The sequence below is a fragment of the Oncorhynchus keta genome, unplaced genomic scaffold, assembly GCF_023373465.1.
Source record: "Oncorhynchus keta strain PuntledgeMale-10-30-2019 unplaced genomic scaffold, Oket_V2 Un_contig_20584_pilon_pilon, whole genome shotgun sequence".
Taxonomy (NCBI): Eukaryota; Metazoa; Chordata; class Actinopteri; order Salmoniformes; family Salmonidae; genus Oncorhynchus; species Oncorhynchus keta.
Genome location: NW_026282093.1, coordinates 41,524 through 107,825, shown reverse-complemented (window position 1 = coordinate 107,825; position 66,302 = coordinate 41,524). Strand labels below are relative to the sequence as shown.

The window sequence follows — 66,302 nt, the reverse complement described above, 5'->3', positions numbered from 1 at the left end:
TAGGGACCTGTACAGTTTGGGCCATCTATAGCTGTGTGATAGGGACCTGTACAGTTTGGGCCATCTATAGCTGTGTGATAGGGACCTGTACAGTTTGGGCCATCTATAGCTGTGTGATAGGGACCTGTACAGTTTGGGCCATCTATAGCTGAGTGATAGGGACCTGTACAGTTTGGGCCATCTATAGCTGTGTGATAGGGACCTGTACAGTTTGGGCCATCTATAGCTGTGTGATAGGGACCTGTACAGTTTGGGCCATATATAGCTGTGTGATAGGGACCTGTACAGTTTGGGCCATCTATAGCTGTGTGATAGGGACCTGTACAGTTTGGGCCATCTATAGCTGAGTGATAGGGACCTGTACAGTTTGGGCCATCTATAGCTGTGTGATAGGGACCTATACAGTTTGGGCCATATATAGCTGTGTGATAGGGACCTGTACAGTTTGGGCCATCTATAGCTGTGTGATAGGGACCTGTACAGTTTGGGCCATCTATAGCTGAGTGATAGGGACCTGTACAGTTTGGGCCATCTATAGCTGTGTGATAGGGACCTGTACAGTTTGGGCCATCTATAGCTGTGTGATAGGGACCTGTACAGTTTGGGCCATCTATAGCTGAGTGATAGGGACCTGTACAGTTTGGGCCATCTTTAGCTGTGTGATAGGGACATGTACAGTTTGGGCCATCTATAGCTGTGTGATAGGGACATGTACAGTTTGGGCCATCTATAGCTGTGTGATAGGGACCTGTACAGTTTGGGCCATCTATAGCTGAGTGATAGGGACCTGTACAGTTTGGGCCATCTATAGCTGTGTGATAGGGACCTGTACAGTTTGGGCCATCTATAGCTGTGTGATAGGGACATGTACAGTTTGGGCCATCTATAGCTGTGTGATAGGGACATGTACAGTTTGGGCCATCTATAGCTGTGTGATAGGGACCTGTACAGTTTGGGCCATCTATAGCTGTGTGATAGGGACATGTACAGTTTGGGCCATCTATAGCTGTGTGATAGGGACCTGTACAGTTTGGGCCATCTATAGCTGTGTGATAGGGACCTATACAGTTTGGGCCATATATAGCTGAGTGATAGGGACCTGTACAGTTTGGGCCATCTATAGCTGTGTGATAGGGACCTATACAGTTTGGGCCATATATAGCTGTGTGATAGGGACCTGTACAGTTTGGGCCATCTATAGCTGTGTGATAGGGACCTGTACAGTTTGGGCCATCTATAGCTGAGTGATAGGGACCTGTACAGTTTGGGCCATCTATAGCTGTGTGATAGGGACATGTACAGTTTGGGCCATCTATAGCTGAGTGATAGGGACCTGTACAGTTTGGGCCATCTATAGCTGTGTGATAGGGACATGTACTGTTTGGGCCATCTATAGCTGTGTGATAGGGACCTGTACAGTTTGGGCCATCTATAGCTGTGTGATAGGGACCTGTACAGTTTGGGCCATCTATAGCTGTGTGATAGGGACCTGTACAGTTTGGGCCATCTATAGCTGTGTGATAGGGACATGTACTGTTTGGGCCATCTATAGCTGTGTGATAGGGACATGTACTGTTTGGGCCATCTATAGCTGTGTGATAGGGACCTGTACTGTTTGGGCCATCTATATCTGTGTGATAGGGACATGTAGAGTTTGGGCCATCTATAGCTGTGTGATAGGGACATGTACAGTTTGGGCCATCTATATCTGTGTGATAGGGACATGTACAGTTTGGGCCATCTATAGCTGTGTGATAGGGACCTTTACAGTTTGGGCCATCTATAGCTGTGTGATAGGGACCTGTACAGTTTGGGCCATCTATAGCTGTGTGATAGGGACATGTACAGTTTGGGCCATCTATAGCTGTGTGATAGGGACATGTACAGTTTGGGCCATCTATAGCTGTGTGATAGGGACCTATACAGTTTGGGCCATCTATAGCTGTGTGATAGGGACCTGTACAGTTTGGGCCATCTATAGCTGTGTGATAGGGACATGTACAGTTTGGGCCATCTATAGCTGTGTGATAGGGACCTGTACAGTTTGGGCCATCTATAGCTGTGTGATAGGGACCTATACAGTTTGGGCCATATATAGCTGAGTGATAGGGACCTGTACAGTTTGGGCCATCTATAGCTGTGTGATAGGGGCCTATACAGTTTGGGCCATATATAGCTGTGTGATAGGGACCTGTACAGTTTGGGCCATCTATAGCTGTGTGATAGGGACCTATACAGTTTGGGCCATCTATAGCTGTGTGATAGGGACCTGTACAGTTTGGGCCATCTATAGCTGTGTGATAGGGACATGTACAGTTTGGGCCATCTATAGCTGTGTGATAGGGACCTGTACAGTTTGGGCCATCTATAGCTGTGTGATAGGGACCTATACAGTTTGGGCCATATATAGCTGAGTGATAGGGACCTGTACAGTTTGGGCCATCTATAGCTGTGTGATAGGGACCTATACAGTTTGGGCCATATATAGCTGTGTGATAGGGACCTGTACAGTTTGGGCCATCTATAGCTGTGTGATAGGGACCTGTACAGTTTGGGCCATCTATAGCTGAGTGATAGGGACCTGTACAGTTTGGGCCATCTATAGCTGTGTGATAGGGACCTGTACAGTTTGGGCCATCTATAGCTGAGTGATAGGGACATGTACAGTTTGGGCCATCTATAGCTGTGTGATAGGGACATGTACAGTTTGGGCCATCTATAGCTGTGTGATAGGGACCTGTACAGTTTGGGCCATCTATAGCTGTGTGATAGGGACATGTACAGTTTGGGCCATCTATAGCTGTGTGATAGGGACCTGTACAGTTTGGGCCATCTATAGCTGTGTGATAGGGACCTATACAGTTTGGGCCATATATAGCTGAGTGATAGGGACCTGTACAGTTTGGGCCATCTATAGCTGTGTGATAGGGACCTATACAGTTTGGGCCATATATAGCTGTGTGATAGGGACCTGTACAGTTTGGGCCATCTATAGCTGTGTGATAGGGACATGTACTGTTTGGGCCATCTATAGCTGTGTGATAGGGACCTATACAGTTTGGGCCATATATAGCTGAGTGATAGGGACCTGTACAGTTTGGGCCATCTATAGCTGTGTGATAGGGACCTACAGTTTGGGCCATATATAGCTGTGTGATAGGGACCTGTACAGTTTGGGCCATCTATAGCTGTGTGATAGGGACCTATACAGTTTGGGCCATCTATAGCTGTGTGATAGGGACCTGTACAGTTTGGGCCATCTATAGCTGTGTGATAGGGACATGTACAGTTTGGGCCATCTATAGCTGTGTGATAGGGACCTGTACAGTTTGGGCCATCTATAGCTGTGTGATAGGGACCTATACAGTTTGGGCCATATATAGCTGAGTGATAGGGACCTGTACAGTTTGGGCCATCTATAGCTGTGTGATAGGGACCTATACAGTTTGGGCCATATATAGCTGTGTGATAGGGACCTGTACAGTTTGGGCCATCTATAGCTGTGTGATAGGGACATGTACTGTTTGGGCCATCTATAGCTGTGTGATAGGGACCTATACAGTTTGGGCCATATATAGCTGAGTGATAGGGACCTGTACAGTTTGGGCCATCTATAGCTGTGTGATAGGGACCTATACAGTTTGGGCCATATATAGCTGTGTGATAGGGACCTGTACAGTTTGGGCCATCTATAGCTGTGTGATAGGGACCTATACAGTTTGGGCCATCTATAGCTGTGTGATAGGGACCTGTACAGTTTGGGCCATCTATAGCTGTGTGATAGGGACATGTACAGTTTGGGCCATCTATAGCTGTGTGATAGGGACCTGTACAGTTTGGGCCATCTATAGCTGTGTGATAGGGACCTATACAGTTTGGGCCATATATAGCTGAGTGATAGGGACCTGTACAGTTTGGGCCATCTATAGCTGTGTGATAGGGACCTATACAGTTTGGGCCATATAGCTGTGTGATAGGGACCTGTACAGTTTGGGCCATCTATAGCTGTGTGATAGGGACCTGTACAGTTTGGGCCATCTATAGCTGAGTGATAGGGACCTGTACAGTTTGGGCCATCTATAGCTGTGTGATAGGGACCTGTACAGTTTGGGCCATCTATAGCTGAGTGATAGGGACATGTACAGTTTGGGCCATCTATAGCTGTGTGATAGGGACATGTACAGTTTGGGCCATCTATAGCTGTGTGATAGGGACCTGTACAGTTTGGGCCATCTATAGCTGTGTGATAGGGACATGTATAGTTTGGGCCATCTATAGCTGTGTGATAGGGACCTGTACAGTTTGGGCCATCTATAGCTGTGTGATAGGGACCTATACAGTTTGGGCCATATATAGCTGAGTGATAGGGACCTGTACAGTTTGGGCCATCTATAGCTGTGTGATAGGGACCTATACAGTTTGGGCCATATATAGCTGTGTGATAGGGACCTGTACAGTTTGGGCCATCTATAGCTGTGTGATAGGGACATGTACAGTTTGGGCCATCTATAGCTGTGTGATAGGGACCTGTACAGTTTGGGCCATCTATAGCTGTGTGATAGGGACCTGTACAGTTTGGGCCATCTATAGCTGTGTGATAGGGACCTGTACAGTTTGGGCCATCTATAGCTGTGTGATAGGGACATGTACAGTTTGGGCCATCTATAGCTGTGTGATAGGGACATGTACTGTTTGGGCCATCTATAGCTGTGTGATAGGGACCTGTACAGTTTGGGCCATCTTTAGCTGTGTGATAGGGACCTGTACTGTTTGGGCCATCTTTATCTGTGTGATAGGGACATGTACAGTTTGGGCCATCTATAGCTGTGTGATAGGGACATGTACAGTTTGGGCCATCTATAGCTGTGTGATAGGGACATGTACAGTTTGGGCCATCTATAGCTGTGTGATAGGGACCTATACAGTTTGGGCCATCTATAGCTGTGTGATAGGGACCTGTACAGTTTGGGCCATCTATAGCTGTTTGATAGGGACATGTACAGTTTGGGCCATCTATAGCTGTGTGATAGGGACATGTACAGTTTGGGCCATCTATAGCTGTGTGATAGGGACCTATACAGTTTGGGCCATCTATAGCTGTGTGATAGGGACCTGTACAGTTTGGGCCATCTATAGCTGTGTGATAGGGACATGTACAGTTTGGGCCATCTATAGCTGTGTGATAGGGACCTGTACAGTTTGGGCCATCTATAGCTGTGTGATAGGGACCTATACAGTTTGGGCCATATATAGCTGAGTGATAGGGACCTGTACAGTTTGGGCCATCTATAGCTGTGTGATAGGGACCTATACAGTTTGGGCCATATATAGCTGTGTGATAGGGACCTGTACAGTTTGGGCCATCTATAGCTGTGTGATAGGGACCTGTACAGTTAGGGCCATCTATAGCTGTGTGATAGGGACCTGTACAGTTTGGGCCATATATAGCTGTGTGATAGGGACCTGTACAGTTTGGGCCATCTATAGCTGTGTGATAGGGACCTGTACAGTTTGGGCCATCTATAGCTGTGTGATAGGGACCTGTACAGTTTGGGCCATCTATAGCTGTGTGATAGGGACCTGTACAGTTTGGGCCATCTATAGCTGAGTGATAGGGACCTGTACAGTTTGGGCCATCTATAGCTGTGTGATAGGGACCTGTACAGTTTGGGCCATATATAGCTGTGTGATAGGGACCTGTACAGTTTGGGCCATCTATAGCTGAGTGATAGGGACCTGTACAGTTTGGGCCATCTATAGCTGAGTGATAGGGACCTGTACAGTTTGGGCCATCTATAGCTGTGTGATAGGGACCTGTACAGTTTGGGCCATCTATAGCTGTGTGATAGGGACCTGTACAGTTTGGGCCATCTATAGCTGTGTGATAGGGACCTGTACAGTTTGGGCCATCTATAGCTGTGTGATAGGGACATGTACAGTTTGGGCCATCTATAGCTGTGTGATAGGGACATGTACAGTTTGGGCCATCTATAGTTTGGGCAGTTTGGGCCATCTATAGCTGAGTGATAGGGACCTGTACAGTTTGGGCCATCTATAGCTGTGTGATAGGGACCTGTACAGTTTGGGCCATCTATAGCTGTGTGATAGGGACATGTACAGTTTGGGCCATCTATAGCTGTGTGATAGGGACATGTACAGTTTGGGCCATCTATAGCTGTGTGATAGGGACCTGTCCAGTTTGGGCCATCTATAGCTGTGTGATAGGGACATGTACAGTTTGGGCCATCTATAGCTGTGTGATAGGGACCTGTACAGTTTGGGCCATCTATAGCTGTGTGATAGGGACCTATACAGTTTGGGCCATATATAGCTGAGTGATAGGGACCTGTACAGTTTGGGCCATCTATAGCTGTGTGATAGGGACCTATACAGTTTGGGCCATATATAGCTGTGTGATAGGGACCTGTACAGTTTGGGCCATCTATAGCTGTGTGATAGGGACCTGTACAGTTTGGGCCATCTATAGCTGAGTGATAGGGACCTGTACAGTTTGGGCCATCTATAGCTGTGTGATAGGGACATGTACAGTTTGGGCCATCTATAGCTGAGTGATAGGGACCTGTACAGTTTGGGCCATCTATAGCTGTGTGATAGGGACATGTACTGTTTGGGCCATCTATAGCTGTGTGATAGGGACCTGTACAGTTTGGGCCATCTATAGCTGTGTGATAGGGACCTGTACAGTTTGGGCCATCTATAGCTGTGTGATAGGGACCTGTACAGTTTGGGCCATCTATAGCTGTGTGATAGGGACATGTACTGTTTGGGCCATCTATAGCTGTGTGATAGGGACCTGTACAGTTTGGGCCATCTTTAGCTGTGTGATAGGGACCTGTACTGTTTGGGCCATCTTTATCTGTGTGATAGGGACATGTACAGTTTGGGCCATCTATAGCTGTGTGATAGGGACATGTACAGTTTGGGCCATCTATAGCTGTGTGATAGGGACATGTACAGTTTGGGCCATCTATAGCTGTGTGATAGGGACCTGTACAGTTTGGGCCATCTTTAGCTGTGTGATAGGGACATGTACAGTTTGGGCCATCTATAGCTGTGTGATAGGGACATGTACAGTTTGGGCCATCTATAGCTGTGTGATAGGGACATGTACAGTTTGGGCCATCTATAGCTGTGTGATAGGGACCTATACAGTTTGGGCCATCTATAGCTGTGTGATAGGGACCTGTACAGTTTGGGCCATCTATAGCTGTGTGATAGGGACATGTACAGTTTGGGCCATCTATAGCTGTGTGATAGGGACCTGTACAGTTTGGGCCATCTATAGCTGTGTGATAGGGACCTATACAGTTTGGGCCATATATAGCTGAGTGATAGGGACCTGTACAGTTTGGGCCATCTATAGCTGTGTGATAGGGACCTATACAGTTTGGGCCATCTATAGCTGTGTGATAGGGACCTGTACAGTTTGGGCCATCTATAGCTGTGTGATAGGGACCTATACAGTTTGGGCCATCTATAGCTTTGTGATAGGGACCTGTACAGTTTGGGCCATCTATAGCTGTGTGATAGGGACATGTACAGTTTGGGCCATCTATAGCTGTGTGATAGGGACCTGTACAGTTTGGGCCATCTATAGCTGTGTGATAGGGACCTATACAGTTTGGGCCATATATAGCTGAGTGATAGGGACCTGTACAGTTTGGGCCATCTATAGCTGTGTGATAGGGACCTATACAGTTTGGGCCATATATAGCTGTGTGATAGGGACCTGTACAGTTTGGGCCATCTATAGCTGTGTGATAGGGACCTGTACAGTTTGGGCCATCTATAGCTGAGTGATAGGGACCTGTACAGTTTGGGCCATCTATAGCTGTGTGATAGGGACCTGTACAGTTTGGGCCATCTATAGCTGTGTGATAGGGACCTGTAGGGATCTATAGCTGTGTGTAGGGACAGTTTGGGCCATCTATAGCTGTGTGATAGGGACCTATACAGTTTGGGCCATATATAGCTGTGTGATAGGGACCTGTACAGTTTGGGCCATCTATAGCTGTGTGATAGGGACCTGTACAGTTTGGGCCATCTATAGCTGTGTGATAGGGACCTGTACAGTTTGGGCCATCTATAGCTGTGTGATAGGGACCTGTACAGTTTGGGCCATCTATAGCTGTGTGATAGGGACCTGTACAGTTTGGGCCATCTATAGCTGTGTGATAGGGACCTGTACAGTTTGGGCCATCTATAGCTGTGTGATAGGGACCTGTACAGTTTGGGCCATCTATAGCTGTGTGATAGGGACCTGTACAGTTTGGGCCATCTATAGCTGTGTGATAGGGACATGTACAGTTTGGGCCATCTATAGCTGTGTGATAGGGACCTGTACAGTTTGGGCCATCTATAGCTGTGTGAGCTGTGTGATTGGGACCTATACAGTTTGGGCCATTTATCTAGCTGTGTGATAGGGACCTGTACAGTTTGGGCCATCTATAGCTGATAGGGACCTGTACAGTTTGGGCCATCTAGGGACCTGTACAGTTTGGGCCATCTATAGCTGAGTGATAGGGACCTGTACAGTTTGGGCCATCTATAGCTGAGTGATAGGGACATGTACAGTTTGGGCCATCTATAGCTGTGTGATAGGGACATGTACAGTTTGGGCCATCTATAGCTGTGTGATAGGGACATGTACAGTTTGGGCCATCTATAGCTGTGTGATAGGGACATGTACAGTTTGGGCCATCTATAGCTGGACCTGTACAGTTTGGGCCATCTATAGCTGTGTGATAGGGACCTATACAGTTTGGGCCATATATAGCTGAGTGATAGGGACCTGTACAGTTTGGGCCATCTATAGCTGTGTGATAGGGACCTATACAGTTTGGGCCATATATAGCTGTGTGATAGGGACCTGTACAGTTTGGGCCATCTATAGCTGTGTGATAGGGACATGTACTGTTTGGGCCATCTATAGCTGTGTGATAGGGACCTGTACAGTTTGGGCCATCTATAGCTGTGTGATAGGGACCTGTACAGTTTGGGCCATCTATAGCTGTGTGATAGGGACCTGTACAGTTTGGGCCATCTATAGCTGTGTGATAGGGACATGTACAGTTTGGGCCATCTATAGCTGTGTGATAGGGACATGTACTGTTTGGGCCATCTATAGCTGTGTGATAGGGACCTGTACAGTTTGGGCCATCTTTAGCTGTGTGATAGGGACCTGTACTGTTTGGGCCATCTTTATCTGTGTGATAGGGACATGTAGAGTTTGGGTCATCTATAGCTGTGTGATAGGGACATGTACAGTTTGGGCCATCTATAGCTGTGTGATAGGGACATGTACAGTTTGGGCCATCTATAGCTGTGTGATAGGGACCTATACAGTTTGGGCCATCTATAGCTGTGTGATAGGGACCTGTACAGTTTGGGCCATCTATAGCTGTGTGATAGGGACATGTACAGTTTGGGCCATCTATAGCTGTGTGATAGGGACATGTACAGTTTGGGCCATCTATAGCTGTGTGATAGGGACCTATACAGTTTGGGCCATCTATAGCTGTGTGATAGGGACCTGTACAGTTTGGGCCATCTATAGCTGTGTGATAGGGACATGTACAGTTTGGGCCATCTATAGCTGTGTGATAGGGACCTGTACAGTTTGGGCCATCTATAGCTGTGTGATAGGGACCTATACAGTTTGGGCCATATATAGCTGAGTGATAGGGACCTGTACAGTTTGGGCCATCTATAGCTGTGTGATAGGGACCTATACAGTTTGGGCCATATATAGCTGTGTGATAGGGACCTGTACAGTTTGGGCCATCTATAGCTGTGTGATAGGGACCTGTACAGTTAGGGCCATCTATAGCTGTGTGATAGGGACCTGTACAGTTTGGGCCATCTATAGCTGTGTGATAGGGACCTGTACAGTTTGGGCCATCTATAGCTGTGTGATAGGGACCTGTACAGTTTGGGCCATCTATAGCTGTGTGATAGGGACATGTACAGTTTGGGCCATCTATAGCTGTGTGATAGGGACATGTACAGTTTGGGCCATCTTTAGCTGTGTGATAGGGACATGTACAGTTTGGGCCATCTATAGCTGTGTGATAGGGACATGTACAGTTTGGGCCATCTATAGCTGAGTGATAGGGACCTGTACAGTTTGGGCCATCTTTAGCTGTGTGATAGGGACATGTACAGTTTGGGCCATCTATAGCTGTGTGATAGGGACCTGTACAGTTTGGGCCATCTATAGCTGTGTGATAGGGACCTGTACAGTTTGGGCCATCTATAGCTGTGTGATAGGGACCTGTACAGTTTGGGCCATCTATAGCTGTGTGATAGGGACATGTACAGTTTGGGCCATCTATAGCTGTGTGATAGGGACATGTACAGTTTGGGCCATCTATAGCTGTGTGATAGGGACCTGTACAGTTTGGGCCATCTTTAGCTGTGTGATAGGGACCTGTACAGTTTGGGCCATCTTTATCTGTGTGATAGGGACATGTAGTTTGGGCCATCTAGGGACATGTACAGTTTGGGCCATCTATAGCTGTGTGATAGGGACATGTACAGTTTGGGCCATCTATAGCTGTGTGATAGGGACCTGTACAGTTTGGGCCATCTATAGCTGTGTGATAGGGACCTGTACAGTTTGGGCCATCTATAGCTGTGTGATAGGGACATGTACAGTTTGGGCCATCTATAGCTGTGTGATAGGGACATGTACAGTTTGGGCCATCTATAGCTGTGTGATAGGGACCTGTACAGTTTGGGCCATCTATAGCTGTGTGATAGGGACATGTACAGTTTGGGCCATCTATAGCTGTGTGATAGGGACCTGTACAGTTTGGGCCATCTATAGCTGTGTGATAGGGACCTGTACAGTTTGGGCCATCTTTAGCTGTGTGATAGGGACATGTACAGTTTGGGCCATCTATAGCTGTGTGATAGGGACCTATACAGTTTGGGCCATATATAGCTGTGTGATAGGGACCTGTACAGTTTGGGCCATCTATAGCTGTGTGATAGGGACCTGTACAGTTTGGGCCATCTATAGCTGTGTGATAGGGACCTATACAGTTTGGGCCATATATAGCTGTGTGATAGGGACCTGTACAGTTTGGGCCATCTATAGCTGTGTGATAGGGACCTATACAGTTTGGGCCATATATAGCTGAGTGATAGGGACCTGTACAGTTTGGGCCATCTATAGCTGTGTGATAGGGACCTATACAGTTTGGGCCATCTTTAGCTGTGTGATAGGGACCTGTACAGTTTGGGCCATCTATAGGGACTGTACAGTTTGGGCCATCTATAGCTGATGATAGGGACCTGTACAGTTTGGGCCATCTATAGCTGTGTGATAGGGACATGTACAGTTTGGGCCATCTATAGCTGAGTGATAGGGACCTGTACAGTTTGGGCCATCTATAGCTGTGTGATAGGGACATGTACAGTTTGGGCCATCTATAGCTGTGTGATAGGGACCTGTACAGTTTGGGCCATCTATAGCTGTGTGATAGGGACCTGTACAGTTTGGGCCATCTATAGCTGTGTGATAGGGACCTGTACAGTTTGGGCCATCTATAGCTGTGTGATAGGGACATGTACAGTTTGGGCCATCTATAGCTGTGTGATAGGGACATGTACTGTTTGGGCCATCTATAGCTGTGTGATAGGGACCTGTACAGTTTGGGCCATCTTTAGCTGTGTGATAGGGACCTGTACTGTTTGGGCCATCTTTATCTGTGTGATAGGGACATGTAGAGTTTGGGCCATCTATAGCTGTGTGATAGGGACATGTACAGTTTGGGCCATCTATAGCTGTGTGATAGGGACCTGTACAGTTTGGGCCATCTATAGCTGTGTGATAGGGACCTATACAGTTTGGGCCATATATAGCTGTGTGATAGGGACATGTACAGTTTGGGCCATCTATAGCTGTGTGATAGGGACCTGTACAGTTAGGGCCATCTATAGTTTGATAGGGACCATTTGGGCCATCTATAGCTGTGTGATAGGGACCTGTACAGTTTGGGCCATCTATAGCTGTGTGATAGGGACCTGTACAGTTTGGGCCATCTATAGCTGTGTGATAGGGACATGTACAGTTTGGGCCATCTATAGCTGTGTGATAGGGACCTGTACAGTTTGGGCCATCTATAGCTGTGTGATAGGGACATGTACAGTTTGGGCCATCTATAGCTGTGTGATAGGGACCTGTACAGTTTGGGCCATCTATAGCTGTGTGATAGGGAGCTATACAGTTTGGGCCATATATAGCTGTGTGACATGTACAGTTTGGGCCATCTATAGCTGTGTGATAGGGACCTGTACAGTTAGGGCCATCTATAGCTGTGTGATAGGGACCTGTACAGTTTGGGCCATCTATAGCTGTGTGATAGGGACCTGTACAGTTTGGGCCATCTATAGCTGTGTGATAGGGACCTGTACAGTTTGGGCCATCTATAGCTGTGTGATAGGGACCTATACAGTTTGGGCCATATATAGCTGTGTGATAGGGACATGTACAGTTTGGGCCATCTATAGCTGTGTGATAGGGACATGTACAGTTTGGGCCATCTATAGCTGTGTGATAGGGACATGTACAGTTTGGGCCATCTATAGCTGTGTGATAGGGACCTGTACAGTTTGGGCCATCTATAGCTGTGTGATAGGGACCTGTACAGTTTGGGCCATCTATAGCTGTGTGTGTGTGTGTGTTTTGGTGGGTGTGCTTTCGTGCATCAGTGTGTGTGTGCATGTGTCCATCCATGTGTGTGTGTTGGGGACTATGTCAAATGTGTGTGTTGTGGCCTTATATAAGGGTGGTGTTGACACGATGTGTTAAGTGCATAAAAGCTCAGAAGTGTGTGTGTGTGTATATGTGTGTTTTAGTGTGTGTACATGTTATTTCACATCAAGCTGCTCCCCTACCGTCTGTCTATTGATGTCATCAGGGCGTTTGACCTGCAGTGAGAAGGAGGGATGAAGGATCCATCCCATCATCCCCAAACAGAGAGGGAATCCTTTGATCAGCTGCCTCAGCTAGAAGACTGTCACAGCTGTCACCACCTGTCTCTCTTCTTTATAGAGGTCATTTCATCTACACTACACTAGACTGAAACCCAGAAAATGCTCTCATCGGGAAACCAGTTTAAGATAGAATGTAAGATACGATAACAGTTCCTTCTATTTCTGAAGCACTTTATACATGTCAACATGCTGTGGGAGTTTAGTGTCGGTTCATGAGGGTGTGTGTGAATGAGGGGCGGGTCAATGGATTCCATTCCTCAAGTGCATTCAGTAAGATATTCTCTTGCAATTGGCCATGTGACAGATGAAGTGTTGTTTATAAGACAGAGAGAGGAGAAGGAGAGTGGAGGTGTGTCTCACCTCATCCAGGATGCTGTTCTTGGATCTGGTGATTGCTCCATTTAAGGCGTTTATCCAGGACTCCTTCTCCTCTGGACTAACAGCCAGGAACACCAGGTTAGGGACCTGACAGACACAAACGAGAGACAGGGACTGTAAGAAGCCAGGGCCTTGCACAATCTTGTTTAACTGAGCATGAAGGGAGTGTTGAAAACCCTAACATGCATAATAGTTCTCAGTCAACCATCTGTAAGGGATACCTTTCATATAGGTACCATTCCAGAAACCCATATCACTCACGCACACATTCACACACAGATATGACCATATGGTGCTCTTTCTCCCACTGAGGCTACAGGAAACTACAGCTGTGTGGAGACTCTGAGAATCTCTCTCAGTCTGTGTCTGTCTGTGTGCTGAAACACAAGCTTCCTCCCCTGACAACCCAACATGATACCCTATCCTCCTGCTGCTCTGAGGGTTCTGGGAGATCCTGCGTGTGCGTGTGTGTGCGTGTGTGTGCGCCGCTTTGTGAGTGTACGTGTGTGTTAGGGATGGGTATGAGTAATGGAGTACTGGAACGGAAGTCAATGCATGACCTTTAACCAGAGATTACGTTTGTGTCAATTACTGTAACACTATTTGGTGGATTGTGCTTTGTGGCTGCCTGAACAGGACTTGGAGACCATGTTAGTGTTCCATTTGTATATGTGCATTTGCAGGGCACAACAGAAAAGAAACCAAGCCAAGGGTCATACAGGTTATGTCTATAGATAAATGGACACATCTTTTTTCCCAGCGGGGGTCTTGTGTTCTACATATTATTTAAAAAACGGCTTTTGAGTACTCTAAATAAATAAATATGCGAGTACATTAAAAAAAAAGAACGCCCATCCCTAGCGTGTGTAGGGGTCATGGGGGAATCACTGCCTCTACCAGAAGAGCCTTTCCATGTTTCAAAGGTGAACTGGACTGGCAAACTGTCAGATTTCAAATGGTCTACAAGCATTGGGAATTTGACACTTTCACTGTTTCTCCAGTAAGCCTGTCCAGTTAGTCTGTGGTGATCAAATACTGGGTGTAGGAGTTGGAGGTGTGGCGAGTCTGGAACACAATGTCCCTGTGAAAGGGAGGGAACAGAAGGAGGGAGGGAACAGGGGGAGGGAGGGAACAGAGGGAGGGAGGGAACAGAGGGAGGGAGGGAACAGAGGGAGGGAGGGAACAGGGGAGGGAGGGAACAGAGGGAGGGAGGGAGGGAACAGAGGGAGGGAGGGAACAGAGGGAGGGAGGGAACAGAGGGAGGGAGTGAACAGAGGGAGGGAGGGAACAGAGGGAGGGAGGGAACAGAGGGAGGGAGGGAACAGAGGGAGGGAGGGAACAGAGGGAGGGAGGGAACAGGGGGAGGGAGTGAACAGAGGGAGGGAGGGAACAGAGGGAGGGAGGGAACAGGGGAGGGAGTGAACAGAGGGAGGGAGGGAACAGAGGGAGGGAGGGAACAGAGGGAGGGAGGGAACAGAGGGAGGGAGGGAACACAGGGAGGGAGGGAACAGAGGGAGGGAGTGAACAGAGGGAGGGAGGGAACAGAGGGAGGGAGGGAACAGAGGGAGGGAGGACAGTGTCTCTGGGCAGAGACAGAGGTGGGAGGAGCTAAGTAGAGTCAAAGGGGATCATGGCTAATGACTAAGGACAGGGTGTACAGGGTGGTGGCCCCGTCTGGCGAGCCGAGTCAGGTGAGTGTCAATCAGCCTGTCAATCAATCTGGCTGCTGTAACTGATCGGACTATGCTAATGTCTGGCTACAGTACCGTGAAACTCATCTCAACAGTGAGTTTAAGATGTAAGTATTGATTGTGTTGCTATTGTGGTACAGTACTTTGAGGTACAGGTTTGCTCTTTCCAAGGTTCTAGATCTGGGTTCTTGTGGACACTTCCTGTGGACCCACCGTGTTGCCTGGGGTTCTGCAGCGCAGCAGGGTGAACTTGCTGTGGTTCTTCTTGCTGCGGCTCTTGGCCTTGCGGAGCTCCTCAGAACGCTCGTAATCCGTCAGGTCAACCACCTCCTGGATCTTCTTCTCATCCTTCACCTGCAGATAGACACAATGGACAGATGTTTCAGATGTTTGAGATAGACACAATAGACAGATGTTTCAAATGTTTGAGATAGACACAATGGACAGATGTTTCAGATGTTTGAGATAGACACAATGGACAGATGGCGATGTTTCAGATAGACACAATGGACAGATGTTTCAGATGTTTGAGATAGACACAATGGACAGATGGCGATGTTTCAGATAGACACAATAGACAGATGCCTCAGATAGACACAATAGACAGGTGTTTCAGGTAGACACATTGGACAGATGTTTCAGATGACACAACAGACAGATGTTTCAGATGACACAATAGACAGATGTTTCAGATGACACAATAGAAAGATGTTTCAGATAGACACAATAGACAGATAGAGCTGTTTCAGATAGACAAAATCGACAGATGGAGATGTTTCAGATAGACACAATGGACAGATGTTTCAGATAGACACAATAGAAGATGTTTCAGATAGACACAATAGACATATGTTTCAGATAGACACAATGGACAGATGGAGATGTTTCAGATAGACACAATAGACAGATGTTTCAGATAGACACAATGGACAGATTGAGATGTTCCAGATAGACACAATGGAGAGATGGAGATGTTTCAGATAGACACGATAGACAGATGTTTCAGATAGATACAATAGATAGATGGAGATGTTTCAGATAGACACAGTAGATAGATGGAGATGTTGAACAGAAAGATAAGACTCCAATACAGATGTCAACTTCAACAGAATGAACTGTATGAACTGTAATAGTGTATTCTGTGTCCCTGAAAACTGTGAGAGAGATACAAAGGATGTCCCCCATGTGATGTGTGAGGCTGTATGGTGTAAAGGCGGAGCTAGCAGGCACGAAGTCACTAAAATAGAAACAAAGGCAGTCATCCAATAATGCTGCAGGGTGCAGATAGGGCAGGAGGCCATCAATTCTTGAAGGACACAACCGGTCCGGAACATGCTGGACTAATCACAATGTGCACAATAAGCCCCAACCCCCAACCCTTCCTAGACACAAACTCCCTCCTGTTCCGGGTTGTTAATAACTTGTGTTATTAATCTGACATCCCCCGCCCCCGCCCCCACCCCACCACCAAACACATCCCAGGACAAAGGCCATAGACTGAACAGGCAGCACCCAGTGACAACACAACAGCTAATTGGATTAAGGTCAGACACAGCTTTGTGTCTGTCCACAACAATGTTAAAACCACATCAGGAGACCACTTATGAGGTCTGGGAAAAATGTGAGAAGATTAGATTTTTGGATATAGTTACCCTTCAATTCAAGTGTACACCGAGCAAGAGGCTGTTGTTTAGCGTGTTTTTGTAGCACACATATGATGGTAGAGTTTGCTAAACAAATACCCACTGGATTTATGGAAATAATAATTATATTGCTCTGCCAGGTCAGCATAGGCTACTTTGTAGTTAACATTTAATTGAGAAGTTTTTTGGGAAAGCCTTTCCATCTACCAGAGGACTGTTTTCATTAGCATCATCGCTAACCGCTACACAAAGAGGTAGATGTGCTCACCTCACATACGCAGACAGGGGGATTTATCGTTGCCTATTCAGGAAGTTGCAAGAAATATGAATCGCTGATGCAGTCTGTTCATTTCTTATGATGAACTTGGGCAAATGTAATTGATATCCTACTAAGTTCAATAAATGTTTCAACATCATTGAATTGTGTTTAAATCTCTGGATTCTGTGATTCCGTCCACTTTCTCCACATGGCCCTAGGTTTGTAAGAGGTCACCAGTAAAGTGTCTTAACCCTCCCCAGGTGGCATGGTGGCACTGTGAGTTCAGGTCCGGGGCAGCCAGTTGCCAAATGGGGCACAGCTGTGGGCCTATGACACAACCCCCACGGGACAGTGTGACGACATGACAGCCATCCTCCCCATAAAGTTAAACGTTTTATTGGGCGTACAAAAGACTAAATTAAAGTATTGTTAAACTTTCGTACATAAATGTGCCTCAGTGAGTCAACATACCGCTCGCTGCCTCTGGTGATTTTAGTTTTCTGAACCTTGGTGGAGCCATACACGCTCCTTAGAACAGGGTTTCCCTAACAGGGTCCTGGGGACCCCCAGGGGGACACGTTCTGGTTTCTGAACCCTGGTGGAGCCATACACACTCCTTAGAACAGGGTTTCCCTAACAGGGTCCTGGGGACCCCCAGGGGGACACGTTCTGGTTTCTGAACCCTGGTGGAGCCATACACACTCCTTAGAACAGGGTTTCCCTAACAGGGTCCTGGGGACCCCCAGGGGGGCACGTTCTGGTTTCTGAACCCTGGTGGAGCCATACACACTCCTTAGAACAGGGTTTCCCTAACAGGGTCCTGGGGACCCCCGGGGGGGGCACGTTCTGGTTTCTGAACCCTGGTGGAGCCATACACGCTCCTTAGAACAGGGTTTCCCTAACCGGGTCCTAGGGACCCCCAGGGGGGCACGTTCTGGTTTCTGAACCCTGGTGGAGCCATACACACTCCTTAGAACAGGGTTTCCCTAACAGGGTCCTGGGGACCCCCGGGGGGGCACGTTCTGGTTTCTGAACCCTGGTGGAGCCATACACACTCCTTAGAACAGGGTTTCCCTAACCGGGTCCTGGGGACCCCCAGGGGGGAACGTTTTGGTTTCTGCCCTAACACTACACAGCTGATTGATGATCAAATGATCAACTAATCATCAAGCTTTGATCATTTGAATAAGATGTGTAGTGTTAGGAGCAAAAACTAAAACGTGCCCCCCTGGGGGTCCCCAGGACCCGGTTAGGGAAACCCTGTTCTAAGGAGTGTGTATGGCTCCACCAGGGTTCAGAAAACTAAAACGTGCCCCCCTGGGGGTCCCGAGAACCCAGTTAGGGAAACCCTGTTCTAAGGAATGTGTATGGCTCCACCAGGGTTCAGAAAACTAAAACGTGCCCCCCCGGGGGTCCCGAGAACCCAGTTTGAGAAACCCTGCCGTAGAACAATCAAAAGGCCTGTTTGCACTGAGACAAGGCAGATATCTGTTCGTTATCTAGCTGGTAAGCTAATGGTCATACAGCCAGTCAGGAAACAGATTAATACATGTATTTAGAACAGGGTTTATAAGAATACTTATTTGTGCTTTCAGACAGGGATAACAATTCAAAGACAGAAATGGTCATTGCATAAACATGATACATTTGGGTGATTTAAAGTGTTTACAAAGGATTAGATTTCAGCTATACGGCATCGCTGTTGGGAGATGTGTTGTGGCCCTGGGTGGGTGGGTGAGTTGGGCTGTGGGTTTAGGATTGAAAGAGTAGATGGCACCCGACAGAAGGTTTTGGAAATATCATAACCCTCGGCCACCCCCCTCCCTCCCAACACATGTCCCCCTCTGCGCTGACACTCACTTTGGTTTTAATCCCCCCCCTCCACACACACTTTGTCACTCCTCATCAGGGAGGGGGGGCCCTGAGCCAATGTGATGTTGGAGCTCAGAGCCACAAAGCCAGACTTGAGTGTGTCTTCTTCTTTCTCTGTGACAGTGTCTGGGACTGATAACCACAGACTGTATGCATCATACTGTCTATCCATCATTCTGTCTATCCACCACACTGTCTATCCACCATACTGTCTATCCACCATACTGTCTATCCACCATACTGTCTATCCACCATACTGTCTATCCACCATACTGTCTATCCACCATACTGACTATCCACCACACTGTCTATCCACCATATTGTCTATCCACCATACTGTCTATCCACCATACTGTCTATCCACCATACTGTCTATCCACCATACTGTCTATCCACCATACTGTCTATCCACCATACTGACTATCCACCACACTGTCTATCCACCATATTGTCTATCCACCATTCTGTCTATCCACCATACTGTCTATCCACCATACTGTCTATCCACCACACTGTCTATCCACCATACTGTCTATCCACCATACTGTCTATCCACCATACTGTCTATCCAACATACTGACTATCAACCACACTGTCTATCCACCATATTGTCTATCCACCATACTGTCTATCCACCATACTGTCTATCCACCATACTGTCTATCTACCACACTGTCTATCTACCACACTGTCTATCCACCATACTGTCTATCCACCATACTGTCTATCCACCATACTGTCTATCCACCATACTGTCTATCCACCATACTGTCTATCCATAGACACCAGTTCTTTCCTCTCTCTTCTGCTGATGAAAAAGCTAATCTTGTCACATTCATTCTGACACCTTTAAGTCACAGGACTCTGTCACCTTGTCATCTTCTATGACTTCCTGTGGTTGAGTGGAGAGACACCATGTACTGTCAACTGTATGATTTCAGAAGGGAGAAGACCAGACATGGTGTGACCGTGCTATGCCTCAAACATCACCCTGGTTGGTTTACTGTCAGAAAGCCTCTCTCAACTGGTTCCCAGCGCACAGCAGGACCTGCGCTGACGTCACTTGACCCCTCAGCACAACTAGGCCCTCGCTAAGTGGCAATCAATTTCCATTAGTGGAGCAGGATAGAGACTGACCAAACTGTGCAGAAGCTGTAGGACACACGCATGGCTGGATGTAAGGCTGGACCTGGGAGACAGCAGGACAAGATAGGTAGCAGGGCAATGCAAACGCTAGTCCAGTCAACTGACTCTACACTCTTCTTCCCTCTCAGAGGTGCCTCCAGAACGCAGTGGTCAGGCCAACATCGTCACTCTTAGAACTCAAAGGCAGCATATTGCAAGTCAGCAATGTCTGAACCTACTGGATAGAATGGGAGAGAGGAGGGAGTGTCACATAATACTGTTTCAGTTGGGTTTAGTGGTCAGGACAGGAGATATATTAATACTGGTTCAGATGGGTTTAGGGGTCAGAACAGGAGATATATTAATACTGGTTCAGATGGGTTTAGTGGTCAGGACAGGAGATATATTAATACTGGTTCAGATGGGTTTAGTGGTCAGAACAGGAGATATATTAATACTGTTTCAGATGGGTTTAGTGGTCAGGACAGGAGATATATTAATACTGTTTCAGATGGGTTTAGTGGTCAGGACAGGAGATATATTAATACTGTTTCAGATGGGTTTAGTGGTCAGGACAGGAGATATATTAATACTGGTTCAGATGGGTTTAGTGGTCAGGACAGGAGATATATTAATACTGTTTCAGATGGGTTTAGTGGTCAGGACAGGAGATATATTAATACTGGTTCAGATGGGTTTAGTGGTCAGGACAGGAGATATATTAATACTGGTTCAGATGGGTTTAGTGGTCAGGACAGGAGATATATTAATAATTCAGATGGGTTTAGTGGTCAGGACAGGAGATTTCAGATGGGATTTAATACTGTTTCAGATGGGTTTAGGGGTCAGGACAGGAGATATATTAATACTGTTTCAGATGGGTTTAGGGGTCAGGACAGGAGATATATTAATACTGTTTCAGATGGGTTTAGTGGTCAGGACAGGAGATATATTAATACTGTTTCAGATGGGTTTAGTGGTCAGGACAGGAGATATATTAATACTGTTTCAGATGGGTTTAGTGGTCAGGACAGGAGATATATTAATACTGTTTCAGATGGGTTTAGTGGTCAGGACAGGAGATATATTAATACTGGTTCAGATGGGTTTAGTGGTCAGGACAGGAGATACCTGTATATTAATACTGTTTCAGATGGGTTTAGTGTTCAGGACAGGAGATATATTAATACTGTTTCAGATGGGTTTAGTGGTCAGAACAGGAGATATATTAATACTGGTTCAGATGGGTTTAGTGGTCAGAACGGGCGATATATTAATACTGTTTCAGATGGGTTTAGTGGTCAGAACAGGAGATATATTAATACTGGTTCAGATGGGTTTAGTGGTCAGGACAGGAGATATATTAATACTGGTTCAGATGGGTTTAGTGGTCAGGACAGGAGATACCTGTATATTAATACTGTTTCAGATGGGTTTAGTGGTCAGGACAGGAGATATATTAATACTGGTTCAGATGGGTTTAGTGGTCAGGACAGGAGATATATTAATACTGGTTCAGATGGGTTTAGTGGTCAGGACAGGAGATACCTGTATATTAATACTGTTTCAGATGGGTTTAGTGGTCAGGACAGGAGATATATTAATACTGGTTCAGATGGGTTTAGTGGTCAGGACAGGAGATATATTAATACTGTTTCAGATGGGTTTAGTGGTCAGGGCAGGAGATACCTGTATATTAATACTGTTTCAGATGGGTTTAGTGGTCAGGACAGGAGATATATTAATACTGGTTCAGATGGGTTTAGTGGTCAGGACAGGAGATATATTAATACTGGTTCAGATGGGTTTAGTGGTCAGGACAGGAGATATATTAATACTGTTTCAGATGGGTTTAGTGGTCAGAACAGGAGATATATTAATACTGTTTCAGATGGGTTTAGTGGTCAGAACAGGAGATATATTAATACTGTTTCAGATGGGTTTAGTGGTCAGGACAGGAGATATATTAATACTGTTTCAGATGGGTTTAGTGGTCAGAACAGGAGATATATTAATACTGGTTCAGATGGGTTTAGTGGTCAGGACAGGAGATATATTAATACTGTTTCAGATGGGTTTAGTGGTCAGAACAGGAGATATATTAATACTGGTTCAGTTGGGTTTAGGGGTCAGGACAGGAGATATATTAATACTGGTTCAGATGGGTTTAGTGGTCAGAACGGGCGATATATTAATACTGTTTCAGATGGGTTTAGTGGTCAGAACAGGAGATATATTAATACTGGTTCAGTTAGGTTTAGTGGTCAGAACAGGAGATATATTAATACTGGTTCAGTTGGGTTTAGGGGTCAGAACAGGCAATATATTAATACTGTTTCAGATGTGTTTAGTGGTCAGGACAGGAGATATATTAATACTGTTTCAGATGGGTTTAGGCGTCAGAACAGGAGATATATTAATACTGGTTCAGATGGGTTTAGTGGTCAGAACGGGCGATATATTAATACTGTTTCAGATGGGTTTAGTGGTCAGAACAGGAGATATATTAATACTGGTTCAGTTAGGTTTAGTGGTCAGAACAGGAGATATATTAATACTGTTTCAGATGGGTTTAGGGGTCAGAACAGGAGATATATTAATACTGGTTCAGTTGGGTTTAGGGGTCAGAACAGGCAATATATTAATACTGTTTCAGATGTGTTTAGTGGTCAGGACAGGAGATATATTAATACTGTTTCAGATGGGTTTAGGCGTCAGAACAGGAGATATATTAATACTGGTTCAGTTAGGTTTAGTGGTCAGACCAGGAGATAAATTAATACTGTTTCAGGTGGGTTTAGGGGTCAGAACAGGAGATAAATTAATACTGTTTCAGATGGGTTTAGTGGTCAGGACAGGAGATATATTAATACTGGTTCAGATGGGTTTAGGGGTCAGAACAGGAGATATATTAATACTGGTTCAGTTGGGTTTAGTGGTCAGACCAGGAGATAAATTAATACTGTTTCAGGTGGGTTTAGGGGTCAGAACAGGAGATAAATTAATACTGTTTCAGATGGGTTTAGTGGTCAGGACAGGAGATATATTAATACTGGTTCAGATGGGTTTAGGGGTCAGAACAGGAGATATATTAATACTGGTTCAGTTGGGTTTAGGGGTCAGGACAGGAGATATATTAATACTGTTTCAGATGGGTTTAGTGGTCAGAACAGGAGATATATTAATACTGGTTCAGTTGGGTTTAGTGGTCAGACCAGGAGATATATTAATACTGTTTCAGATGGGTTTAGTGGTCAGGGCAGGAGATACCTGTATATTAATACTGTTTCAGTGTGGTCAGGGCAGGAGATACCTGTATATTAATACTGTTTCAGATGGGTTTAGTGGTCAGGGCAGGAGATACCTGTATATTAATACTGTTTCAGATGGGTTTAGTGGTCAGGGCAGGAGATACCTGTATATTAATACTGTTTCAGATGGGTTTAGTGGTCAGGGCAGGAGATACCTGTATATTAATACTGTTTCAGATGGGTTTAGTGGTCAGAACAGGAGATATATTAATACTGGTTCAGTTAGGTTTTAGTGGTCAGAACAGGAGATATATTAATACTGTTTCCGATGGGTTTAGTGGTCAGGGCAGGAGATACCTGTATATTAATACTGTTTCAGATGGGTTTAGGCATCAGAACAGGAGATATATTAATACTGTTTCAGTTGGGTTTAGTGGTCAGACCAGGAGATAAATGAATACTGTTTCAGATGGGTTTAGTGGTCAGACCAGGAGATAAATTAATACTGTTTCAGATGGGTTTCGTGGTCAGAACAGGAGATATATTAATACTGGTTCAGTTAGGTTTAGTGGTCAGAACAGGAGATATATTAATACTGGTTCAGATGGGTTTAGGGGTCAGAACAGGAGATATATTAATACTGGTTCAGTTGGGTTTAGTGGTCAGACCAGGAGATAAATTAATACTGTTTCAGGTGGGTTTAGGGGTCAGAACAGGAGATAAATTAATACTGTTTCAGATGGGTTTAGTGGTCAGGACAGGAGATATATTAATACTGGTTCAGATGGGTTTAGGGGTCAGAACAGGAGATATATTAATACTGGTTCAGTTGGGTTTAGGGGTCAGGACAGGAGATATATTAATACTGTTTCAGATGGGTTTAGTGGTCAGAACAGGAGATATATTAATACTGGTTCAGTTGGGTTTAGTGGTCAGACCAGGAGATATATTAATACTGTTTCAGATGGGTTTAGTGGTCAGGGCAGGAGATACCTGTATATTAATACTGTTTCAGTTGGGTTTAGTGGTCAGGGCAGGAGATACCTGTATATTAATACTGTTTCAGATGGGTTTAGTGGTCAGGGCAGGAGATACCTGTATATTAATACTGTTTCAGATGGGTTTAGTGGTCAGGGCAGGAGATACCTGTATATTAATACTGTTTCAGATGGGTTTAGTGGTCAGGGCAGGAGATACCTGTATATTAATACTGTTTCAGATGGGTTTAGTGGTCAGAACAGGAGATATATTAATACTGGTTCAGTTAGGTTTAGTGGTCAGAACAGGAGATATATTAATACTGTTTCCGATGGGTTTAGTGGTCAGGGCAGGAGATACCTGTATATTAATACTGTTTCAGATGGGTTTAGGCATCAGAACAGGAGATATATTAATACTGTTTCAGTTGGGTTTAGTGGTCAGACCAGGAGATAAATGAATACTGTTTCAGATGGGTTTAGTGGTCAGACCAGGAGATAAATTAATACTGTTTCAGATGGGTTTCGTGGTCAGAACAGGAGATATATTAATACTGGTTCAGTTAGGTTTAGTGGTCAGAACAGGAGATATATTAATACTGTTTCCGATGGGTTTAGTGGTCAGGGCAGGAGATACCTGTATATTAATACTGTTTCAGATGGGTTTAGGCGTCAGAACAGGAGATATATTAATACTGTTTCAGTTGGGTTTAGTGGTCAGACCAGGAGATAAATTAATACTGTTTCAGATGGGTTTAGGGGTCAGGACAGGAGATATATTAATACTGTTTCAGTTGGGTTTAGTGGTCAGACCAGGAGATAAATTAATACTGTTTCAGATGGGTTTAGGGGTCAGAACAGGAGATACATCAATACTGTTTCAGATGGGTTTAGTGGTCAGGACAGGAGATATATTAATACTGGTTCAGATGGGTTTAGGGGTCAGAACAGGAGATATATTAATACTGTTTCAGATGGGTTTAGTGGTCAGAACAGGCAATATATTAATACTGTTTCACATGGGTTTAGTGGTCAGAACAGGAGATATATTAATACTGGTTCAGATGGGTTTAGTGGTCAGAACAGGCAATATATTAATACTGTTTCACATGGGTTTAGTGGTCAGAACAGGAGATATATTAATACTGGTTCAGTTGGGTTTAGTGGTCAGAACAGGAGATATATTAATACTGTTTCAGATGGGTTTAGGGGTCAGAACAGGAGATATATTAATACTGGTTCAGTTGGGTTTAGGGGTCAGAACAGGCGATATATTAATACTGTTTCAGATGGGTTTAGTGGTCAGAACAGGAGATATATTAATACTGTTTCAGATGGGTTTAGGGGTCAGAACAAGAGATATATTAATACTGTTTCCGATGGGTTTAGTGGTCAGAACAGGAGATATATTAATACTGTTTCAGATGGGTTTAGGGGTCAGAACAAGAGATATATTAATACTGTTTCCGATGGGTTTAGTGGTCAGGGCAGGAGATACCTGTATATTAATACTGTTTCAGATGGGTTTAGGCGTCAGAACAGGAGATATATTAATACTGTTTCAGTTGGGTTTAGTGGTCAGGGCAGGAGATACCTGTATATTAATACTGTTTCAGTTGGGTTTAGTGGTCAGGGCAGGAGATACATGTATATTAATACTGTTTCAGATGGGTTTAGTGGTCAGGGCAGGAGATACCTGTATATTAATACTGTTTCAGATGGGTTTAGTGGTCAGGGCAGGAGATACCTGTATATTAATACTGTTTCAGATGGGTTTAGTGGTCAGGGCAGGAGATACCTGTATATTAATACTGTTTCAGATGGGTTTAGGGGTCAGGACAGGAGATATATTAATACTGTTTCAGCTGGGTTTAGTGGTCAGGACAGGAGATATATTAATACTGTTTCAGTTGGGTTTAGTGGCCAGGGCAGGAGATATATTAATACTGTTTCAGATGGGTTTAGTGGTCAGGGCAGGAGATACCTGTATATTAATACTGTTTCAGTTGGGTTTAGTGGTCAGACCAGGAGATAAATTAATACAGTTTCAGATGGGTTTAGTGGTCAGGGCAGGAGATACCTGTATATTAATACTGTTTCAGTTGGATTTAGTGGTCAGGGCAGGAGATATATTAATACTGTTTCAGATGGGTTTAGTGGTCAGGGCAGGAGATACCTGTATATTAATACTGTTTCAGATGGGTTTAGTGGTCAGGGCAGGAGATATATTAATACTGTTTCAGATGGGTTTAGTGGTCAGGGCAGGAGATACCTGTATATTAATACTGTTTCAGATGGGTTTAGTGGTCAGGGCAGGAGATACCTGTATATTAATACTGTTTCAGTTGGATTTAGTGGTCAGAACAGGATATATATTAATACTGTTTCAGATGGTTTTGGGGATCAGGGCAGGAGGAGACTCATTGAGGCTAGGTGACCTCGGCTAGCGTCAAGACAGACCAGGGTATCCTCTGAGGAGAAGCCTATCTGATGTAGCCTCAACTGAGCCAGAACCTGAGCTGGACTCTGCTCACGTGATGCGTCACAAGTAGGCGATAACCAAACAGTGTGTTTGTTAAGCTTGGAGCCCATATCTGCTCGCCAAGGAACATGGAGAACACATTGTCCCCTCGTCAAGCTTGGTTTGGACTCTTTTGTGAAGGAGGCCCTGTTTCAAGACCAGCCATTAAACTCCAGAGGTGGAAAAACAACAAGCACTGTGTTCGGTGGCCCTGATACCTGCCTAGGAAGAAACGGATATCAAAACGCCATCTTGTCCGGCTTTGTTGGAGGCTCTTTGTAGCATTCAGCTATTCCAAGGCTTGGCCCTGGCTATACATAGACCCTCAACGAGAAGGAGAAACCCAAGTGCTCGCCACACAAAAGATGCCGGTGCTAATTTTGGCTGAGGACGTGTTGTGCCGACAAAACTACGGGGGACTTTTTCCGTTGCGGATTGGGGGGGTGTGGGGAATAATGAACAACTCTTATGTATTGCATTGAGATTAAAGGAGGGTCATCCCTTTTCAACATAACACTTTCCAAAAGGATGAGGCCCCTACAAAATATCCCCCAATGATACTGATGAATAAAAACAGCATAATGTGGATCTCTCTCCTACCACTCATGATCATATATATGATACATGTTTTCCAGTGGTATAAAGTATATCTGTGAGGTCACAAGCAGGCCTGAAACACATCTGATTATGTATCATGTAACCACTAATCACCATCCCCAGTTTCACCAAAGTGCAGCCAATACCCTATAATCACTCATAGGGTGAGTTCCCTTCAGGTTAAAGGGCCAGTGTTTGGGTTGAAAAAACTGAATTCCCTGCATCTTGACTGTATATGATGGAATCATGCATTTTCCCTCTGTGTATTTACAAGCATTATTCCACATAATATATAACAATATATGCCACTGAGCAGAAGCTTTTATCCAGAGTGACTTACAGATGTCCCCAAGAAAGGAACCCACTGGCCTGGTGTTACAAGCTACTGATAGAGTTACAGAGGATCACCTCATGGTACTGGGTGGAGGTGGAGCCTATGAGGCTAGCCCTGTAATTGGTGCATTCATCTCCCCAGGGGAACATTATAGTACCCTGTATAGGTGTTGTTGTATTTTTTATATTCTAATCCCAGGAGAATCCTGATTTCAACCAACACCTGATGCAAGACTAATCTTCACTGAAAGAGTGATCAATCGAGGATGATGACAGTGACGATGTGTATTCATGGTATCATCGCCTCTAAAAGGTAGGGACCCTTTAAGCTCTCTGGCCCAGTGTCTATGTAAATCATGGTTTATGAGGACACACACATGGATTCTGTTTCATACCAGCTGCCTCCAGGGGAGATTCTCTAGAACAGGTTTTCCCAAACTGGGGTATGCAATGCTGTCGGGGGTACGCCAAATAAAACTGTGATTCACATTTTTAAAAGTATATTTATGTGATTCACATTTTCAAACAGTGAATCACATTTTAAAAAGTATATTTATGTGATTCACATTTTCAAACAGTGATTCACATTTTAAAAAGTATATTTATGTGATTCACATTTTCAAACAGTGATTCACATTTTTAAAAGTATATTTATGTGATTCACATTTTCAAACAGTGATTCACATTTTTAAAAGTATATCTATGTGATTCACATTTTCAAACCGTGATTCACATTTTTAAAAGTATATTTATGTGATTCACATTTTCAAACAGTGATTCACATTTTAAAAAGTATATTTATGTGATTCACATTTTCAAACAGTCTCATGGGGATTCCACTAACAGTCAGTATGTAGCCAAACGTAGCTGCTGCTCATTCCGTTTGCTCCAAAAATGGATATATGGTTAAAAAAAGTAAGACCCGTGTCCATAGAGACACATAGCAGCTCTACTGGGAGTACTGCTACTACCAGCAGTACTACACCTGCACCTGTCGACAACACAAGTTGTTCTGCTTCCACGAGCACATCCAACACTAGCATCAGTAATTCTAGGGACAGGGACGTTGGTCCATCGAAGAGGCACAAATATGATGCCACAGTGTGTTATATGTGCAAAAGTACCATCTCACAACTCGATGAAACCTTCACTCTTGCGCAGACATATAGAAACAAAACATGCCAATTAGAAAAATAAGCCACAGAAGGTTTTTGAGCGAGAATTAAGACGACTTTCGAGTAGTAAGACATGACAAATTTCCAGCGCCGACAGAGATGGCCGCCTCGCTTCGCGTTCCTAGGAAACTATGCAGTTTTTTGTTTTTTTACGTGTTATTTCTTACATTGGTACCCCAGGTCATCTTAGGTTTCATTACATACAGTCGAGAATAACTATTTTATCTACTGCATTTACATTTACATTTAAGTCATTTAGCAGACGCTCTTATCCAGAGCGACTTATCTTGCCTATGCCGCTCTGTACCATCACTCATTCATATATCTTTAACTTCTTGCGTCGAGCCATCCCGGATCCGGTATCGTGACTACAGCCTCAAGCTCATTACCATAACGCAACGTTAACTATTCATGAAAATCACAATGAAATTAAATTAATCTATTTGCTCTCAAGCTTAGCCTCTCAAGCTTAGCCTTTTGATAACAACAACAACTGTCATCTCAGATTTTCAAAATATGCTTCTCAACCATTGCAAAACAAGCATTTGTGTAACAGTATTGATGGCTAACGTAGCATTTAGCGTAGCATTTAGAGTTAGCATTCAGCATGCAACATTTTCCACAAAAACCATAAAACCATTCAAATAAAATCATTTACCTTTGAAGAACTTCAGATGTTTTCAATGAGGAGATTCTCAGATAGCAAATGTTCAGTTTTTCCTGAAAGATTATTTGTTTAGGACAAATCGCTCCGTTTTCTGCGTCACGTTTAGCTACGAAAAAAAACCCTGTATCCAGGATTGTGTAAATCTATCAGCAAGCTCATTAATAAGTCATTAATTAATGATATACATTAATAAATTATGAGCATTCAGGCACTATAACGTGAATCCACACACTCTCAATCTCCCTTCTCCAGAAAGGTCAGATCACCAGAAGGTATACAGTATGGGCACATGTCATTAGAGTTGCATGGAGTAGCGTTGGGAGGCTATCAGTGAGGTGGGAGGAATGGGAGCATGGAGTAGTGTTGGGTGGGAGGGATGGGAGCATGGAGTAGCGTTGGGAGGCTATCAGTGAGGTGGGAGGGATGGGAGCATGGAGTAGCGTTGGGAGGCTATCAGTGAGGTGGGAGGGATGGGAGCATGGAGTACTGTTGGGAGGCTATCAGTGAGGTGGGAGGGATGGGAGCATGGAGTAGCGTTGGGAGGCTATCAGTGAGGTGGGAGGGATGGGAGCATGGAGTACTGTTGGGAGGCTATCAGTGAGGTGGGAGGGATGGGAGCATGGAGTAGTGTTGGGGTGGGAGGGATGGGAGCATGGAGTAGCGTTGGGAGGCTATCAGTGAGGTGGGAGGGATGGGAGCATGGAGTACTGTTGGGTGGGAGGGATGGGAGCATGGAGTAGCGTTGGGAGGCTATCAGGGAGGTGGGAGGGATGGGAGCATGGAGTACTGTTGGGAGGCTATCAGTGAGGTGGGAGGGATGGGAGCATGGAGTAGTGTTGGGAGGCTATCAGTGAGGTCGGAGGGATGGGAGCATGGAGTAGCGTTGGGAGGCTATCAGTGAGGTGGGAGGGATGGGAGCATGGAGTAGTGTTGGGAGGCTATCAGGGAGGTGGGAGGGATGGGAGCATGGAGTAGTGTTGGGAGGCTATCAGGGAGGTGGGAGGGATGGGAGCATGGAGTAGTGTTGGGAGGCTATCAGGGAGGTGGGAGGGATGGGAGCGTGGAGTAGTGTTGGGAGGCTATCAGTGAGGTGGGAGGAATGGGAGCATGGAGTAGTGTTGGGTGGGAGGGATGGGAGCATGGAGTAGCGTTGGGAGGCTATCAGTGAGGTGGGAGGGATGGGAGCATTGAGTACTGTTGGGAGGCTATCAGTGAGGTGGGAGGGATGGGAGCATGGACGTTGGGAGGCTATCAGTGAGGTGGGAGGGATGGGAGCATGGAGTAGCGTTGGGAGGCTATCAGGGAGGTGGGAGGGATGGGAGCATGGAGTACTGTTGGGAGGCTATCAGTGAGGTGGGAGGGATGGGAGCATGGAGTAGTGTTGGGAGGCTATCAGTGAGGTCGGAGGGATGGGAGCATGGAGTAGCGTTGGGAGGCTATCAGTGAGGTGGGAGGGATGGGAGCATGGAGTAGTGTTGGGAGGCTATCAGGGAGGTGGGAGGGATGGGAGCATGGCAACATGCACTATTGATATCAAAGATACAGAAATAGCCTCAGAAACACCCCCTGTGCCCCCTCCCATGCTCCCATAGCCACGACTTGGCAGCGGTCTCTGGCTCTGGTTCTACAGAGGAACAGGTGAGGACAGGGAGGGAGGCAGGGGGCGGGAGAGCCAACCGTTGACTGTGGTTTTGAAGAGAAAAACACAGCTGCTCCAGAAAAAAACATCTAATGTTTGGAGAACTCCCTTGTTTCAGAGGCAGAATGGGATGAGACGCCACGTGAGCACAGAGAAATGACCAGCGTGACAGATTAGTTTCCTCAGGGCTTGAAAAGGAAAAGCAGTATAGAACCCACGAGGCTGACTTCCATCTCTCTTTATCTCCCTCACTCTCTCTTTCTTTCTCCTTTGTCAGGTTAGGATATTGACCAATGCCCACTCCCAGCTCTTACTGAGTTTAGGACAAACTAAAGGAATGAAAGCAAAAAAAAATGCTTTTCAGCTCTCTGTCCATGTTGTGTGGTGTTCTGTATTCACTGTGTTAGGAACAAACCTAATTCTGCCTTAAAAAATGAAGGGAATTTTCAACACACTTTCATCATGTTCAAGTGTTAATAACTCCCAACACCTCAGTTTCTAATAGACAGTATGTCTATATAAATACACTGAGAAGTGTGCCAGCATGATCCATTCTGTGTCTACATTATGTTAATAACTCCCAACACCTCAGTTTCTAATAGACAGTATGTCTATATAAATACACTGAGAAGTGTGCCAGCACGATCCATTCTGTGTCTACATTATGTTAATAACTCCCAACACCTCAGTTTCTAATAGACAGTATGTCTATATAAATACACTGAGAAGTGTGCCAGCATGATCCATTCTGTGTCTACATTATGTTAATAACTCCCAACACCTCAGTTTCTAATAGACAGTATGTCTATATAAATACACTGAGAAGTGCGGCAGCACGATCCATTCTGTGTCTACATGATGTGAGAAAACAAATGTCATCCTACATCAGCAGTATGAGTCACCGTGTTCATGTGAGTCACAGCCCCTCTCCATCAGTGTGGATCAACTGAGTGATGGCTTCTCAGACACGGTGCTCATACCAGGTGAGGTTCCTAAAGCCATGCCTGGACTGAAAACTGCCACTAGCCTCGTCGACCCCATCACATCAGTGTTTGCAGAGATGAAGGTAGTGGGTGAAAGCATTAGAAGGAAAACTCCCCTGAGCCTATTGAGATGCTAGGTGGAACCATCTCTACACAGCTTCACCCATCCAGTCCATGCAGATCTTTACCACATAATATAAGGAAAACTCCCCTGAGCCTATTGAGATGCTAGGTGGAACCATCTCTATACAGCTTCACCCATCCAGTCCATGCAGATCTTTACCACATAATAGAAGGAAAACTCCCCTGAGCCTATTGAGATGCTAGGTGGAACCATCTCTATACAGCTTCACCCATCCAGTCCATGCAGATCTTTACCACACAATAGAAGGAAAACTCCCCTGAGCCTATTGAGATGCTAGGTGGAACCATCTCTATACAGCTTCACCCATCCAGTCCATGCAGATCTTTACCACACAATAGAAGGAAAACTCCCCTGAGCCTATTGAGATGCTAGGTGGAACCATCTCTATACAGCTTCACCCATCCAGTCCATGCAGATCTTTACCACACAATAGAAGGAAAACTCCCCTGAGCCTATTGAGATGCTAGGTGGAACCATCTCTATACAGCTTCACCCATCCAGTCCATGCAGATCTTTACCACACAATAGAAGGAAAACTCCCCTGAGCCTATTGAGATGCTAGGTGGAACCATCTCTATACAGCTTCACCCATCCAGTCCATGCAGATCTTTACCACATAATAGAAGTAGATAATTGTCAGTGTCATTCCACAGCCAAGTGACACCAACTTGTAGCAACAAGTAACACATTCACAAAAGTAGAGGAAGTGTATTCTCACATGTAGACGGACATAACAAGCCCTTGTCTCTACGGTTGACTCTTGTACTACTTCCTTTAAAAAACAGTGGTTGAGGGCATTCTACTAGGTGGTAGAGAATCTTGGTCTCCCCACATAACACTGTTTTGTCACTTCAGTCGTGTAGGTCTCAGGAGAACTCAGCCAGTTAGTGACAGACACAGACAGGGTGATGAAGGTTCATATGATTATGGTGTCAAAAGCCATAAACACTCTCTGACAGTATTGAATGAATTGTTTATAATTCATAAATCACCTCAACCTTTATTTCAGTTGGGGGCTACTAACACCGAAGGGAGTGAGTAGTAGATTAGGCTACTGATCATGGTGAGAACCTGACCCTCTGATTGTAACCCTAATTATGAGTCTTAATGCAAATAGTGAGGTGAGATTTGGTCCCGTAGTCTCACCATGAGGAAGTGGAATGGACACATAGGGAGCCGTTGCCGTGGTTCTAGAACTAGACGTCAACACCTTTTTATTGATTTGTTCATTCAAAGTGTGAAGCCTGTCTGAACCAAGCCATGCAAATAACCTGTGTCATATTTAGAGAGCAACTTCAGGGGAACGCACCTGCTCCTCTTTGGCTAAGCTCAGTTGGAGATTACAATAGCAGGTAATGATGGTCCTCTCCAAACGCAACCCTTCTCACCCACACAGGAACACACTGTTTGATGTGCCACTGTGATAAATCTGGTCATACACTGACATACATGAGGAAACAATTGGCTAATGGCAACGCTGGTAAACACTTGGGTTGGTTCCATTGTTTCACTGCTGTATAGTAGTGAAATGTATAAGTGGTGCTGTTCAATAGGAGGACCTGCAGGGCCTAACAGGATCCCTTACAGGGATGAGTCAGATGCAGCTGACAGGGAGTCATAACATACTGGAAGTATTTCTACTGTACGTGTGAGATCATTCTGATATCATCTAATGCTGGGCCTCTAATTCGACCTGTTACAATCCTTTCTTCTAATCATCATCATCCCACACTTCCCATCAATCTGAAATTGAAATTCACTTTACAAGCTTTTTTTCTGTTTGGCTCATTACTCTGGCCATGCTTATCCATTACCTACTGCACCAGCCTGTTGTGTTGGAACCAACGGAGTCATGGTGTGGGAAACACCGCTCTTACTCTGGCCATGCTTATCCATTACCTACTGCACCAGCCTGTTGTGTTGGAACCAACGGAGTCATGGTGTGGGAAACACCACTCTTACTCTGGCCATGCTTATCCATTACCTACTGCACCAGCCTGTTGTGTTGGAACCAACGGAGTCATGGTGTGGGAAACACCGCTCTTACTCTGGCCATGCTTATCCATTACCTACTGCACCAGCCTGTTGTGTTGGAACCAACGGAGTCATGGTGTGGGAAACACCGCTCTTACTCTGGCCATGCTTATCCATTACCTACTGCACCAGCCTGTTGTTGGAACCAACGGAGTCATGGTGTGGGAAACACATGGTGTGGGAAACGCTCTTACTCTGGCCATGCTTATCCATTACCTACTGCACCAGCCTGTTGTGTTGGAACCAACGGAGTCATGGTGTGGGAAACACCGCTCTTACTCTGGCCATGCTTATCCATTACCTACTGCACCAGCCTGTTGTGTTGGAACCAACGGAGTCATGGTGTGGGAAACACCGCTCTTACTCTGGCCATGCTTATCCATTACCTACTGCACCAGCCTGTTGTGTTGGAACCAACGGAGTCATGGTGTGGGAAACACCGCTCTTACTCTGGCCATGCTTATCCATTACCTACTGCACCAGCCTGTTGTGTTGGAACCAACGGAGTCATGGTGTGGGAAACACCGCTCTTACTCTGGCCTACTTTATATCATAACTGTTTCTGCAGCAAAACATTCTGAGCTACAACTATTCATCTCCCATCCAACCTCGTTTTGATCTTGACAACAACATTCTGAGTGTATATGTGAGATGTGTCCCATCTAGGCAGGAGCCTTCAAACTCTTCTCCATATTCCAACCCCCCACAAACCCTTTTTCATTGAAAGATAATTTAGTCTTGTTACATTGCTCTTACCACAACTCCCCCAGTCAGTGGATAACATGTGAGTTGACATAGCAGTTCAGCAAGGCTGGAGTGGGACCGAAATACATTCAAATGAGAAAAAGAGGACTGAGCGTTTCCAGCCGTTTGACTCCATCATCCTCCCTGCCAGAGTTGAATGACCCTGATGCAAACGCTAAAAGTCCAGCAGCACTGGAATCAGGCCGTTTGGACCACTGCTTTAATGGGTCATGCCCTCCTCCACCCTGTCTTCTAGAACACGTGGAACACCTAGGCATCGAGGTGTCACTATAAACTAGCCTTTGCTATCCACTTTTAAAATGGAAGGCTCCTCATTTGTGTTCATCCTTGACTCAATACCAGTCCCCTAAACAGTCTGCTGGATTCAACAACCCTGCATCTTTGTAACAAGGGGTGAGTCCAAAATGCACAAGCAGCACAACCAGAACAGCAGAGCAGAGATCTGGGCGGCAGGCAGCCTAGCGATTATAGTGTTAGGGCAGTAAGAAAAGTCCCGGGTTTGAATCCCTGAGCCGATGAGGTGAAAAATCTGTTGATGTTCCCTTAAGCAAGGCACTTAACCCTAATTGCTCCAAAGGTCACCGCTGATAATGGCTGACCCTGGCCGTGACCCCACTCTCCGAGGGTGTCTCAGGGGAGGTGGGATATGCAAAAATACACTTCCAATTCCCACAGGTCTATAATACCCACTTGGACATGTGTGAAATAGGACACATACAAGCCCCCACCAAACTATTATTATTACCAGACACAGAGGGGTTTCTGTTCATCTCATTCACACCTTGAGTGCAGCCCATGATTACGTTCAGCATGGCATCTTTCCGGAGGGGGGACTTATGGTCTGCCCCGTGCCAGGCTTTGGAGACATTCTATAGGTTGGCATGGAAACTAGCAGCCCATCCTCATCTAACCCACTATTCCCCTCACCCTCCTGATGGGCAGCTGGAGGCTCACTAGCACGGACCCACCACTCGCATTCAGAACACAGAGGGAGAGAGAGGGGAGGTAGAGGTAGACAGAGAGGGAAGGGAGGTAGAGGTAGACAGAGAGGGAAGGGAGATAGAGGTAGAGTTAGCGAGAGTGCAGAGAGAGAGAGAAGAGAGAGAGAGCAGAGATAGAGAGATAGCAGAGAGAGAGCAGAGATAGAGAGATAGCAGAGAGAAAGCAGAGAGAGAAAGCAGAGAGAGAGCAGAGAGAGAACAGAGAGAGAAAGCAGAGAGAGAGAGAACAGAGAGAGAGAGCAGAGATAGAGAGATAGCAGAGAGAAAGCAGAGAGAGAAAGCAGAGAGAGAGAGAACAGAGAGAGAGAGCAGAGATAGAGAGATAGCACAGAGAGAGCAGAGATAGAGAGATAGCAGAGAGAAAGCAGAGAGAGAGCAGAGAGAGAGAAAGCAGAGAGAGAGCAGAGAGAGAGAGAGCAGAGAGAGAGCAGAGATAGAGAGATAGCAGAGAGAGAGCAGAGATAGAGAGATAGCAGAGAGAAAGCAGAGATAGAGAGCGCAGAGAGAGCAGAGACAGGGAGAGCAGAGAGAGTGAGAGCAGAGATAGAGAGAGCAGCGAGAAGCAGAGATAGAGAGAGAAAGCAGAGAGAGAGCAGAGAGAGAAAGAGAGAGAGAGCAGAGAGAGAGAACAGAGAGAGCAGAGATAGAGAGATGGCAGAGATAGAGAGAGAGCAGAGATAGAGAGATAGCAGAGAGAAAGCAGAGATAGAGAGCGCAGAGAGAGCAGAGATAGGGAGAGCAGAGAGAGTGAGAGCAGAGAGAAGCAGAGATAGAGAGAGAAAGCACAGAGAGAGCAGAGAGAGAAAGAAAGCAGAGAGAGAGCAGAGAGAGAGAACAGAGAGAGAGAGCAGAGATAGAGAGATGGCAGAGATAGAGAGATAGCAGAGATAGAGAGAGAGAGCAGAGATAGAGAGAGAGGCCTGGGGATTAAACAATAATCCAGATTGAATTACCACTGTCCAATCTAAGAGAGAGAGACAGAGAGAGAAATGGAGAAGAAGACAAACAGTTGTCAATAGACAATGTTGGCCTTACTCACTACATGAGAAAGACACTTGCATGGTTTGCGTTGTGTGTTTGTGTGCACATTGTTTGTGTCATTGCTATGCTATAACACTAAAAGGCCCACTCCCAATGACACACTTTCCCCAGCGTGCTATAGCCTGGCATGAGAACCCAGAGCTGACCCCCAGCGTGCTATACCCTGGCATGAGAAGCCAGAGCTGACCCCCAGCGTGCTATAGCCTGGCATGAGAACCCAGAGCTGACCCCCAGCGTGCTATAGCCTGGCATGAGAAGCCAGAGCTGACCCCCAGCGTGCTATAGCCTGGCATGAGAAGCCAGAGCTGACCCCCAGCGTGCTATAGCCTGGCATGAGAAGCCAGAGCTGACCCCCAGCGTGCTATAGCCTGGCATGAGAAGCCAGAGCTGACCCCAGCGTGCTATAGCCTGGCATGAGAAGCCAGAGCTGACCCCCAGCGTGCTATAGCCTGGCATGAGAAGCCAGAGCTGACCCCCAGCGTGCTATAGCCTGGCATGAGAAGCCAGAGCTGACCCCCAGCGTGCTATAGCCTGGCATGAGAAGCCAGAGCTGACCCCCAGCGTGCTATAGCCTGGCATGAGAAGCCAGAGCTGACCCCCAGCGTGCTATAGCCTGGCATGAGAAGCCAGAGCTGACCCCCAGCGTGCTATAGCCTGGCATGAGAAGCCAGAGCTGACCCCCAGCGTGCTATAGCCTGGCATGAGAAGCCAGAGCTGACCCCCAGCGTGCTATAGCCTGGCATGAGAAGACAGAGCTGACCCCCAGCGTGCTATAGCCTGGCATGAGAAGACAGAGCTGACCCCCAGCGTGCTATAGCCTGGCATGAGAAGACAGAGCTGACCCCCAGCGTGCTATAGCCTGGCATGAGAAGACCGAGCTGACCCCCAGCGTGCTATAGCCTGGCATGAGAAGCCAGAGCTGACCCCAGCGTGCTATAGCCTGGCATGAGAAGCCAGAGCTGACCCCCAGCGTGCATTTGGCAAAACCCAGAGCTGTGCTTTGCTATCCTGGCATGAGAACCTGAGCTGACCCCCCGTGCTATAGCCTGGCATGAGCATCAGAGCTGACCCCCAGCGTGCTATAGCCTGGCATGAAAGACAGAGCTGACCCCCAGCGTGCTATAGCCTGGCATGAGAAGCCAGAGCTGACCCCCAGCGTGTTATAGCCTGGCATGAGAAGCCAGAGCTGACCCCCAGCGTGCTATAGCCTGGCATGAGAAGCCAGAGCTGACCCCCAGCTGTGCTATAGCCTGGCATGAGAAGCCAGAGCTGACCCCCAGCGTGCTATAGCCAGAGCTGACCCCAGTGGCATGAGAAGCCAGAGCTGACCCCCAGCGTGCTATAGCCTGGCAAAAGCAGACGATCCCCAGCGTGCTATAGCCTGGCATGAGAAGCCAGAGCTGACCCCCCCCGTGCTATAGCCTGGCATGAGAACCAGAGCTGACCCCCAGCGTGCTATAGCCTGGCATGAGAACCAGAGCTGACCCCCAGCCTGCTATAGCCTGGCATGAGAAGCCTGAGCTGACCCCCAGTGTGCTATAGCCTGGCATGAGAAGCCAGAGCTGACCCCCAGCGTGCTATAGCCTGGCATGAGAAGCCAGAGCTGACCCCCAGCGTGCTATAGCCTGGCATGAGAAGCCAGAGCTGACCCCCAGCGTGCTATAGCCTAGCATGAGAAGCCCGAGCTGACCCCCAGCGTGCTATAGCCTGGCATGAGAAGCCAGAGCTGACCCCCAGCGTGCTATAGCCTGGCACGAGAACCCAGAGCTGACCCGCAGCGTGCTATAGCCTGGCATGAGAAGACAGAGCTGACCCCCAGCGTGCTATAGCCTGGCATGAGAAGACAGAGCTGACCCCCAGCTTGCCTGGCATGAGAAGACAGAGCTGACCCCCAGCTTGCCTGGCATGAGAAGCCAGAGCTGACCCCCAGCGTGCTATAGCCTGGCATGAGAAGACAGAGCTGACCCCCAGCTTGCTATAGCCTGGCATGAGAAGACAGAGCTGACCCCCAGCTTGCCTGGCATGAGAAGACAGAGCTGACCCCCAGCTTGCCTGGCATGAGAAGACAGAGCTGACCCCCAGCGTGCTATAGCCTGGCATGAGAAGACAGACAGTTGGCAAACACTAGCGAGCAATACACAAAGAAGTGCATTTCAAAAAGAAGTGTGCTTTGTTCTGTCCCTGTTCTCTGTCCCCCCCTTCGTCCCTCCCTCCTCCATTGCATCATTCCCTTTAGACAAACAGAAAACATATCTCCTCCCCTTCAGGACAAAGCCAAGGCTAACGGACTGCTTGGGGTAAGCCTATGTTTTAATTCAAATGTAAGAAGCTAAATCTTGATGTGCCTCAACACTGAATGAATCACTGAGCAGGTTGCTAGAATGGTTTCATTGAAGAAAAGCTGTGGTTGTGAAGTGAAATCCACCCGTTCTGGGACTGATCAGGCTCATCTAAAATTCAAACAGACGATCGTTCTCACGCTACTTTCCCTCATACCATCCCCTTGACTGACTCAATAAGAACAGGTCCAGGAAGAGAAACTAGTGCAAAGAAACACTGCAGCCTTTAGTTAGGAAGTCTGATGATACCAATGAGGAAGCAGAAAGTATAGTGTGGGGCTGTGGGCTGAAAACGCTCTCAAAATGGATCTAGTGCTTAGCAGTGTTGAGAAGACAAACTGGATGGGAGCCTGTAGCACATGCTCCCCTTCAAGATAGCAAATCATGTGCAGAGCGTTTCAGAAACCCACTGGGCAATGAGGTTATCGGCTTAAGTGAAAGCACACTGCCAGACATGACTTGATAACTCACAAATCAAACAAAAGAGGTGTGTGTGCAACCCAATGGACTAAGACCTCATCAACCCAATAGAATAAGACCTCATCAAGCCAATAGAATAAGACCTCATCAAGCCAATAGAATAAGACCTCACCAACCCAATAGAATAAGACCTCATCAAGCCAATAGAATAAGACCTCATCAAGCCAATAGAATAAGACCTCACCAACCCAATAGAATAAGACCTCATCAACCCAATAGAATAAGACCTCATCAAGCCAATAGAATAAGACCTCATCAACCCAATAGAATAAGACCTCATCAAGCCAATAGAATAAGACCTCATCAAGCCAATAGAATAAGACCTCATCAAGCCAATAGAATAAGACCTCATCAAGCCAATAGAATAAGACCTCATCAAGCCAATAGAATAAGACCTCATCAAGCCAATAGAATAAGACCTCATCAACCCAATAGAATAAGACCTCATCAAGCCAATAGAATAAGACCTCATCAAGCCAATAGAATAAGACCTCATCAAGCCAATAGAATAAGACCTCATCAAGCCAATAGAATAAGACCTCATCAAGCCAATAGAACAAGACCTCATCAAGCCAATAGTTGTTGTGTTGTTTGATGCAAGAAACCATAATGCATCATTATTCACATACCATTATTACGGAGAATCAGACAAATTATGCTCCCCTCTGCCTAATGGCCACAACACTGCCCCTTTAAGACAAAGAAAAGCTCCTTTCCTGACCCGCTTTTCAAAATGCAAAGCTTTTGTGCTTTGTAGGAAGCAATAACTCCCCCCATTGATGACTACAAATGATCTAAAACTGGACTATTAACTCACTAACTAGCAAAGGATTTGAACAAATCTCCAAATGTGCACACGTCGGTAGATGTAGCTCTCGCTTTGATCTCAAAACAAGCTCATCTACTGATGAACGCTCATGCTGTAAAAACAGTCCAGTTCAATGTGAATGGCACAGATCCTTATATGGATTGATCTATTTGCATATAGGCCTACTGCAGCTCTGATTGGTTTTGGGGCACCGGTGTGTGTAGAGTACGGGCCTGAGTCGTGCTTGTCAATGCAATAGAATCCTACTCTGATGCGTTCTGCCTACAACAAAATCTCTTGCATAGTTAGTTTTGAATACTAAATCTTGCATTGTTCATGTTTCGGTATGTTGCATTGAAAGTGGCTAATATTACATTTATTCGATCACAATTCCCACAGTAAAAGGAAACGTAGATAGTGTTATCTCTAGAAAGTTGAGTTAAGTTCAATTTCATGCTTCTCTGCGCAGGCTGATACTTCTTCAACGCAGCAGCCCCAGGGAGCTGCTAGAGGGAACATTGCTAAGGACCTATCATGGTCCAAACACACCAACACTGTCGTGAAGAGGACACAACAACGCCTATTCTGTCTCAGGAGGCTGAAAAGACTTGGCATGGGAGCACAGATCCTCAGATAGTTCTACAGCTGCACCAACAAGAGCATCCATCGCCGCTGGTATGGTAACTGCTCTGCATCCGACAACAAGGCACTAAAGAGGGTAGTGCTTATGGCCCAGTACATCACTGGGGCCGAGCTCCCTGCCATCCAGGACCTCTACACCAGGTGGTGTCAGAGGAAGGCCCTAAAAATGGTCTAAGTCCCCAGCCACCCAAGTCATAGACTGTTCTCTCCGCTACCGCACGGCAAGCAGTACCAGGGCGCCAAGTCTAGATCTAAGAGGCTTCTAAACAGCTTCTACCCTCAAGCCATAAGACTGCTGAACAGTTAATAAAATGGCCACCCGGACTATTGACATTTACCGCCTTTTATTATTGTTTATTCACATGTTTTGCACTGAATCTTTTGCACAGGCTCCATGTACACTCACTGGCTCCATGTACACTCACTGGCTCCATGTACACTCACTGGCTCCATGTACACTCACAGGCTCCATGTACACTCACTGGCTCCATGTACACTCACAGGCTCCATGTACACTCACAGGCTCCATGTACACTCACTGGCTCCATGTACACTCACTGGCTCCATGTACACTCACAGGCTCCATGTACACTCACAGGCTCCATGTACACTCACTGGCTCCATGTACACTCACTGGCTCCATGTACACTCACAGGCTCCATGTACACTCACTGGCTCCATGTACACTCACAGGCTCCATGTACACTCACAGGCTCCATGTACACTCACTGGACTCTACACACACACTCACTGGCTCCATGTACACTCACTGGCTCTATGTACACTCACAGGCTCCATGTACACTCACTGGACTCTAACCACACACTCACAGGCTCCATGTATACTCACAGGCTCCATGTACACTCACAGGCTCCATGTACACTCACTGGCTCCATGTACTCTGGCTCCATGTACACACAGGCTCCACACTCACTGGCTCCATGTACACTCACTGGCTCCATGTACACTCACTGGCTCCATGGCTCCATGTACACTCACAGGCTCCATGTACACTCACTGGACTCTAACCACACACTCACAGGCTCCATGTATACTCACAGGCTCCATGTACACTCACTGGCTCTCTATGCACACTCACTGGCTCCATGTACACTCACAGGCTCCATGTACACTCACTGGCTCTATGTACACTCACAGGCTCCATGTACACTCACAGGCTCCATGTACACTCACTGGCTCCACACTCACAGGCTCCATGTACACTCACAGGCTCCATGTACACTCACTGGACTCTATGTACACTCACAGGCTCCATGTACACTCACAGGCTCCATGTACACTCACTGGACTCTAAACACACACTCACTGGCTCCATGTACACTCACTGGCTCTATGTACACTCACAGGCTCCATGTACACTCACTGGACTCTAACCACACACTCACAGGCTCCATGTACACTCACAGGCTCCATGTACACTCACTGGCTCTATGTACACTCACTGACTCCATGTACACACACACACTCACTGGCTCCATGTACACTCACAGGCTCCATGTACACTCACACTCATGTACACTCACAGGCTCCATGTACACTCACAGGCTCCATGTACACTCACTGTACACTCTCCACACACTCACACTCCATGTATACTCACAGGCTCCATGTACACTCACTGGCATGTACACTCACTCACACACTCTATGGCACACACACATGTACACAACACACACACACACACACACACACACACACACACACTCCACACACACACACACACACACTCACACACACACACACACACACACACACACACACACACACACACACACACACACACACACACACACACATATAGACACACACACACACACACACACACACACACAAAACACATACACACATGCATATTGACGCCACACATACACATACATTCCTTCACACTCTTCACATACACTGCTGTTACTCTCTGTTTATTTTCTATGCATAGTCACTTTCTCCTACCTACATGAACACATTACCTCAATGACCTTGACTAACCTGTACCCCTGCACATTGACTCGGTACCGGTACCCCGTTCTATATAACCACTTCATTGTTCTTTTATTGTCTTACTCTTTTTCATTTAGTTATTTTGCACATTTTTCTTACTTACTTTTTGAAAACTTTGAATTGTTGGCTTGTAAGTATGCATTTCGTGGTTGTATTCAATGTGACAAATAACATTTGATTTGATAAACAGGGACTAAAGTTTATTGTTGTGTGCTGGTGTTAACTAGGCTATTGTCTTTTGCACAAGTGCTCTTAAAATCCCTCCAAGTCTTGTAGAAGGTTATGCGGTCAGTTTCTGAGAGGAAGTACTGTTTGGTGCTCTGACCAATAACCCTCTAACACACAAAGCAGAACAGAGACAAAGACTGTTTCAAAATACCCCACAGGGAAGAAACCTCTTCCTTATTTGGGCAAAGAACAACACTCAGAAGAAGGAACTAATTCAGTCAATATGTCCCTGGCTCATATCTGCCAGTTAGTTGTCTCTTTGGTTGAGGACAGTATAAGCATCATAGTGAATTGGGAAACGGGAATGTGGTTAGGTGTGTAAAAAGTGTAATGAAACACACCAGACATCATAGTGAAAGTAGACAGAGACTGAATCAGAACATGACAGATGTCAGGCTGGAACAGGTTGGTCAGCGAGGTGAAATCAGAGCTCTCCCACTTGCCAGAGCTCACTCCTCACAGCTGTCCCAACTACGGGGAGGCTTTTCCTCTCAGATCTCCATGAAACCTGACCTCATGCCCGCACTCTTGACAAATAATGCTGGGTTGACATTTGGCCCTAAAACCCACTTGAAAAGTCGAGGAAGGCACTTTCTTTGTTGACCATAGACTTTAGACCTACCTGCTAGCCACTTGATATGGACCCAAGCTACTTGTTGCACAGGGTCATCAGTTACAGATCTGAAAGAATAGGATTTGGCAAACCTGTTGGCTGTATAGAGTTCCAGCCATATTGTTTACAGCCATCAGTCTATAAAGACCCTTGGAAAGGTGTAGGGAAAGGGGGCTAGCAGGTTGATTACAGACGGGACCTGTGACTCATGCTCCCTCCATGGTAAACATCTCTCTCAGGACTACTGACACTTAATAAGTCATGACAGTCAACTCAAGTGAAGGCTTGGTGGATGAATATAAGAGCTGCACTGACGTCACCCACCTTAACATGCCGCATGACAGAATGTCAATGGGAAATGATCATTAATTCACCATTTTATCTGACAATGATAAAAGCTAATGTTCTATCTGGTGGGGTTTCCAAAGGGAAGCTGTCCTTTGCCCTTGTCTCCTAAGGTTCGTTTTTTGGGGTACTTAGCTCTGGGTGGTTTTATTTATCATTCTGTGACAAATGACTGAAAAGGGCACTACATTGATAAGCTTGGTGACCTCTTCAAGTGACCAAAACCCTGGAAGGGATTTCTTTGCCACATATGCATTGATATTCAACTCTCAAAGGTTAGTTTCCCTCAAAGATGTGATTATGTTAGGATTGATTAGATCACAGTTTGGAATCTCCAGTGTCTGTCAGATTCCACTGTGATCCCTGGAGTTCTGTTTACAACTGGAGTAAGGTGTTAAAGTGGTCCCTTAGAAGCTGCCAACACATCCTCCTGTAAGCTTCAGTGTCTGTCAGATTCCACTGTGATCCCTGGAGTTCTGTTTACAACTGGAGTAAGGTGTTAAAGTGGTCCCTTAGAAGCTGCCAACACATCCTCCTGTAAGCTTCAGCTGAGCTTGGCAGAATACTAATACCCTGCAACTCTAAAGCAAGCCCAGCAAGAGAACTGTCAGTGCCCGATCGCAGTGTGTGTGTGTGTGTGTGTGTGTGTGTGTGTGTGTGTGTGTGTGTGTGTGTGTGTGTGTGTGTGTGTGTGTGTGTGTGTGTGTGTGTGCGTGCGTGCGTGCGTGTGTGTGTGCGTGCGTGCGTGCGTACATGTGCGTTTGTATTAAATTCCCTGTAACTCTCAGCTAAGCGGTTTAAAACTGCCTCTGCCTTGTATCAAGCACCACATTGACTCTGACTATGTGGCTCATTATTGCTTCTGTTTAATATCTGGAGCAATCACCCTGCCACATCACAGGCTGGCTCTGTCACTATGGTTACCACAACATTCATTAAGGCCTTAATATTGCAACATCACAACCATGCGGGTGCTGTTGTGCTATCTCGTAGCTATACCTGGAGCACGCTCTCTGTTCTCAGTGAGCCTGACCACAGCAGTTACTGCGCGCCTTATTACCATCTAGGGTTATCTCTCCGACAACTCCTTCTGTCATAAGGCTAGACCAATGTGCTAGAGGTCTCTGGAGACTTCCTACCTCTATTAATAAACACTCTATGAGCACAGATTTGAGATGGGGATACTTTCTAATCTTCTGTCAAGCTGTTTTGCTGTGGACAACTAACAGGAGTAATGAATCAGACTTCAGCCATTCAGAGCACTCTAACTGACGTCTGACTGCAATGATAACAGACACTGTAGGTCAAAGAACTGAAGTATAGTGTAGAGCAGACATACAGTGGAGTTTTTTCATCTATAATGTTGGGTATCCAGTGAGGTGGAAGGTGTGCTGCAGCTCAGGTTTGTTGCTGACAGGGAGAGAGAGAGAGAGAGAGAGAGAGAGGAGAGAGAGAGAGAGACAGAGAGAGAGAGAGAGAGAGAGAGAGACAGAGAGAGAGACAGAGAGAGAGACAGAGAGAGAGACTCATAGAGAGACAGAGAGAGAGAGAGAGGAGAAGAGAGAGAGAGACAGAGAGAGAGAGACAGAGAGAGAGAGACAGAGAGAGAGAGACAGAGAGAGAGACTCATAGAGAGACAGAGAGAGAGAGGAGAGAGAGAGAGAGAGAGAGAGAGAGAGAGAGAGAGAGAGGGAGAGAGAGAGAGAGGAGAGAGAGAGAGAGAGAGGTTTGAGAGACAGAGAGAGAGAGAGAGAGAGAGAGACAGAGAGACAGAGAGAGAGAGAGACAGAGAGAGAGAGACAGAGACAGAGAGAGAGAGAGAGAGAGAGACTCATAGAGAGACAGAGAGAGAGAGACAGAGAGAGAGACAGAGAGAGAGAGACAGAGAGACAGAGAGAGAGATACTCATAGAGAGACAGAGAGAGAGAGACAGAGAGAGACAGAGAGAGAGAGAGAGAGAGAGAGAGAGAGAGAGAGAGAGAGAGAGAGAGAGACAGAGAGAGAGAGACTCATAGAGAGACAGAGAGAGAGAGACAGAGAGAGAGACAGAGAGAGAGAGACTCATAGAGAGACAGAGAGAGAGAGAGAGAGATGAGAGAGAGAGAGACAGAGAGACAGAGAGAGAAGGAGAGAGAGAGAAGGAGAGAGAGAGACTCAGAGAGACACAGAGAGAAAGAGAGAGAGAGATAGAAGGAGAGAGAGAGACAGAGAGAGAGAAGGAGAGGAAGAGACACAGAAAGAAAGACAGACAGGGAGAGGGACAGGGAGAGGGACAGGGAGAGGAACGGGGAGAGGGACAGGGAGAGGGACAGGGAGAGGGACAGGGACAGACAGGGAGAGGGACAGACAGACAGGGAGAGGGAGAGGGAGAGAGAATGAGAGAGAGAGGGAAAAAGACAGAACTCGTTGGCTCACCAGCCCCAGAGGGATGATAGATGAGGCTTGGCGGGAGGATACAGAGATTTATGTGAAGCCTTAAGTGAACCTGAACACACACACACAAATACACACACACAAAGCTTTTGGAGCTGCTGATATGGTCCATCAGTCTGAGTGGATCCAGAACAGAAGAGAGCACGTCTAGGGTATCTCTTGAGACTGCTACATGGCCACATGTTTAAACACATCCATATACTTACTGTATGTTGTCACTGGAAATACTGTCATTTATAAACCACGGTATGATGTCATAAAGTAGCCTATATTTCAACGTGTTGATGCTCAACAAGGACTATTATAATGTACTCCAAAATTAGTGTATAAGATGTGCTGGTTCTGTTTGCATTTGAAAAGTAAAAAAATATATACGTGTTCAATGCTCCAAAAAATGTCAAGGTGTGTAAATGAAGAGGCGTCACTTACCTCTTTCTCTGAGATGTAAAGTTGGTCCCCTTTGAGTATTACAAAACGATTTTTCCAGATCTCCCTAAATATCCCTTTGCCACAGAACTTGCGAATCCAACCGATTTTGTCTGGCTGCGTGTTGTGCTGGTTTGTGTCCTGCGGGCCCTGCATATTCAACGAAAGCAACAAAGTAGCAGTTAAGACATGAAATTGCCAGAGCACCTCGTTTAGATTCGAAAGGGGGACTGAACAGACAAGAAAAAGAGGAGAGTCTTTTTGTGAGGCGACTCAGTCCCCTGTCATTTCCTTTGTCATGTAGATGCTGTCACATTCCTTGCGCGCACCGTTTTTCTTGGGCTAGTGTTTTTGTCACCATCTTATGGTCTCAGTTAGGCTACACCGACCACGTTAGATAATAGCATTCCAAAAATAAAGCTCGTTTTAAAATGATTCCGTTATACATAAAAAGAGCACTCCCTAAAAACGTTTGTCTTTCACAGCATCCACAACAAGCATTACATCAACACTTTTAAACTCTACATTGCTAGATCTCCTGTCAAATATAATTGTGTTAATCAAGTTAAGATAGTGGGGGACATTCTCCAGTTAGACAATGAATAAATAAAGCAAATCAGCATCACTTTGGAGTTTGGACTGAGACTTGGCTATAAAGTAACAGAGTCAGTAACGTATCAAGTAGCATTGACGTGTTTATTAAATACAACACTCGTTACACTGTAGCTTGTTGTTACATTCTCTGGAATAGCAGCTAACCAGAAACCCGTTATTACATTGTAGCTGAAGTGATCATCACTTGCATCGTTTCGACCTTACCCGTTTAGCTGAATTGTTTTTCTTCATTGTGAAGGATAGGACTGTCGATGACTATCCCCGAATTCACTCAGTTATAAATCCGCAATTTTGTACAACAGGCTGGTGCCAAGAATGGCCGTAAATTCTGGACACGGGGTGTATATGCCCGTGACGCTCGAAAGCCGCCAGTAGCCTATGTCTTGCTCCTTTCCTCGCCGACTCCCTAGGCTGGAACACTTCAATTTTCTCCCTCTCTATTCCTTTGTAGATATAACTGAATGCGGTTGGTCGAGCTACGCTCTCGCATGCTCTGAACACTGAACTGGACTGGTAGTGTCTAGTTACGCGGATGAGTCCGTTTCATTGCCTCCCTATTGAGTCCCCCTCCCTCTCCCTCTCCCTCTCCTCTCTTCTCCGAGGCTTTGGTTATTAGAGAGCATGCAGCTGGGAGACTGGATAGCCTTCTCCCCCGCTCTGTAACTCGATGGCTCAATCTCTCTAAACCCCAAGCTGCAGGGCTACGGAGTCATGATATCATCACAGAAAATAAGGAATGAAGGCACGAGATTCGTGTGAAAGACGCAAATATGAAAATTATAGGCTGTAGAAAGTGGGGATGTGTGGGAGGGGGTGTTAGTCTACAAGTACAGTGATGTCTAGAAAATGTTAAATTGCACTCTCTAACTTTTGTATGATTTCAACCGGAAGTGATGCTCAAGAGCCAAAAGTGGTCCCCTTTTTTTGTGTACAATGTCATCAAATTGTGTTCGAAGTCATCCATTTCATATATGTTACATCCTGTTCAATTGGTATATGTTACAAATTAAATTCGTAATATACTATATCTTACAAAGTTGATGTGTTTAAGACCCTGGAGGGCATCTTTAATAATGTTGTGATGTTCAAATGACCCTCAAGATCTCACAGAAAATCAATAAGACTAGAAAATGATAGGAAGATAGAATATAGGTGTGGGCTATGGGGTGGAAAATGTTATACCTGTGATGTAATAGTCAGTCTCATTAACAACAAAACAGCCACTTGCTGTTTACAACCTTTGCTGACCCTCTTAGGTTTCCAAGAATATCTGAGGAAGCTTATCCCTTAAGCCCCCTTTCCACTTTCACACGCTCTCGATGTTGTAAAACAGAAAGGATAGGACTACACCAATATGAATAAACCAGATTGTTGTGCCTGAAATATGTTTTTCTCCAGTGTCTTCTCAATGCCATTATTTTAATTTCTCCCTAAAACAAATATTTTAATAAAACTGAATTACTTTTGAAATTACACTTAACAAGGTAAATCACATATCCAAATATTTGTCAGCATGTTACAAGCAAAAATTAAAGCAGGAAGCACCAGTGACTAGATCAATAAAAAAGTGTCAGATGAAGCAGATGCTAAACTACTGGACTGTTTTTCTAGCACAGACTGGAATATGTTCTGGGATTCCTCCGATGGCATTGAAGAGTACACCACATCAGTCACTGGCTTCATCAACACTATGATGTCATCCACACAGTGCCTGTACATACATACCCCAACCAGAAGCCATGGATTACAGGCAACATCCGCACTGAGCTAAAGGCTAGAGCTGCCACTTTCAAGGAGCGGAACTCTAACCCGGAAGCTTATAAGAAATTCCGCTATGCCCTCCAATGAACCATCAAACTATAAGGGCACAAGGCTAAACCCAAACGCAGACACAGGAGGCAGATGGTTGAGCTCCGATATTTATTATAACAAAAGGGGTAGACAAAAGGCAGGTCGGGGACAGGCGAGAGTTCATAAACCAGGTCCGAGTCCAAACAGTACAAGGGGATAGGCAGGCTCAAGGTCTGAACAGGCAGAGTGGTCAGGCAGGTGGATATGACATCAGGACAGACAAGAGTCAAAACCAGGATGGCCAGGAAAAAACAGAGACCGGGAAAAATAGGAGCTAGGAGAAACGCTGGTTGACTTGGCAAAACAAGACGAACTGGCACAGAGAGACAGGAAACACAGGGATAAATACTCCGGGGACTTATGGGGAAAACAGGTGACACCTGGAGGTGGGTGGAAACAATCACAAAGACAGGTGAAACAGATCAGGGCATGACAGAACCAGGCAAAGCATCAATACAGGACCAAGATCGAATCGTACTACACCGGCTTTGACACTCGTCGGATGTGAAATGGCTTGCAAACCATTACAGACTACAGAGGGAAGCACAGCCGAGAGCTGCCCAGTGACACGAGCCTACCAGACGAGCTAAACCACTTCTATGCTCGCTTCGATGCAAATAACACTGAAACATGCATAAAAGCACCAGCTGTTCCGGAAGACTGTGTGATCACGCTCTCCGCAGCCGATGTGAGTAAGACCTTTAAACAGGTCAACATTCACAAGGCTTACCAGGATTACCAAGATGTGTACTGCGAGCATGCCCTGACCAACTGGTAAGTGTCTTCATTGACATTTTCAACCTCTCCCTGTCTGAGTCTGTAATACCAACATGTTTTAAGCAGACCGCCATAGTGCCTGTTTCCAAGAACACCAAGGTAACCTGTCTAAATGACTACTGACCCGTAGCACTCACGTCTGTAGTCATGAAGTGCTTTGAAAGGCTGGTCATGGCTCACATCAACACCATTATCCCATTATCCCAGAAACCCTAGACCCACTCCAATTTGCATACCGCCCCAACAGATCCACAGATGACACAATCTCTATTGCACTCCGAACTACCCCTTCCCACCTGGACAAGAGAAACACCTATGTGAGAATGCTGTTCATTGACTACAGCTCAATGTTCAACACCATAGTGCCCTCAAAGCTCATCAATAAGCTAAGGATCCTGAGACTAAACACCTCCCTCTGCAACTGGATCCTGGACTTCCTGACAGGCCGCCCCCAGGTGGTAATGGTAGGGTAACACATCCGCCACGCTGATCCTCAACACAGGGGCCCCTCAGTGGTGAGTGCTCAGTCCCCTCCAGTACTCCCTGTTCACTCATGACTGCATGGCCAGGCACAACTTCAACAACATCATTAAGTTTGTAGATGACACAACAGTGGGAGGCCTGATCACCAACAACGACGAGACAGTCTATAGGGAGGAAGTCAGAAAACCTGGCTGGGTGGTGCCAGAATAACAACCTATCCCTCAACATAACCAAGACTAAGGAGATGATTGTGGACTACAGGAAAAGGAGGAGCGAGCACGCCCCAATTGTAATCGACGGGGCTGTAGTGGAGCAGGTTGAGAGCTTCAAGTTCCTTGGTGTCCACATCAACAACAAAATGGTCCAAACACACCACGACAAAGCCTATTCCCCCTCAGGAAACTAAAAAGATTTGGCATGGGTCCTGAGATCCTCAAAAGATTCTACAGCTGCAACATCGAGAGCATCCTGACCAGTTGCATCACTGCCTGGTACGGCAATTGCTCTTCCTCCGACCGCAAGGCACTTCAGAGGATAGTGCGTACGGCCCAGTACATCACTGGGGCTAAGCTGCCTGCCATCCAGGACCTCTACACCATGCGGTGTCTGAGGAAGGCCGTAAAAATTGTCAACGACCCCAGCCACTCCAGTCATAGACTCTACTACCGCATGGCAAGCGGTACCGGAGTGCCAAGTCTAGGACCAAAAGGCTTCTCAACAGTTTTTACTCCCGAAGCCATAAGACTCCTGAACAGCTAATCAAATGGCTACCCGGACCCCTCTTTTACACTGCTGCTACTCTCTGTTTATAATCTATGCATAGTCACTTTAACTATACATTCATGTACATACTACTCAATTGGGCCGATCAACCAGTGCTCCCGCACATTGGCTAACCGGGCTATCTGCATTGTGTCCCACCCACCACCCGCCAACCCCTCTTTTTATGCTACTGCTACTCTCTGTTCATCTTATACAGTGGGGCAAAAAAGTATTTAGTCAGCCACCAAATACTTATTTTCCACCATAATTTGCAAATAAATTCATAAAAAATCCTACAATGTGATTTTCTGGATTTGTTTTTCTCATTTTGTCTGTCATAGTTGAAGTGTACCGATGATGAAAATTACAGGCCTCTCTCATCTTTTTAAGTGGGAGAACTTGCACAATTGGTGGCTGACTAAATACTTTTTTGCCCCACTGTATGCATAGTCACTTTAACCATATCTACATGTACATACCACCTCAATCATTCTGACTAACCGGTGTCTGTATGTAGGTAGCCTCGCTACTTTTATAGCCTCGCTACTGTATACAGCCTGTCTTTTTACTGTTGTTTTATTTCTTTACCTACCTATTGTTCACCTAATACCTTTTTTGCACTATTGGTTAGAGCCTGTAAGTAAGCATTTCACTGTATCGTCTACTTCACCTGTTGTATTCGGCGCACGTGATAAATAAACATTGATTTGGTTTGATTTGATGGCGGTGAATAGCATGACATGATCATGGGCCTCATGATCTCGTCCCAGTATCTCTGTCCATTCAAATTGCCATTGATAAAATGCAATTGTGTTCGTTGTACGTCATTTATGCCTGCCCATACCATAACCCCACCGCCACCATGGGGCACTCTGTTCACAACGTTGATATCAACAAACCGCTCGCCCACATGACGCCATACACGCTGTCTGCCATGTGCCCGGTACAGTTGAAACCGGCATTCACCTGTGTAGAGAACACTTCTCCAGCGTGCCAGTGGCTATCAAAGGTGAGCATTTTCCCACAGAAGTCGGTTATGACGCCGAACTGCAGTCAGGTCAAGAACCTTGTGAGGACGACGAGCACGCAGATGAGCTTTCCTGAGGCAGTTTCTGACAGTTTGTGCAGAAATTCTTTGGTTGTGCAAACCTACAGTTACATCAGCTGTCCGGGTGGCTGGTCTTATACAATCCAGCAGGTGAAGAAGTGGATGTGGAGGTCCTGGGCTGGCGTGGTTAAACATGGTCTGCGGTTATGAGGCCGGTTGGAAGTATTGCCAAATTCTCTAAAACAATGTTGGAGATTGCTTATGGAAGATAAATTAACATAAAATTATTTGACAACAGCTCTGGTGAACATTCCTGCAGTCAGCATGCCAATTGCACGCTCCCTCAAAACCTGAGACATCTGTGGCATTGTGTTGTGTGACACAACTGCACATTTTAGACTGGCTTTTTATTGTCCCCAGCACAAGGTGCACCTGTGTAATGATCACGCTGTTTAATCAGCTTCTTGATATGCCACACGTGGATGGATCATCTTGGCAAAGGAGAAATGCTAACTAACAGGGATGTAAACAAATGTGTGCGTATGGAACATTTCTGGGATCTTTGATTTCAGCTCATGAAACATGGGACCAACACGTTTTTTTGTGTAGATTTGTTTACAGCTGGACGTGTGCTGAACCTGTCAAGTGTTGTCAAGCCCTGGCCATAGAGAGGCTTTTATTTTATATTTTGGTTAGGCCAGGGTGTGACTAGGGTGGGCATTCTATGTTCAGTTTCTATGTTTTGTATTTCATTGTTGTTTGGCCGGCTGTGGTTCTCAATCAGAGGCAGCTGTCTATCGTTGTCTTTGATTGAGAACCATACTTAGGTAGCTTTTTCCCACATGGGTTTTGTGGGTAGTTGATTTCTGTTTAGTGTTTTTTCACCTTTCAGGACTGTTTCGGTTATTCATTGTGTTATTTTTGTATTTCGTGTTCACTGTCAATAAACTAACATGAACACGTACCACGCTGCGCTTTGGTCCTCATCTTCTTCATACAACGACCGTTACAGGTGTTCCTTCTTCTCTCCTTGCTCTTTCTCAGGACAGACTCTCAGACTCTTCAATGCACAGACGGTTCTCTCTGTCTGTCTGAGAATAAAGAGACAGAGGGTAGTGAGTCTAGTGTCTCAAGATTCCCCCAATCTCTTTCTCCCGCTGTCTCCTCTCACTATCTCCTATCATGGTTGATGAAAAAAGGAAATCCAGATGGAGTAATAGGATGGAGTAATCCCAGAATAGTCCCAGCAGCATGACTCCTGCTAATCCTACCCAGCAGTAGTGTTAAAATGCACTCCTGGCCTGGTATAACACAAGGCTATTGAGCAACTACACTGGAAATCAGCTTATAGGCTATAGCATGACCTCACTTCACGGGGGCCAAAGGAGGCGTGTGTGTGTGTGTAGACCGGTGGTCTAGTTTACAACAGGCTGTAACCCTTTGTTAGACCAAACCCACTTCAACAGTTCACTCTGACTTCACTTTCTCCTCTTTGTCTCACTCTCCCTGTTTCTCTTGCTCTCCCTATTTTTCTCACATGCCTGTAGATTATCAATCCATGATTAGGTCCATAATACTGATCAATAAACTACCCAACCCACTCCGACACAAACACGGCCCTCAGGCTAATGTGAAAGCATGTCAATCCCCTCACTCCACATGTGACTGTTCCCCTCTCTCTCTCTATACTTTCTCTCTCTCTGCACTCTCTCTCTGCTTTCTCTCTCTCTCTCTCTCTCTCTCTCTCTCTCTCTCTCTCTCTCTCTCTCTCTCTCTCTCTCTCTCTGATCTCGCTCTCTCTTATCAATTCAAAGGGCTTTTATTGGTATGGGAATCATATGTTTACATTGCCAAGCAAGTGAAATAGATTAACAAAAGTGAAATTAACAATCAGAAATTAACAGTAAACATTACACACACAAAAGTTTCAAAGGAATAGAAACATTTCAAATGTCAAATTATGGCTATTTATAGTGTTGTAATGATATACAAATAGTTCAGTACAAAAGGGGAAATAAATAAACATACATATGGGTTGTATTTACAATGATGTTTGTTCTTCACTGGTTTCCATTTGCAACAGGTCACACATCTTGCTGCTGTGATGTCACACTGTTGCAACTCACCTAATATAATTTTCAAATTCTTTGTGGGTCTGTGTAATCTGAGGGAAATATGTGTCTCTAATAAGGTCCTACTTTTGGCAGGAGGTTATGAAATGCAGCTCAGTTTCCACCTCATTTCGTGGGCAGTGTGCCCATAACCTGTCTCAGTAGCAAGCCTATGCTCACTGAGTCTGTACATCAGTGGTCACCAAACTACGGCCCGCGGGCCGGATACGGCCCGTCAGCACATTTGGCCCAGCCCTCTGAACAATACCAGAGACGCTATCGAATTTTTTTCCTATTTGGCCTCCAGAAAAAAAATCCTAGGCCCGGCCCTGTCAAAGAGAGAACGGAATAATGGCGAAAAGGTTAGGTAAGAGAAAAATAGATTCAGAATGCAGGGTATTTAACCTGCAGTGGACAAATGATTATTTTTTTGTTCAATGCAAAGAAAAGGCTGTTTGTCTCATCTGTCAAGAGACGGTGGCGGTATTCAAAGAATACAATACAGACTTTTTTTCTGTAAAGAACCTGGAAAGGGTTATTTGGTTATGTGTGGCTTTCTGGAAAACAATACATTTTTTAAGCTCCCCTACGATCGTCACACTTTTTCTGTTACAAACTGACACCGGCCCCCCATCAGAGAAGGGAAAAGTTATGTGGCCCTCACAGGAAAAAGTTTGGGGACCCCTGCTGTACATAGTCAAAGCTTTCCTCAATTTTGGGTCAGTCACAGTGGTCAGGTATTCTGCCACTGTGTACTATCTTTTTAGGGCAAATAGCCTTCCAGTTTGCTGTGTTGGTTAATTCTTTCCAATGTGTCAAGTAATCTTTTTTTTTCTCATAATTTGGTTGGGTCTTATTGTGTTGCTGTCCTGTGTCCTCTGTGGGGTCTGTTTGTGTTTGTGAACAGAGCCCCAGGACCAGCTTGCTTATGGGGCTCTTCTCTAGGTTCATGTCTCTGTTGGTGATGGCTTTGTTATGGAAGGTTTGGGAATTTCTTCCTTTTAGGTGGTTGTAGAATTTAACGTCTCTTTTCTGGATTTTGATAATTAACGGTTATCGTCTCTCTCTTGCTCTCTCTCTCACTCTCTTGCTCTCTCCTCTATCTCTTCAAATTCTCTCTCTCTCTCTCTCTCTCTCTCTCTCTCTCCTCTTTCTCTCTTTCCCTCTCTCTCTCTCTCCCTCTCTCTCAGTAGCTCTCTCTCTCTCTCTGTACATAGTCTCTCTCCTCTTTCTCTCTCTCAGTCTCTCTCCACTCTCTCTATCTCTCTCCTTCTCTCTCTCTTGGTCTCTCTCTTCTCTCCAATCTCTCTCTCTCTCTCTTTCTCTCTCTCTCTCTTATCTCTCTCTCCTCCTTTCCTCTGTGGGGTCTGTTTCTCTCTCTCTCTCTCTCTCTCTCTCTCTTCTCTCTCTCTCTCTCTGTCTCTCTCTCTCTTTCTCTCTCTCTCCTCTCTTTATCTCTCTCCTCTCTCTCTCTCCCTCTCTCTCTCTCTCTCTCTCTCTTCTCTCTCTCTCTCCCTCTCTCTCTCTCTCTCTCTCTCTCTCTCTCTCTCCTCTCTTTCTCTCTCTCCCTTTCTCTCTTCCCCTCTCTCTCTCTCTCTCCTCTCTCTCTCCTTTAAGGACTAATCACAACCCTCTTCACCCCCAATGCCTCTGCCATCCTCCCCCACTGATAAGATCGGAGCCTCACATCATGTGTTCACCTTCAGACGCTTATTGTTGTTTTTCCAAAGGTCATCCCTATAAATAGAGATCACTCTTCACCTTATCAAGTGTGTGTGTGTGTGTGTGTGTGTGTGTGTGTGTGTGTGTGTGTGTGTGTGTGTGTGTGTGTGTGTGTGTGTGTGTGTGTGTGTGTGTGTGTGTGTGTGTGTGTGTGTGTGTGTGTGTGTGTGTGTGTGTGTGTGTGTGTGTGTGTGTGTGTGTGGTGTGTGGTGTGTGTGTGTGTGTGTGTGTGTGTGTGTGTGTGTGTGTGTGCGTGCGTGTGTGCGTGTGTATTTTTGTGTATCTTTGAAAGTTAATCAAGGCTATTGTCTTGAAGGACCATGACTGCAGGAAACTTTAAACTGTGGCCCTTCTTTTTTGTCTACATCCTCATGGGCTTGAAATGAAATCCTTTGCGAAAAGAAGATTGAAAGGTTGTCTGGTACTTGGAGGAGATCAAGTCAAAACGGATGGGGATGCTTCCTGCTATCACAAATAAAATGTCTTAGCTACAAGACTGGAGAGCCCAAACAAAATACTTAACTATGTTGTAGTATCTCAAAAATGTTTTAAACCTGTTACCTCAAACTCATTTCAAATGTCGTCAGTCTGCACTCTGCGCTTCAAGGTTACAATGGATTCCATTTGTAAACATTTTGGGCAGTAGTGCCATATGGTGCTCAGTATGATGCTGATTCCAAAGCTGATTGGTGATATTCTTCTCAGAAAGTACTGAATTGAATAGACTCATGGAAGCATGGAACTTTGCTCATTTACTGATTGCTCCAACAAGTGTTATAAATTGGCTAGGTCAACCTGGTCTAAAGTTATTTAGCTTAGGAGTAAGGTTAAAGGCTAAAGGTTAGAGTTAGGGGAAGGGTTAGCTGAAAGGGTTGAGGTTAGGGTTAGAGGAAGGGTTAACTAAAAAGGTTAAGGTTAGGGTTGGGGTTAGGGGAAGTGTTAGCTAACATGCTAAGTAGTTGCAAAGTGGTTAAAAGTTGTATGTAGTTGAAAAGTTGTTCAGTTGAAAAGTTGTTCATGATGAGATTCGACCTCGCATCCTTTGGGTTTTTGCCTTAACTAGTCATCTGTCTTATGTTACCATACCAACCATAACACATACTAATTTGAGTGTCTTGGAATTACATGTACTGTGTTATGCCTCGTCTATGAGGCCAGGCTGACTAAGTTAACCAACTTGGTATGTGTCTTAGTGGGATTGAGCTGCTCCACTACTGGATCCTGTGGACTGGATTACGTGAGAAGGGGAGAGATTAGGGCCCATGCATGGCAGGAGCAGTTTTTGTGGGCGCTAGACAGGGGTGCAGATGGCCTGGGTTTATAAACCAGCAATGTAGGGCAGTGGGGCTGGGACATGACAGACGGGCGGCCAGGGAAATGGGATGGGGGCTGGTGTGACTGGGGACTCAACATGGGGGCTGGTGTGACTGAGTACTCAAATAGGACTGGTGTGACTGGGGAGTCAACATGGGGGCTGGTGTGACTGGGGACTCAACATAGGACTGGTGTGACTGGGGACTCAACATGGGGACTGGTGTGACTGGGGACTCAACATGGGGGCTGGTGTGACTGGGGACTCAACACGGGGACTGGTGTGACTGGGGACTCAACATAGGACTGGTGTGACTGGGGACTCAACACGGGGACTGGTGTGACTGGGGACTCAACATAGGACTGGTGTGACTGGGGACTCAACATGGGGACTGGTGTGACTGGGGACTCAACATGGGGACTGGTGTGACTGGGGACTCAACATGGGGGCTGGTGTGACTGGGGACTCAACATGGGGACTGGTGTGACTGGGGACTCAACATAGGACTGGTGTGACTGGGGACTCAACATGGGGGCTGGTGTGACTGGGGACTCAACATGGGGGCTGGTGTGACTGGGGACTCAACACGGGGACTGGTGTGACTGGGGACTCAACATGGGGACTGGTGTGACTGGGGACTCAACATAGGACTGGTGTGACTGGGGACTCAACATGGGGGCTGGTGTGACTGGGGACTCAACATGGGGACTGGTGTGACTGGGGACTCAACATGGGGGCTGGTGTGACTGGGGACTCAACATGGGGGCTGGTGTGACTGGGGACTCAACATGGGGACTGGTGTGACTGGGGACTCAACATAGGACTGGTGTGACTGGGGACTCAACATGGGGGCTGGTGTGACTGGGGACTCAACATGGGGACTGGTGTGACTGGGGACTCAACATAGGACTGGTGTGACTGGGGACTCAACGTGGGGACTGGTGTGACTGGGGGGAAGGTTTGGTTCCTTGGTCTGGGATTTGGGAGTCCAGATCAGGATATCCCAATGGGATTAGACTGGTAAAACCCCTGGCCCTCCATTCTCTCTCTGCCAATAGATTGTTACAGGTCATCAGCAGGGTAAGTTAAGTACCAGGATCTTCATCAAGCCCCCACCCCCTGACCTTCCAAAATGAGGATGAAATCAATCCTACAAACAGTGATGCGTAGACAGATGCCCAGCGATTCTGAGATGTCAAATCTGGTTGAAGTCTTCTCATTCACTCTAATCTTAAGGCGAGGCCTCAGACAGATGTTGAGAGGAAGTTGATCCGCAGGCGCCACACAACTGATCATTTCATTACCCAATGGAAGGCCAAAGGAAAGGTCTGAAATGGGTCATGGCTCAGGCTCTCGCATGTTGGTTAAAACCAGCTTTGGGGTCTATTTGGTTGAGGAATGCAATTTGTGTTTGAGCTGCTGATTTATTTCGATTAGGATTTTTATGATTAATGGATTAAACTGCAAGTCATTTTCTTTACTATATTATACAAAATGACAGACCCTAAAGAATGGATCTGAATCAGTTTCTCACAGCAGGAAAATAATCCTGCAGCAACAGGAAATTGTAATTATTGGATTATAATTAATGGACATTTTAGTAGGGGTGGATACATTTTTCGATGGCAAATCAAGTCTGACATTTTAAAGTGGAAATTACAAACTTTAGAAGCCTTTTTAAACCTTGAATACACTACAAGTTTGCATTTCCTGCTATGCACGACATTTCCTGCTATGCACGACATTTCCTGCTATGCACGACATTTCCTGCTATGCACGACATTTCCTGCAACAACAGGATAATCAATTTAAGACACTTTATCCATATTTCTGGCTTTAAACAAAAACAAAACATCAAGTGGCTATGAATGTGTAACGGCTATAAATAAAATAGTACAAATAGTTATGGTGGTCTAAAGGTTGTGTGTTGCTCAGTTCAGGTTAAGTGCTGGTGTGAGTCATGTGAGGAAGCTTCTCAGAACCACAATGTACAAAAGACGTCATCACAAACTCATCTTTCAGTATGTACCTCTATATTCGGCCATACCAAGGCCATAGCTCTGTATTGCGTGGCAGAATGGTACACTATAACTCATATTTTACTAGCGCTGTGAGTCCATTCTCCACAGAATTAGCTGATGCTGGCAACATTGATGGACCCGTAAATCCAACATCAGCCAAACCTGTGGGGTTATTCTGTGTTCAACCACCCGTACAGTATTTTTCTAAGGTTAGAACACATTGGTGCGTTATTTCATAGCTCCGAGCTATTACTGTTTCCTGAAAGGATTTGCTGAATCAGACGGAAATCTTCTCAGGGGTGTCAAATGGAACAATTTCATGGTTCTACATCTGCTATTAGAATCCCAAGAATAACCTCAGGAAGATGAGTCAAAGCCCCTTTCTTGTGATAAAAGCAACGTGAAAACCAAAAATAGCGGGTAGATATGACACAGTCAGGTGGTTCTGAATGGTCTGCAGTCTGATGGTTTACAGAGGAAGTGAGACAGGGGAAGAGGAAGTCAGATTGGCCACGTCATAGCATGTCTGTGAAGAAATGCCCGGTCTGATTTACCATCAGACTCAACATTGTAAGTGAGATGTTTGACATATCATGACATTACTTGTCCTCCCCTTAAAGGACCAAACTTATCGTTACATTGCACTGTGTATACAGTTCACTATCTGGGTCATCCTGCCCTCCCCCCATAGAGGCACCATATCAGCCACACATTTACATTTCACAGTGCTGATTGGCCAGCGTGGCTAACAGTGTTTTCTAAAAAATTCACCAGCACAGTATTTATGACAACCAACCAGTAGTTGTGGCTATTTGCATGACAACCACACCATGTCTCCTCTACAAGGCCTGTATCAGTTTTTTGCTCAAAGTACTGAGGTCTTGAGAAGTTAGAGTTGTTGACCTGTTCTATGCAGACCCAGACAGACGCCCAGGGCGTCAGAATCCCACAGTCACATTTTTGAGAGGGCTGACTCTGCAACAAGAAGGGAGTCAGTCCGCAACAACAAACCCTTCACCGCCCTACTCCGTTGGCCAATAGCGCTCCACTTCCTCCTTTGTTGATCCACTTCAGAAGAAAAAACAAACAGCCGTCTTCCAGTTAGGCCATTAGACAGGTCAGAGGTTAGGGGGAGAATTGTAACAGCTGTTTCTGTTTACGGCAAGCCTTCATTTCCCATAATACTTACTAGTTTCATGGGCTTTTTTCATGTATTATGTCATTGTAGATCAAGGAGTCACATGATGAATGGTGAAGTAATGAACTATGCGTCCTATTAGCATAGATGACTGTAATGATGATTGATTCCTTTCTGTTCCATTACACTCCATTCCAGCCATTAAACTCCATTTCATCCATTACACTCCATTCCAGCCATTAAACTCCATTTCAGCTTTTACACTCCATTCCAGCCATTAAACTCCATTTCAGCTTTTACACTCCATTCCAGCCATTAAACTCCATTTCATCCATTACACTCCATTTCATCCATTACACTCCATTCCAGCCATTACACTCCATTTCAGCCATTATACTCCATTTCAGCCATTACACTGCATTTCAGCCATTACACTCCATTTCAGCCATTACACTCTATTTCAGCCATTCCATTCCAATCCAGCCATTATATTCCATTCCATCCATTACACTCCATTTCAGCCATTAAACTCCATTTCATCCATTACACTCCATTCCAGCCATTACACTCCATTCCAGCCATTATATTCCATTCCATCCATTACACTCCATTTCAGCCATTACCCTCCATTTCAGCCATTAAACTCCATTTCAGCCATTCCATTCCAATCCAGCCATTATATTCCATCCCAGCCACTATTATGAGCCGTCCTCCCCTCAGCAGCCTCCACTGATATATACTCTCTCATTTAGTTGTGTTCACATGGTACAGTGAGTATTTCAGGGTACATAGTACCACTTTTCCAGCAACCCAAGTGGGCCCTTGAGCTTGTTTAGTTCCCTGCACTCCTTCACAAAACACAGAGTGAAATGACCCCTGTACCACTAGTTTTCCCTGACATGTCATTTTAAACACCCCAAATAAACAGCCATGCCAGAGAAACCTTGATGATTTAGAGGAGGGTTTGGATCTGGAATGTGAAGAACGTGTTATGGGAAGAGCTGTGTGGTCTGTCGTTGTGTGTGTGTGTGTGTGTGTGTGTGTGTGTGTGTGTGTGTGTGTGTGTGTGTGTGTGTGTGTGTGTGTGTGTGTGTGTGTGTGTGTGTGTGTGTGTGTGTGTGTGTGTGTGTGTGTGTGTGTGTGTTTGCGCATGTGGATGTGTTTAACTATTCTTGTGGGGACCAGAAGTCCCCACAAGAATAGTAAACAAAACATTTACCAACTGGGGATATTTTGTTAGTCCCCACAAGGTCAAATGCTATTTCTAGGGGGTTTATTGAGACTGTGAGACCGTGTCTGCCTCAACCTAGGTTGGGTTAAACTAAACATGGTGGTGTTCGCCTTAGCAATCTCACTAGGATAAAGACCTCCTCCATTCCTGCCATTATTGAAAGAGATTGTCGTACCTCACATCTCAAAATAGGGCGACTTAATGTTAGATCCCTCAGTTCAAAGGCAGTTATAGTCAATGAACTAATCACTGATCATAATCTTGATGTGATTGGCCTGACTGAAACATTGCTTAAGCCTGATGAATTTACTGTGTTAAATGAGGCCTCACTTCCTGGTTACACTAGTGACCATATCCCCCGTGCATCCCGCAAAGGCGGAGGTGTTGCTAACATTTACAACAGCTAATTTCATTTTACAAAAAAGAAAATGACGTTTTCGTCTTTTGAGCTTCTATTCATGAAATCCATGCAGCCTACTCAATCACTTTTTATAGCTACTGTTTACAGGCCTCCTGGGCCATATACAGCGTTCCTCATTGAGTTCCCTGAATTCCTATCAGACCTTGTAGTCATGGCAGATAATATTCTAATTTTTGGTGACTTTAATATTCACATGGAAAAGTCCACAGACCCACTCCAAAAGGCTTTCGGAGCCATCATCGACTCAGTGGGTTTTGTCCAACATGTCTCTGGACCTACTCACTGTCACAGTCATACTCTGGACCACCATTTTATTACATTTGCAATTGCAACAAATAATCTGCTCAGACCCCAACCAAGGACCATCAAAAGTTGTGCTATAAATTCCCAGACAACACAAAGATTCCTTGATGCCCTTCCAGACTCCCTCTGCCTACCCAAGGACGTCAGAGGACAAAAATTAATTAACCACCTAACTGAGGAACTCAATTTAACCTTGCGCAATACCCTAGATGCAGTTGCACTGAGCTGTAGCAGTGAGCTGTAGCAGTGGGCTGTAGCAGTGAGCTGTAGCACTGAGCTGTAGCAGTGGGCTGTAGCACTGAGATGTAGCACTGAGCTGTAGCAGTGGCCTGTAGCAGTGGGCTGTAGCAGTGAGCTGTAGCAGTGAGCTGTTGCAGTGGGCTGTAGCAGTGAGCTGTAGCAGTGGGCTGTAGCAGTGAGCTGTAGCAGTGGGCTGTAGCAGTGAGCTGTAGCAGTGGGCTGTAGCCGTGGGCTGTAGCAGTGAGCTGTAGCAGTGGGCTGTAGCAGTGAGCTGTAGCAGTGAGCTGTAGCAGTGGGCTGTAGCAGTGAGCTGTAGCAGTGGGCTGTAGCAGTGAGCTGTAGCAGTGGGCTGTAGCAGTGAGCTGTAGCAGTGAGCTGTAGCAGTGGGCTGTAGCAGTGAGCTGTAGCAGTGAGCTGTAGCAGTGGGCTGTAGCAGTGAGCTGTAGCAGTGAGCTGTAGCAGTGGGCTGTAGCAGTGAGCTGTAGCAGTGGGCTGTAGCAGTGGGCTGTAGCAGTGAGCTGTAGCAGTGAGCTGTAGCAGTGAGCTGTAGCAGTGAGCTGTAGCAGTGGGCTGTAGCAGTGAGCTGTAGCAGTGGGCTGTAGCAGTGGGCTGTAGCAGTGAGCTGTAGCAGTGGGCTGTAGCAGTGGGCTGTAGCAGTGAGCTGTAGCAGTGGGCTGTAGCAGTGAGCTGTAGCAGTGGGCTGTAGCAGTGAGCTGTAGCAGTGGGCTGTAGCAGTGAGCTGTAGCAGTGGGCTGTAGCAGTGGGCTGTAGCAGTGAGCTGTAGCAGTGAGCTGTAGCAGTGGGCTGTAGCAGTGAGCTGTAGCAGTGAGCTGTAGCAGTGGGCTGTAGCAGTGAGCTGTAGCAGTGAGCTGTAGCAGTGGGCTGTAGCAGTGAGCTGTAGCAGTGAGCTGTAGCAGTGGGCTGTAGCAGTGAGCTGTAGCAGTGGGCTGTAGCAGTGGCTGTAGCAGTGGGCTGTAGCAGTGAGCTGTAGCAGTGGGCTGTAGCAGTGGGCTGTAGCAGTGAGCTGTAGCAGTGAGCTGTAGCAGTGGGCTGTAGCAGTGGGCTGTAGCAGTGAGCTGTAGCAGTGAGCTGTAGCAGTGAGCTGTAGCAGTGGGCTGTAGCAGTGAGCTGTAGCAGTGGGCTGTAGCAGTGAGCTGTAGCAGTGGGCTGTAGCAGTGGGCTGTAGCAGTGAGCTGTAGCAGTGGGCTGTAGCAGTGAGCTGTAGCAGTGAGCTGTAGCAGTGGGCTGTAGCAGTGGGCTGTAGCAGTGAGCTGTAGCAGTGGGCTGTAGCAGTGAGCTGTAGCAGTGAGCTGTAGCAGTGGGCTGTAGCAGTGGGCTGTAGCGATAGCACCACCAAGGCCTTGCTCTAGACTCATACACACCACCCAACACAACGACGTGTGAAGTGTTGTTGTAGAAGTGTGTTGAAGACTAATTTAAATCATCGTTAGTTTGGTCAAGAACGGGGCAAAAAAACTACGTGAGCATAAATATTATAAACTAAGCAACTCTGTTCCCTCGCTAATGTTCATATGTACACTTGCAAATATCTATTTTTTTATGGATTAATTCTGTATGATATTGTGATGTGTATTTTATTTTATTCCTCTTATGTTAGTAATTTAATTTTGTAGTATTCTTTTTTAAACTCTGCATTGTTGGGAAAGGTTCGTAAGCAAGCATTTCACTATAAAGTCTACACCAGTTGTATTCGAAGCATGTGATAAATTCAATTTGGTATGATTTTGATTAAATGCCCAGTAAGAATAAGACAAAGAGAGAGTGCATCTTTTGGAGACAAAGTTATCTGTGACAGAATCTGAATCCGTCCAGCATTTTAACAACTTCCACACACCTCTCTTCTCTCAGAGTAGGACAACGGGGAGAATAACTCTCATGATCTTTTCTGTTTAGTCATATTGTTTTGGTTTCTTAACAGTGTACAGCGTCTTTCCTGTCACTGTCTACTGTAATTCACATATAACCTACCTAGTGGGCTAGAAGTAAACCCACATACAGCGGTAAATGGTACACAACTCTACTGTAAGATACCTAGTAATATGGCACAGTGATGAGTGAATCTGACACTACCATTACATGGTTTATTGTAGTGGACATTGTAAGGACAGTAGCACCTTGAGGAACACCTCCATACCAGCTTTCAATACATTTTATTATAGTATCAATCACATGTATTGTTTTATTACGCTGAAAATTAGATTTTGATGTCATTCTTAAATTTGAATACCTTTTATCAATCATGTGCTTTGACCTGGTAGGGGTATTCTGGGACAATGAGCTGATTCCCCTCAGCTGTAGATCATGAAGAGTGTGTCTACTCTTCCTAACACTACACGGTGATAGATAGACAGGGGTTGTGCTCTGCTCTGGACAGTCATCTATTATTAATAACATTTTTATTGGCTCGCTCATTATTCATAGGGCCTGGAACAGGAGAGGTGGTAAGTCTCTCTCTCTCTCTCTCTCTCTCTCTCTCTCTCTCTCTCTCTCTCTCTCTCTCTCTCTCTCTCTCTCTCTCTCTCTCTCTCTCTCTCTCTCTCTCTCTCTCTCTCTCTCTCTCTCTCTCTCCCTCTCATACTATTCCACTCTCTCTCTCCCGCTATCCCTCTCTCTCTATCTCTCTATCTCTCCCTCTCTCTCTCTCTCTCTCCCCCACCTCTCTCTCTGCCTCTCTCTCTCTTTCAATTCAAATAGCTTTATTGGCATGGGAAATATATGTTTACATTGTCAAAGCAAGTGAAATAGATAATAAAGAAAAGTGAAATAAACAATAAAAAATGAACAATAAACATTACA

At 45.8% G+C, this 66,302-nt stretch overlaps 1 protein-coding gene and 2 long non-coding RNA genes across 3 annotated transcripts; all 3 read right to left on the bottom strand.

Moving 5' to 3' along the window:
• Positions 1-6,881: 6,881 nt before the first annotated feature.
• On the bottom strand, positions 6,882-10,452 carry LOC127920801 (uncharacterized). Its single transcript, XR_008107435.1, has 3 exons — positions 10,412-10,452; positions 10,022-10,255; positions 6,882-7,165 (listed from the first exon to the last, which is right to left on the bottom strand). It is a non-coding gene; the product is annotated as an uncharacterized LOC127920801 (long non-coding RNA).
• Positions 10,453-12,302: 1,850 nt separating this feature from the next.
• On the bottom strand, positions 12,303-48,840 carry LOC127920799 (pleckstrin homology domain-containing family O member 1-like). The gene is made up of 4 exons (XM_052504815.1): positions 48,270-48,840; positions 47,454-47,600; positions 15,306-15,446; positions 12,303-13,488 (listed from the first exon to the last, which is right to left on the bottom strand). Exons 1-4 carry the CDS (start codon positions 48,294-48,296, stop codon positions 13,291-13,293), a joined length of 513 nt encoding a protein of 170 aa, XP_052360775.1. The 5' UTR covers positions 48,297-48,840; the 3' UTR covers positions 12,303-13,290.
• Positions 33,891-36,409, bottom strand: LOC127920800 (uncharacterized). Its single transcript, XR_008107434.1, has 3 exons — positions 34,530-36,409; positions 34,264-34,433; positions 33,891-34,178 (listed from the first exon to the last, which is right to left on the bottom strand). It is a non-coding gene; the product is annotated as an uncharacterized LOC127920800 (long non-coding RNA).
• Positions 48,841-66,302: the final 17,462 nt, after the last annotated feature.

Excerpts from the sequence above, each read along its gene's own strand:
- LOC127920799 (XM_052504815.1), bottom strand. The coding sequence starts at position 48,296 with ATGAAGAAAAACAATTCAGCTAAACGG. Across the intron at positions 47,601-48,269 it reads AAAACAATTCAGCTAAACGG|GGCCCGCAGGACACAAACCA; the intron begins GTAAGGTCGAAA and ends TTGAATATGCAG. Across the intron at positions 13,489-15,305 it reads GCAGAACCCCAGGCAACACG|GTCCCTAACCTGGTGTTCCT; the intron begins GTGGGTCCACAG and ends TGTGTCTGTCAG.